This window comes from Papaver somniferum, chromosome 9 (assembly GCF_003573695.1).
Source record: "Papaver somniferum cultivar HN1 chromosome 9, ASM357369v1, whole genome shotgun sequence".
Classification (NCBI taxonomy): domain Eukaryota; kingdom Viridiplantae; phylum Streptophyta; class Magnoliopsida; order Ranunculales; family Papaveraceae; genus Papaver; species Papaver somniferum.
Genome location: NC_039366.1, coordinates 27,437,127 through 27,509,215, shown reverse-complemented (window position 1 = coordinate 27,509,215; position 72,089 = coordinate 27,437,127). Strand labels below are relative to the sequence as shown.

The 72,089-nt window shown below is 36.8% G+C and overlaps 4 protein-coding genes across 4 annotated transcripts; 1 reads left to right on the top strand and 3 right to left on the bottom strand.

Moving 5' to 3' along the window:
• Nucleotides 1–39,095: 39,095 nt before the first annotated feature.
• On the top strand, nucleotides 39,096–43,763 carry LOC113310420. The gene is made up of 6 exons (XM_026559104.1): nucleotides 39,096–40,175; nucleotides 41,297–41,488; nucleotides 41,580–41,819; nucleotides 42,062–42,279; nucleotides 42,622–42,876; nucleotides 43,041–43,763. Exons 1-6 carry the CDS (start codon nucleotides 39,755–39,757, stop codon nucleotides 43,320–43,322), a joined length of 1,608 nt encoding a protein of 535 aa, XP_026414889.1. The 5' UTR covers nucleotides 39,096–39,754; the 3' UTR covers nucleotides 43,323–43,763.
• A 14,047-nt stretch (nucleotides 43,764–57,810) lies between these two features.
• On the bottom strand, nucleotides 57,811–60,422 carry LOC113307708 (mitochondrial import inner membrane translocase subunit TIM14-1-like). The gene is made up of 3 exons (XM_026556156.1): nucleotides 60,268–60,422; nucleotides 58,543–58,721; nucleotides 57,811–58,441 (listed from the first exon to the last, which is right to left on the bottom strand). The coding sequence occupies exons 1-3, from the start codon at nucleotides 60,292–60,294 to the stop codon at nucleotides 58,285–58,287; spliced, it is 363 nt and encodes a 120-aa protein (XP_026411941.1). The 5' UTR covers nucleotides 60,295–60,422; the 3' UTR covers nucleotides 57,811–58,284.
• Nucleotides 60,423–62,762: 2,340 nt separating this feature from the next.
• LOC113311639 lies at nucleotides 62,763–64,973 on the bottom strand. Its single transcript, XM_026560451.1, has 3 exons — nucleotides 63,687–64,973; nucleotides 63,339–63,512; nucleotides 62,763–63,236 (listed from the first exon to the last, which is right to left on the bottom strand). Exons 1-3 carry the CDS (start codon nucleotides 64,971–64,973, stop codon nucleotides 62,763–62,765), a joined length of 1,935 nt encoding a protein of 644 aa, XP_026416236.1.
• Nucleotides 64,974–65,183: 210 nt separating this feature from the next.
• Nucleotides 65,184–65,648, bottom strand: LOC113311638. Its single transcript, XM_026560450.1, has one exon. The coding sequence runs from the start codon at nucleotides 65,646–65,648 to the stop codon at nucleotides 65,184–65,186; it is 465 nt and encodes a 154-aa protein (XP_026416235.1).
• Nucleotides 65,649–72,089: the final 6,441 nt, after the last annotated feature.

Here is a 72,089-nt window from a genome sequence, read left to right as displayed (position 1 = left end):
CATTTGCAAGAAAAAAACAAATACCCAATAATTCATCCTCAATACTCTCTTGCTTATGCCAAAAAAACTATAGACTTTTAAAACTGAAAAACTACATAGACAAAAAAGGGTTTAACATGAAGCTAGACAAGTTGTTGAGTAAAGATAAGAAGAAGTAGATCATTAACATGATTTTTTCTCCATGCATTTTGTTTGTTTTATGGATTACAGATTTGATTTTTCTTAACTATATTATATTTTTGTAACTGGGCTTACCAATTGTTTTGATTTTTTCGTTAGAAGAAAGGGTTGTAATTATCGGTAAAATAAGGGCTAATGGGTCGGACAATGAAGACCATACAGAAAGTTCATATTCTTTACCCGATTTTCTACTACTGAAATATTTCTGTAAATTTAATTTTCTTTCAATCGACGACCATATATATGTTGTAATCAGTCAAATTTGGAACCTTTTATTGGTCTATTTGTGTCAAATTGAGGTATAAACTATTTTAACTTAGTCAATTTGATTGATTTGGCAATAATTGTAGATCTAATTGTTTTCAATTTGAAGAAATTACAATAGAAATCGATGCAATTAGATGAAATCAATGGGAATTGTTGTGAAATTGGAATTAATTTATTAATAATTTAGATGAAAAAAATAGTGATCGAAATTTGAGACTTTTTAATGAAAATCGAATTAATAAAAAAAAAAGGACCATCAAAGTTTGAAGGACATAATACAATATAGTCACCATATAAAAGGCCTCTTAAAGTCGGCAAATAAGTTAATACATGACAGATTGTACCAAGATTAATCACTTATTAATGAAAACAACACTTTGTTATTTCACATATACTTTAGAATTGATTACAAATGCTTGATGATATTAAAAGATAATGAACACCTTTTCCCCAACAAGTATAATGGCGAATGAAACCCAACTATTATCAGCGAAGCGAGAAAGAAATAAAAGTCACGTTGAGATCGCTTGAAACAAAGAATTTATTAGAGATTTTGCTGATAATCATTCATCCACGACTTAGGAAAAGAAAGTACATATTGCTGAAGTTGAAGTAATGGATATCAGGCATTTTAATATGGGTCGTCTTATGGACGATGACGCATTAGAGCATTTCAATTTTTCTTTTTCTGAAAAGTGCTAATATGAAAAGGAGGACGGGGTTTTAGGCCATTTGCAAAGCAAGGGCTATGTGTTTGAGAGTCTCATTTCTTATAAAAGAGTTTATCCCTAAATGATCTATTTTGGTTCTAATATGGATTGAAAGTAACCCTCTTTCCCTCCAAACTCAATAATATAATCATTTATACTAATGAAGGTACGAAAGTCTTCATCAGATGGCGCTGGAAAAAAAGAGAAAGAAAAATGACAAATCAATTGTCGCATAAGTTTTATGTTAATAAAAACAATGCAACAACATAAAAACTTTGATAAATTAAGAGTTTTGGGACTGATAATTTATCCATAAATTATTAATTTATTAACATATCGAAATATACCTAACTTAAGTTTTAAAGATAATTGTATAGATTATTTTCCTGTAATAGCAAATATCTGGAGTTTTTAATATCAATTCAAACTATTTTATGACATAATATATGTTAATATTTTTTTTTATTCTAATAATTCATATAAAAAAGAAACCTTGCTTAGTACCATAACAGAAACGGAGAACTTAATTACATTTCAAAAGTTCCAACACAAGAAAAAAAGATACGGTATCCGCCAGAGGGATAGATAAACCACCAACTTCTTTTTGTACCATCCAAAGGAACCAATTAAACAAAAGCATCATAGTACATCGTCGCAATGGCTGCAACATCAGAATAGAGAGAGAAGGGTGTGTCCTTTTTACACCCTGGGCTCTGAACAACATTTTCAAGACGTGCGTGAAGCTTGACAACCTAAGGATCAATATCCTGAACACCAATTTCAAAATCTGCAGCCATCGCTGCAAGCTCAGTCAAAACCTCCACAATTTTTCATCGTGTTGACGTACTTGGACAAGTCGTCTTGTATTAAAACACATACATTCTTACGAGCGACAGTATCAACAATATCCATTTCAAAACAACAAAAAATTCACACAACTAGTATCACTTGAGTAAATCTGCCGACCTGATTAAATCTCTTGACTTAGCAAAAATCGCCGAAATGGAACAAGAATAAGCCTTTGGTGAGAATGAGAGAGAAGACTTGTTCCGCTAATATATGATAATACACCTTTATTTATTTAGCGATTTTCAATGGTTATTCTATATTGTTGATGACTTTATAATTTCTTACTGAGTTGAATTGTTATTTTAGATGGAGAAGATAGGAAGACAAGCAGAGATCGGGTAAATTTCCATCTTCTTCATCAATAATATAATAATATAATGATTCCAATTTTTTGGCTCGTTTATGATAACTAATTTTAATATTCGGGTACCTAAATACATTTTTTTTTCTTTAACTTGTGTGTAAAGAGTATTTTTTGAAGAGCATTTTAGAGCAGCGTTCTAGTGATAGAAGAATTTCACGGTATTTAACACTATATGCTCATTTGGACGTCGATAGAGATGTGCTGAGGTTATTTTGACGGCATAGATTACCATGCTGGTTAAACCAAATCTATATGGGGTACGAATGAAAGCAAATTATTGTCATGACAGAATGTGGGGGACCAGCGGAAAGAATGTCATTTAACGTCTACCTTTTCCACTTTGCTGCTCCCCTAGCGCTACATGTAATCTCAAAGCTAAAGAAAACCCATAACCGTAGTTGCAGGAAATCCTACACTACACCCTTCATATGATTTCATTAATACTCAACTCATTTTTAGATTTACAATCTTAATTTTATTGATGAATCCTTGAATATTCTTACAAGAAAAGATAAAGGAATCAAGAATAACCTCTTCTCTAGACTTTCTCTCTCCTATTTACTTGTTTCTTACTCAAAAAAGATCCCTCTCTTTTTTCACAGTTGAACGACTATTTATAGGAAAATACATAGTGGATGACAGCTAATCTGTCCTTTATTTTCGGATATGGCTTGCGACATTCTCGCAACCTTACAAATGTTAATCTCGCAAACTCTCTAATTTCCGCAGGATCATCACATCCTTTTCATGATTTTAGCTGACGTCGTTTATTATATCGTTTCTGAAATTGTTCTGCGACGTTGTTGTGTTGTGTTGTTGATAATTTCGCTGAAATATTATTGTTGCGAGATTCTGATCCTACATCTTGCCTCTTCTCATATCTTCTCTGCAAAGTAGAGAATGATGTGAGAAATGCCGCAACTGTTCATCTCTTCATATTCTGCTTTTATCACACGTATTCTTTCTTCCACCTATTTCTTGACACGTCTTCTGTAAACGCTGCTTTTCAACCGCTCATGTCTTTTCGTCTTAATGGTGTTTATTTCTTCGAGTAAAAAATCTTCTTTATATATTCTTCTTACTCTTCTTTCCACTTTCTTTTTACTTTCTCTTCTCTTTTTATTTTCTCATCTCTGCAACTCTATTGTTCTTCCGTAAGTTCCGCTACTGTAATCCTTCCTTCTTCTATTTTCTTACTTTTTATTCATTCCCATATTCTATATTCAAATATGCCTCCAAGTGGCCATAAACATGAGAAAAACTTAAAAGACGTCCAAAAAGATCTTGCAGAGAAAGATTTCACACTTTCTACCATTTCTGGTGAAAGTGCCAAGTCAATTCTTTCTATCAAACTTTTTCTGATCAATATTGTGATGATCAATCAATCATATTTTCGCTAGGTCAAATTCTCGCAGGTCTTCCCATTCCTCTTTATGATCCAGGTATTCCCCTATTTTATGAAATTCTCGCTCACTCGGGATTTTCGCGAGCTATCTTTCAATTGAGTGGGGATTGCATCCGTCTGATGTTAGTGTTCGCTAACCTTGGTGCTGGTAAAGGATCTCTGTACTCCAAGGAACTTAGGGATCCTAAATTCGCAGACTTGGAGATAATTGCTGAGAAATATACAATAGCGAGCTTCTTTGAAAATTATGAATTGATCTCTATGAAGAAAGAGAATACTCGCTGGGGTATTCGTTTGCAAAGGAAAGATAACATTGATGAAGCGAAAATACTTATGCAAGATATTGATTGGCATTCTGGTAAGAACACAACTCCTCGCCAATCCAAAGATGATAAATGGTGTGTTTTTCTCTTGATGCTAAAAGGACCTTATATTGTTGGATCAAATATTCTTCCTGAGAATCTCGCTACCTATCAACCTTGGGTATTCTCTTGGCCCGAGAAGGAGAAATAGGTATGTTTCTTCCAGTTTTGCTCACTTTATATTTCTTTATTTGTCTTTATTCTTTTGTTCGCTGACCCTCGCGACATTTTACAGATCCAAAAACTTAAAGATAGTTATAACATGACTGGGAAGGATAGTACCTTATTAGCTCTTCGTTCATACACATATGAGGTAAGAAATATCCTTTTATGATTTTAAATAGTATACCGTTGCCTCCATTTCTTACTTCTATTTGTGTGTGAAGATTATTTTTGAAATAGAAGAGCCTTCCAATGTTGCGAAGACTGGTGATAAAGGCAAAGGTGCTCTTCGCAGGGAAAAATCAACTGCTCCTCCTTCAAAGAAGAGAAAAATCCGTTCTTCTTCTCCTTCAACTATTCCTTCTCATGAAAATTCCGAAAGTGACAAGGATGATGAGGATAATGATGACCTTGCCATAAGTGAAGATTCTCCACCTGAATCTTCTATGGCTAAGCTCTCTGGCCTCTTTTCTGATTCTTTGCAAGGAATGGGAGATAGCCAAATCGCTGATACCTGCAAAGCGCTCTCTACAATTTGCGATGTCCCTTTACTGGATGGTGATAGTTCTCTTCGTGGAGTTTCTAGATCAGTGAATCCCGAATTCCGGCATTCTCTTAATAGTCTGGTATACTTTCATCCTTTTAATTCTTCATTGTCATAACTCAAAATCTCTTTCTATATTAATACTTTTTATATTTTCTCGCAGGATGGAAAAGCTTCTTTCGTTGTTGCCTCAGATCTAGAGAGGAGACGCGAAAATCTTGAAAAGAAGAATCTTTAATTTCGCACAAAGAATGAAGAATTGGAAGCTGAAGTCAAATGTCTTCGCGAGAAAAACAGACAAATAGAAATTGATTCTTCTTTATATAAGAACAAAATCTCTAGTCTTCAGCAAGCTAATAATCAGCTCTATGGTATGTTACTTTTCTCCTTTCCCTTCATTCATTCATCCTGTTGTTTTATCTTATTTAATTGATCCTTTTTGCAGACATTTATGGTCTTTCTGATGAAGCTACCATTCTTCGTTCATTTCCTAATGCCTTGGATAATGATAACCTTCTTGAGCGTCTTCATAATTCTGTAAATAGTTTCTCAAATGATAGATTTTCATCTCTTTCTCTGAATGAGCTTAGATCTAAATTTCGCCTCTTAGAAATTGACCATAGATCTAGTTTAGGCTTAGCCAACCGATTTAAGCGTCTCTTTCTTGATTCTAAAAAGAAAACCAATGAGTTAAGAACCAAAATTAGCGGTCTCATAGATGATAAGGATCGCATCTCTGATCAAGGTGCTAAGGCTGTGGAAAATTTCCAAGAGACTCTTCTTGAACTTCAACTTGAACGAGATGAAGCTAGCCGCAAGAACATCGATATCTGCGAAAGAGAAAACCAAATTCGTTCTCGTCTTCTTATAAGTAATGAGGATGAATTTGCTTGGGCTGCGAAAATCTTAGATGATGCCAGAAAATATTTAGGTGTAAATTTTAGTGTCCAAGTTGAGCATACAGCCTTGATTAGAGATATGATTTCTGACAGAGAAGGTTATTAACTGTTCTTCTTTACTAATCTTTTGTTTCTTATGAATTTTCATCAAGTTATAATTGATTGTCTTTTGCTCGCAGATTCTGAAAGTATATCGTGAAAAGATTGAGGAACTTGAAGCTGAAAAGAGGAACTCGCAAAGAATCTTCTTCTCGCAACGACAAGTATTCTAGATTAAAGAATCAAATCAAGATCACTGTTGCGAATTTAAGAATGATGCTATGCATTTTCGCAATCAAACTATCCAAATGGTTTGTGACGACCATAGTATCCCTCATTCTGATTATCCTTGTCTCTTGGAGAGATCCCACAGAATACTCCCAGTCTGATTATTTCTGATAGCGAAGCTGATGATGAAGAATCTGATGGTGATGAAGGTTCTGATGGTGATGAAGATTCTGACGCAGACGAAGAAGGGAACAAGTCTGATGAAGATGATGAAGGATCAACTAAGAAGTAGTCTTTGTTTTTTTTTGATCCTCTGTAATACTTGTACATTTATTCCTTCTTTCTGTATATTGTGTTTCTTTCATTTTGACCTGCATTCATTAAAACAATTCTTCCTTGCAATACAGTTAATCAATATAATCATTAATTTTTGAATTTTTGTGTAAATCTATCATATGGAGACAAATAACATTTTCTAATTTCATTCATTCCCATACTTGCCTCTGTTATTTGTATCCAAATGAGAGATTTTATAAATTTTTCTTATTTTGCCTCAATTTCGCAGTTAATTATGTATAATTTCGCAATCTTATGCGAAGTGAATTTTGATTCTTTTCAAAATCTCATTCCTGTGTGGTCTTATTTTGCCTTCCTAATTAAAGGTCTTATTATGCCACCTCTTGTCATTGCGACAAAATCGCAGGACGTCCTTGCACTTTCATGCAAAAACCCATTGATCTTGCCTTAACTTTTTCTTTTGTATTGTGGCCTCTTCAGGAATGTTGCGACAATATGACAGGCCTAAATATTCTTGCGAAAATAAAGCCCCATGACATTGTCCGACGAAATCGCAGGACGTCTTCGCACTTTCATGCGAAAACCCATTGATCTCGTCTTATCTTTTTCTTTTGTATTATTGCCTCTTCAGGATTGTTGCACAAAATGACAAGCCTTAATACCCTTGCGAATAAAAAGCCTCATGACATTTGCGTCTTAAGACACTTATCAGCTCCCTAATGGAGGGTGCCGCCCTTATCTCCCCCCTGGTTGCCCCTTCAAGGAGGCGTACTTCTACCATACAAGGTTAGCTCCTCCCATCCAGTCTTAACAACAACCAGTTGTTTTCGCAGCCTCTTATCCCTTTTACCTATAGGGCTTATGGTTACGAGACTGCACCCTAAGTGGGGTTTTCTTCAGGCCGAGTGCAGTATAAGCCAAGACTTGTCAAGAATGGCAAGGTACGCTTCAAACGCCCTGGCACTCTTGACTCAACCTGTACCTCTGCGCGCCTTGATCAGATCTGCACTCCTTGGGAGAGTCCTTATTACCTTAGTCGCCCAACCTAAGTCATATGCTTAAGCTGAGAATCCAAGGTGCCTCTCCCGGATGGGCTTTATTGACCCCAAATCTCCATGACTCAGGTTCCGGTGGCGGTGTAGCCTTTCCCTGAGCCATGCAACAGGTACCCCCTTATATGACGTACTTTAGGTCTTACATTTGCCTCTTGCGAAATTGTATTCGCGAACTAGGGTGTACGCCATAAAGGTTCGCCCCTTTCTCTTTTGTCATTTTTCTCTGATTGTCTTCTGTAAAATTCATTATCTCTGCGAGAGTCTCGCACATCATCATATTGTATTTGCATTTCGCAATCTCAATTTTGTCATTCAATAAAATGTATTTTTGAGAATTTTACTTATTGCGAGAGTGTCGCAACAAATTAATCATTCATACATTTCTTGTTTTTATTACCTTTGCCATCCTCTGCTTCTTTATTATTTTCTGCTACTGCTTCCTTGGTAGTGGTATGTTCATCATTTTTATTCTGAGCTAGCATTAGTTTTGCAACATCTCTTCTTCTTTTCTTTCGATTGCATCCACCATCAACCTCTCACTTCTTTGTGTCTCTTTGATTTTGTGTCGCCAATTTTCCTTCTTGTTTGCTCTTCCTTCGCAAGATTCTATCTCAGTTTCGTAACACCTCTTTCCTTCAACCCAATCTCCCTTTATGATTCCTACACCGCTGGGGTGAGGGAATTTGATGCACTGGTGGAAAGTTGAAGCTACACCTAGAATCCCATGTAGCCAAGGTCGACCAATTAATGCATTGTAGGGTGATTCTACATCAACGACACAGAATAAGATTTCAGAAGATATTCCCTTCAATGGAATTCGCATAGTAACCTCCCCTTTAGGCTTGTTAGCAGTACCATTAAAACCATATATCTTATATGTTGATGGTATAAGATCATCATCTCTTCCTCCCATAGTTTTATAAGTATGATAAAATAAGATGTTCACAGAGCTTCCAGTATCGATTAGAATTCTATTAATTTCCCATGAATCTTCAGCTGCTCATCATCCTTTCGGTTTTGGATTAATTTCTAATTTTACTACCAATGGATTATCATGTACCTCTTCACCTTCGGGATTTCTTCTGCGGTAAAAGAAATGATCTGTTTCTGCCATTCCTCTAGTGGCGAGATTTTCGCAATATTCATAATTCTCTTCCATCATTATCTCTTGCGAACACTCTACTTAAAACATTGTCATGAAAATCTTCAATTGTCTTGTATGAATGTACGATAGAGTGACAGAATAGATTCTTTGCTTTTGCACCAACTTCTATGAAGAATGTTTCCTTCTTTTTCATCGTGTTTACTTTGTGATGCTCTGGTGGTGGTGGCAATGGTTGAGATTGTGGGTGCCTACCAAAAAGTGGTTTAGTTTTCCTTGATCTATCATTCTCAGAATAATTCTTTTTACATTTCTGCAATCATTTGTTGTATGTCCATGAAAATGATGATAAGAACAAAACTCATGACTTCTGTGGTTTGGAGGTGGTTCCGTTCCCATGTTCCATGGTGTTGGTATATTCTCCAAAATTATAGCTTCCCATATTTTCTCCACACTTGCATTTAGAGGTGGCATCTTGATTTCTTCCCATACTACCTTGTGACCTCCTTGTCCTCTATTATAGTTTTGTCTTTGACCTCCATAAGTTTCTTGTGGTTGATCGAGTCTTTGAATCTTGTTATTTCCACCACGATTGTAGAAATTTCTTTCTCTTCATACTCCTCTTGATCTCGGCTTCCCATAGCCACCAGTTTTGTTGATTGTTACCTCACCTTCTCTTGTTGTACTTGCGAAGTATTCGCTACTGTGTTTTAGCTTGGGTAATAAGCTTGCATTCGCTGTTTGTGAACTGGTGTTCGCAACTGGGTATGATTCCATTTCATTTTGCCTTTCCTCTAGAGCAATATATTCTTCTTGAAGTTCTCGCAATTCAGTCATTGTGATCGTATTCTTGACTCTGAAAATTTGGACATACAATAGGTTGGTTGCAAACATAGCATTGATAAATGATAAGATATATCTCTCATCTACACGGCCAGCCATTTCGCTACACATAGTCTCCATCTTTTAGTCAGGTGCTTCAAACTTTCGCCAATCCTTTGTTTTAATCCAAACACGTCTTCATACCAGGTCGCGAATAATTATTACTTATATATGCCCCCAGGAATGTAGTCTGCAAATGATTGAAGGATGTTATTGTATTCTTTGGTAACCCTTCGAACCATTTTAACGCCTCTCCTGTTAAGCTGGATGAGAAATACTTGCATAATACACATCATGATTTTCCCATTGCAACATGCACCTCAAGTAGGCTTTAATGTGTTGAATTGCACAAGTTGTTCCATCAAAAATGCTGGTTAATGCGGGCAAATTGCATTTCGGTGGTATTCCTCCTAATTGTACTTCCCTTGTAAATGGAGTTTTCGCAGCTTCTTCTATAGCTTCATCCAATTGTCTTCTGCCTACTTCTCCTCGATTATTTAGCATTCCACTCATTTCTTCTAACTCTTTCAAGATTTGTTTATTTACACCTGAATTTTGATCCATTGGTCTTTTTAATTTCGCCTCTCTTCTTCTGCGTTCATGTCTTTCTTCTCTCGCGAAATTTTGCATTTCTTCTTCATTATCCTCATCTCGTCTTCTTCTGCGAGTTTCTTCTTCTTCTCTATCTTGAATTCACATATGATTATGTCTCTCATTTTCCCCTTCATGATTTTGTTCATTCCTTATTAATTCCATTCGCGGTATTTCAGCCAGCCTCTATATCCTATCATACTCTTCATTAATATTACCGTTATTCCGATTTTGTGTACGCCTTCTTTCTCGATTATCGTGATTGTTCTGGCGAATTGTCTCCTAAAGCTCTTGTTCTTCCATTTCCTCTCTCAATCTTTCACGTTCGCAAATTAGACGTGCTTGTTCAGCATAATGTCTTTCAATTTCTTCTTCAATCGTCTGTTGATTTCTTTGAGTTTCTCTTTCATGTAAAATTATTCTTCCTTCCTCTCGATTTCCTTCGCCATCTTGGTCATTTCGTCCCTGACTTTGTCCGTTCTCTTGATTTCTACCATTTTTCCCATCATCAAAAGTTTCATTTTGTGGAACGTAACATTCATCAGTTCTTTCTCTATTTTGGCGATATTTTTCATTAGGATTTGATATTTCTTCTTGAATATTGTTTCCAGCGTTAATTTTGGGTGAGTTTCACCTCATTTCTCTTCTAGTCGATCTTGAATATGATTTTGTAATACTTCTCGATCTTCTACTCTGTAGTCTCATATTTTCCATCCTCAATTCGTGATTTTGTCTTGTTAAATTCGCACATTCTTCTGCCTCAACTCTTCTTTCTTCGTGTATTCTTCGTCTCAATGTTTCTAACGCTCCAATTTCCTCATCTCCATGAATTATTCCTTCATCTGCTTCTTGATTTCTCTCTACCTGTCCATGGTTTCTGGTTTGTTGCTCTTCTTCTACTTCTTCTGCTGAATTTGATTGCCAAGTGTGTATACTCACCCTATCATAATCTGTATTCCTCACTTGTACTAGTGTTTGTTGAATTGGTGGTTGAATTTGATTTTCTCTATTACTTATCATTCTAGTAGATTCTCCCATTTCACTTCTTTCTCTTCCAGCAATTCTCTTGCTTCTTCTAACAGTAGTTGGTTGTTCTGATGTATTTCTTCTTCTAGCCATTTCTTCAATGTTAACAAATTGCAAGAAATTATGTAAAATTCTTAATCAATCACTCCAAATCTTCACAAATCTCAATATTAATCTTCAATTTTTTCTAGAATAATCTTCAATGTTCCCTGTTTCTAGCGCCATTATGTAGTTGCAGGAAATCCTACACTACACCCCTCATATGATTTCATTAATACTCAACTCATTTTTAGATTTACAATCTTAATTTTATTGATGAATCTTTGAATATTCTTACAAGAAAAGATAAAGGAATCAAGAATAACCTCTGCTCTAGACTTTCTCTCTCCTATTTACTTGTTTCTTACTCAAAAAAGATCCCTCTCTTTCTTCACAGTTGAACGACTATTTATAGGGAAATACATAGTGGATGACAGCTAATCTGTCCTTTATTTTCGGATATGGCTTGCGACATTCTCGCAACCTTACAAATGTTAATCTCGCAAACTCTCTAATTTCCGCAGGATCATCACATCTTTCTCATGATTTTAGCTGACGTCGTTTATTATATCGTTTCTGAAATTGTTCTGCGACGATGTTGTGTTGTTGATAATTTCGCTGAAATATTATTGTTGTGAGATTCTAATCCTACAATAACAATAACATATGCTTTGGTTTTTTGAAAAATGACAACCCATGTCTTTTACGGTGGACTTGATAATAAACATGATTTTTTTTCATATCATAATCCTTTCTTATTAAAAGAACTTAAGATCATGTAATTAACTATACCATCATTTTCATATGAGAATTTCCATGATTAAATATTCTATAAGGTTTTCCGGTGATCTTCACCTTTTCATGACTCTCGTTTCCCTGAATCGCAAAGACGAATTTAAGTTTAGGTTTTTGTTTATACGGGTGTAGTAAAAAAAGAATCCAAAGAGAATAAAACAAAATCATGATAACTAATATAAGATTATTTGAAAGTCGTTAAATTGTTTTTGTTACAAACTTTTTTATTGAAAAAGCATATGTCAATGTCGTACAGTGATAAAGTCGTTGGTTGATGATACCAACGGCCTAGTTCGAAACTCGTCAGCATCAGGATGGGGAGATTTTTTTCTCTTTCTTTTCCTAGCTACATGGGATTGTAGGTAGTAAACCTCTTTGACGTTTAAATTTTAATATAACCTTTGAGCTTTGACCCAATTATTATACTCACTGTTACTGTAAGAAAAGCTTCGCTAATTGTGAATCCAAGATTATTTAAGAAAAGCTTCGCTAGTTGTGAATCCAAGGTTATTTCGGACCGCCGGGAAACAATTATTATAATCCTATACCCTAAAATGTTGAAAGACATATGTTGAATAATGTGAACGATTTAATCATGAAAGTTCACTTTAGTTAATTGTTTAAACAATCAATCACAAATAAATTTTGGGAGTCAAAGTGAACACTTATGTGGTTTTACTAGATTATAGCTAGCATACTTCAAAGCCGATTGAATTCTTTGCTTATTGTATAGAACACAGCAGATTAATAAATTACTAGAAGTCAGTTCATAAGGGTACTAAATTTGAACCAGTACTTATAATGAAAAGTCCAAATTCTCCAAGAAAATAAAAGAAAGTTGAACGAATCTATCAATTCAAGTAGATATTCGTGGAGGAAGGCAATCAAGGAATCGATTATTTCCTTACTTTTCTCTTTAAAAACCGTTTAAATAAGTCAAGTATATAACTGTCAAGATCTCAAAACAATGGAAGTTAAAAAGATGAGACACGTATCTGCTGACTATTGGAAGGAACATAGGTTGAAGGGTATTTTGCTACAGACTATTCGAAGTTGTTTTGTAACATAATCTTAGAGCTTTTCTAATCGTAGATATATGTTATTCATACGTGGCATCACTTTTAGATATCTCCAGGTATAAACTCTCAAATATTAGGGAATTTTTTTTTATCTCCAACCCATAAATTTAATGTATTTCTTTTTAATTATTTGTAGGTATATAATTGACTAAATATATTTTTATTTTATTTTTCAGTGATTTTTTGTAATGAAGTGTGAAGATATCCTCTAGGTGAATGTTTAAAATTAGAGGTTCATGTAGAGGATGTTTAACTTTTTTTTTTTGCCACATCATCCTCACATTAAAGGGTTGAAAATGATCTTTCATAAAAATTGTTGTGTACCCATGTGATTTAATGCTTTCTTCTTCACTCGCAGCTGTTATATTATGGGTTTTAGATACGTACCATCTTAGTGGTGGGTTTCTAGTACGGAGAGGGTTACTCCAGAAATTTTCACTTTAAGAATATTACAAGCACATCTCTACTGTTATAGCCTTAAAACTTCAACTCTAAGAAATTTTGGCATAACGTCATGGGTAATAAATACTTTCAAGCAGTACCGCATATTCTCGTTTCGATGAAAGATTCATAATTAGAGAACCAATAAAACAAAGAAAAAACAACTATTTTTTTTTTTCGAGAAAGAGGATAACCTCATAACATATATTGAGGAAACCGATTTAGGTAGTTGGAAACCTTACAGACATTGTTCAATATCATAAAGAAGTCATACATATTGTAGTATCCCCACAAATTCTTGCCTATGAAATTTATCCCTTCAGATCTAAAAACAGTTTCAGAAAACCTTTTCTCTCGCAAAGGAGAGAGCTAAACATATAGGGCCAAACTGGTTTTGAAGGCAAAACCAGAATGTGTCGAAGCACAAAGCGGTGACTGGATCAATTCCAACTTAATGTTCCTTAGATCCTGTAAATAACATGAACTGGAGTTTTTTAAATTTAGATTTCCTAGTACAATCAAGGTAACAATGACCGAACTAGTAGTAACAGTATCCAAAGTGTCTCAAGCAACAGTGGAAGTCTAAATCGGTCTTTAGGTGTCTGTAACGGAAAGTATCGGGCTGACTCGGCATTGGAGATGTGGTAACAGTTGAGGTAGAACATGAACTGGATGATAATCTTGAATGAGTAGCGACTTCCTTTGTTTTCCTTACTAAGCCTAAAGCAAATAAAACTAAAACAGCAAAGACTAACATGATAACCGCATAAACTAAATGTAAAACAAGAGATAATGAGATCCTCTCAACACCACAAACAAAGAATATAACACATCTGAAACTTTTTGGTGTAGTAGAAGTCGATGATGCACAAACGGTTGTTGAAACTATATTTTTTTTATGATTTGAGATGAAGATGATGATAAACTTTGATTGCTTCTCTGCCTCAGAGTATCAACCATATCCACATTAACAAGTTAACAACCGTAACATCTTCAGATGGAAAACAACTAGCTCCCCGCAAAATTTCTTTACGCTGATCTGTCGGCCGGAAAGAGGGCCACCCATGAGGTAAAAATAAACAGACCTCCAACAACAACCCACACAGCCAAATCTAAAAGAGAAGTCTCAAGATGCAACAAGTACTGTAAATCAAGCAATAAAATTCCTTCACCGAAATTTACTGTTATTCGCCTACTTGGTTGTTCTTCAATAAAGATGTATAGATGAGACAACCGCCTCTAAGTTTTCAATGTCCACAATTTCCTTGCATAACTTCTCTATTTACACCTTCTTTAATGATGGTTGATTTCCAAGATCTCAGAAGTTTGTTTCTTCTTAGGTGTCCAATGCGATTTTTCTTTAGATTTCTTTGAAGAACAATAGCTGCTAGAGTGTCTAAATGATTGACAAAGAGTACACTTTTGTGGTTTCCGCTGATATTACACAATGAGATTCATCACAAGTTTTTCATTAATCAATATGGGGATAATGCTAGTGAACTAGAAATATCCATTAACAGATTCTACTTACTTCTGAGCTAGTAAATGAAATGGCTGTAACTAGAAGAGGGGGAAAATTTGGTTTGAAAGTGGATATTTCACGAGCTTATGATACTTTGAGTTGAGAATTTTTATATAGAGCTTTAGAAAAGTTTGGTCTCTCAGCTAAATTTTGCAACTAGATTATGGTGCTGCTTAAATCAACAAAATTTTTTGTTATGCTTAATGGAGGACCAGTTGGTTTCTTTGGTGTTGGAAGAGGACCCAAACAAGGTGACCCCTTCTCACCTATTCTATTCATTATTCCAGAAGATATCCTTAGTAGAAATGTTCATAAATTGGTTATGGAAAAGAAGATACATCCTATGGTTATTAGAAATGGAATTCACCCCACCCATTTAATGTTTGCAGATGATATATTTTTATTCTGTAATGGAGGGATGAAAAGTATTGATAATTTGAAATCCTTACTCATTGATTATCAAGCTGCTTCTGGTCAAGTTATCAATTCTGCTAAGAGCAAATGTTTTGTTGATTGTACTTCTGTTGCTAGAAAAATATTAATTGTTGCTTCTCTTCAAATGGATATATCCTCTTTTCCTGATAAATATTTGGGAGTTATGATTGTTCAAGGAAGGGTTAAGTCTATACATGTTTGGCACTTGGTTGAATATATGCAACACAGATTAACTACATGGAGTGGTAAACTTCTTAACTTTCAAGCCAGACTTACTTTGGTTAAACATGTGCTTAGTAGTATTCTTATTTATACAACATGTCCATCTACAAAAGGACAGTAAAAGTTATTGATGCCTGTGAAATAATTATCAGAAATTACTTATGGTCAGGGAATTCTGAAGATAGAAAATGTGTTACTCTAAAATGGGACAATGTCTGTACTTCTAAGGAGGAAGGTGGCCTTGGTATTAGAAAATTAAAAGATATGAATAAGGCCTTACTAATGAAGTTTCAATGGAAAATGCTGCACTGTCAAGATGAATGGGATAAGTTTTTTCTAGAAAAATATATGGACAAAAATGTCACAAGAGATATTCTGTTTGGCCTGGAATCAGATGGGTTATTCAGGACTTCAATAACTACACTAGATGGATAGTTGGAAATGGATCTAAAATTTCTTTATGGATTGATAGATGGATTTTTGAAGAACCATTATGCAGTTTGTTCCGTTATCATCCCTTTATTATTTCACACCCCAATTTAATGGTTCAAGATCTTATTGTTGATGGACGATGGTGTTTTCATGAAGATTTCTTGCAATTTTTTAGTGCTGAGCAATTGCCTGTTCTTAAAGCTGGGGAAGATTTATTGATCTGGTGTAATAGCCGTTCTGGAAGGTTTACAGTGTCTGATGTTGTAAAGAAGATTAGTCAAGCTGTACCAAAACTGCATTGGTACATGAAGATATGGAATACTGTTGTCATCCCTTCCACTTCTGCAAATGTATGGAAGATTACTAGAGAAGTTTGCTCTACTTGTGAAAATCTGAGAAAGAAAGGCTTCAACTTTGCTTCCAGATGTTATTTATGCCACAATGGAGAAGAAAGCATGGATCATATCCTTTGGAATTGCAATTTCAGTCAGAGTTTGTGGAGCTGGTTAGGAGGTATATTCCATTTCCTTAATCCTAAGTCTTTTGAAGATCTGTTAAAAAATGAGTAAAAACTCTAGCCCTGTAATAAAAGAATTGTGGGTAATCAGCTCTTTTACCTTGATGGTTGAAATCTAGTTTTTGAGAAATGTTGTCTACTATGATGATGAAAAGCCTGATGCTAATAAACTGCAACTCAAGATTAAAAGAAGGGTCCATGACTGTGAATGTATACTGAAAGGTAATATGTGGGGATCCAGCTATGAAAGGGATATACTACAATTCTTTCTTATCTAGATGAGAAGAATGAAGCAAGTAAGAATTATTGAAATCTTATTCCATCTTCTAAATGAGGATGAATTGTTATTATTTTGTGATGGAGCCTCTAGAGGAAAACCAGGTAATGTAGGTTATGGTTTTGTAGCCAGAAACCACAGTGGTATGTTTGTTTTTGCAGAATCTGGAGGTCTGGGAGTTACTTCCAACTATGTTGCAGATTATATAGCTAATATTAGATCTATGGAATGGGCTATTGAAAACCAGCATTTCAAACTAATTATACAATCTGATTCCAAAGATTGTATCACCTCTTTGAAGCATGGAAAGATTCCATGGTTTCTTTTGTCTAGATGGAAGAGAATTATCTTATATTCCCCGACAATATCCTTCAGACATGTCTATAGAGAGATCAACTTCTCAGCTGACCATTTTGCTAAAGAAGGTGTGCATCTTCAGAAGGGTCAGAGGCTCACATTCATTGACAAACCTATCAGCTTACCCAGCCTTGAGTTCCCTGATCAACCATATTATAGATTAATTTAACTTTTCCTTTTTAACTTTGACTTTTAGTTGTCTCTTTTGTTTCTGTTTTATTTTCCCTGGTTCATGCTAGGTTGTATTCTTAACTCTTTTTTTTTTAATAAATTTTTGGTTTTTGGTTTAAAAAAACAAAAAAGATAACTTATTCCATCAATCCACAAAGGGAAAAGAATTTGTAGATGCAACTACAGCGGCATATGAATACCAATATAATTACCATTACATTACCACTGACTCTATTAAGCATTACAATCACAAGTCGACTTGTTACTGGTGTTGTCTCTTTCTTATTCCATGTAGATGAAAATTCAGTTGCAGTTCAAATGGCTCCTAACGGATCAAGGAAGTTCAAGATATGAAGAGATACATGAGAATTGATAACATCCTCAAGTATGGATGGAACTGCAACAACGTCAAACCCTTGAAACTTCCCTCCCGCTACAATTTTTGTTTTTGATAAATCTCATAAAGTTTCATTCATGATAAATATAGAGATTACATGGACTTCAAGAACATCAAGATCAATGATCAAAATACGATTATAAAGTACTAACAATGAGTAATCCGTGAAGAAAAATAATGAACTATCAACAAGAGTACCAAGCAATTCGAAGATTGAAAGAATGATTATGGGATTATAATCCAACCATTTTGATAGGGTTTTTTCTTCTTGAAAAAGAGATCTTCTCATAAAATTACGAGGGTAATATGCCCAAAGTCTTGAATCTTGATCACCCTTGAACTTCCACCAAAAATCTCTATTGAGTTCACAAAAAATTCCATGAGAGCGCATAAAGAATCTCTATAAAGGAGAAGACATAAACAAAAAGGTAAAAAACCCACAAGAACACCATAAAAATCTCCTAAAAATAACGGAGATTGAAACAAAAACTTAAACAAATCTAACCTAAAATACTAACTACCTAAGAAAACAAGAAATACGAAAGAAATCTGCTCAAATCTAGCCCAATGGATTAGATCTGAGCATTAAACTTTGATGGTGATGAGGTTTTCCTTTTGGGTTTTGAGAGGTTTTGAGAGGAGCTAGAGAGGAGAGAGAGAAATGGATTTTACTCTAGTTTATATACATCATTAGATCCACCAAACAATGCAATCCCCTCGGTAGCATCAAAAAACCTTCTTCGTCATTGCCCACCAGTATCCACCAATGAGCCGGAGGGAGATTATATTTTGGTTAATGGATTCTTATATCTCGAGGAATTTTTGAAAGAGATCTGAGGGCGTAATTTCTTATAGTAGCTTTCCTCGTGCCTCCCTTTTTCACAAGGTGGCAAAGCTTGATGATTGTTACGAGAGTGTTTGGATACTAAAAATAAACTATAAAGCATAAGTCAATTTCAGAAATTAAAACCAAAATAAATTTCTTAATAAAAAATATACCATTTTACTTCTAGAAGTCATATTCAAATTATGTTTCCATCTACATTCCATGCTTATTTGATTGGATTCCTCTTTCCAAAAATCTAATGTACAGCTTCTTACCTCGTGTTAAAAACAAAAACTAATCAACTGGTTCTCAGAGTTACATAAAACATAAGACACCTTTCTACAGTGGTTCATAGCCTTGAGAAAGAACTCACAGTAATTAATGGACGAAGTCCCCTGCAGTGATTCATAGGTTTGAGAAGGAATTTCAATAGATATATATTATTTCTCACGCATATATCACACTAATAATTCATGTACAAACTACTAGTAAGTCTTTGCTTCAAAAAAAAAAAAAAAAAGCTTCTTCGATTCTCTCTCATTAATCTTTATTGCGCTGGTTCCCAAGCCTAAATTTTTCGATGATATGAGTTGCAAAGCCCATTTTCACCATCTTGTCTCGAACCCTCATTTTGGGCATACTGAAATCTTTCTAGGCATATTGAATGAAGACAAAAAAGGTTGTGAAATAACAAAATCAGATATCCCCTTAACCCAGATTTTTTTTAGTGGCAAATCTACCCTTTACGTATTAGTGTTAATAATCTAGATTAGTGATTAAATATTTTGTTTAGTGATTAAGATAATTTTCAGAATTATAAAGGTTGTTTAGATGAAAAAATTTGGGGAAAAAAAATCAAAGTTTTGGTTAAGAAGGAGAGAAAGAGAAGGAGAAAGTGAGAAAATTTTAATTCTTGATTCAATGGAGGATGAGGAGGGTCATAATTCATATAAAAAACCTAGGAAAATACATATCAACTACAACAATGATTCCCAAATGGCTGATTTCTTAGATTATGAGAATGATTTTACACAAACTCAAACTCAAGCTCAAACTCAAACACAAACTCAAGATGATGATTTTTATGAGCCAAATCCAGATGATGTGCACATATATGAGGAACCCAATGCTTCTAATACACAGGTACACTTCTATCTTATGCTCAATCTCACTTCTATAGCTACAAATTATCAAAAGTTTGGATTTTTGCTTCATGGTTCGGCGAACCAGGTTGAGGTTCGGCTCACTGAATCTGTTTACAGCATGCGCCGAACCTATAATTTTCAATTCTCACCCTTTTGCTACACACTAGTTCGGCTTATATGAAAGTTTCATAGTAAGCCGAACAACATCCTGCATAGCCCGGAATAAGAAAATTAATGGTTCGGCGTATATTGATAATAGTGTATAAGCCGAAACCTCTAAGTGTTTAAGGTTCGGCACATAATTTCATTATCGTATGAGCCGAACATAAATTTGTTAATTTTTGGGTTAAAATATTGAGTGTGGTTCGGAACATATTTAGAATATCGTATAAGCCGAAACCTGCAAATGTTCATGATTCGGCACATAATATGATTGTCAAATGAGCCGAACCTTGCTATTATAATTCTTTTCTAGTATTTAACTTGTGATATTATTTGTAGATCTTGGTTGGACCCATGGAAAATCAACCTGATCCAGTAGACATGATTCACGAGGATACCAAGGATCACTTCCAAAATGATTTGGTATGTAAGAACTTTTTGAGCACCTTAATGTTGTCGGAATATTCCAAAGTTTTTCTTACAAATTATTTGTTTTGGAATGAACGTAGACATGGAAAACTAAACCCGAAGTTCTTGATTGGCTTGAGGAACATGCGATGAAGGCAAATTGTGTACTAGTTAAAGGACAACAAAGACGATGGGATCGGTTTGAAATGATTTGTGAGCATAGTGGAACCGGCGCTAGCAAGGTTAAAAAGGGTATCATATATGTTGGGAAGATCGGGAGAAAGAATAGGACGAAGACGAAGAAAAGAAATTTCCCTTTCAAGATCGTTTTCAACCTCAAGAATAAGACCATGAAGAAAGAAGATAAATATTGGATAATGAATAAAGATATGGATTGTCGTCATAACCACCCACGTCCCAAATACCTTCATGGACATGCGAAAGTAGCGCGACTCAAACCCGACGAGATGCTAGAAGTGGATAAAATGACACGAGCACATTTGCCACCTTCTAGGATTCTTAGCAAATTGAAGGCGGACAATAAGAATAACAAGTCGACTATGCAAACTATCTACAATGCAAGACAAAAGATTAAAAGACTCAATTTGCAAGGTAGGATGGTGATGCAAAAAGTAATGTGGTTAGGGGTGAAGAATAACTACGCTTTCCAATAGAAGTTGGATGACTTCGGTCAAGTCACACACCTTATCCTTTCCCACCCGGAATGCGCCTAATTGGCTCTATGCTTCCCACAAGTTATTATACTGGATTGCACGTACAAGACTAATAAATATGAGATGCCGTTGATGAACATTGTGGGGCATACTTCGACAAAGACACCGTTCACCGTGGCTTTTTATTTCATAAAAAACGAGAAGAAAGAGAGTTATGTTTGGGGGTTAGAACAACTGAAGTTAATCTTCCGGGAGGGTTCTCTTCCTAAAGTGTTCGTTTTAGATCAGGATTCATCGTTGATGTATGCTATTAAGAAGGTATTTCCGGATGCATTCAATTTTCTTTGTACGTTTCATATATGGTGCAATGTGAGGAAAAAATGCCAACCGATAATTCAACCACTTAAGTTGAAAGAATTAGAGAATATTGCTAAGCTACCGTTGGAGACACGAGTAAAGAAAAAGAAAGAATTCTTGAAAGAATATGAACATAATGAGATATTGTGGGCTTCTTTCTAAGGCGAATGGGAAGCTTTGATATGGTCAATCCCCGAGGATGTCTATGAAGAAAATTTTAAAATGCTTATTAAGCATTGGAAGACTGCCTACCCCGATGTCATTACTTACTTGGTCAAAGATGTGTTGGAACCTAATAAAGAAAGGTTCGTGAGTTGTTTCACAAATCGGAACAAACACTTCGACAACCAAGACACAAGTATGGTGGAGTTGGCTCATTATCGGTTGAAGAAGAACCTTTTTGGTTGTGTTGACACTTTTGTCACGGTTTTTGATGCAATTGATGAATATTTCAAAAGGGATGTTGTGAGAATTAAAGCCGCGTTCGAGCACGACCTTATGTTTAGACACAAGAATTATGGTACTAATTGGCTACGGGAATTAACTTATAGAGTCTCCCATCTATGCATCGACTTGTTGATGAAAGAAGTAGATTTAATTAAGACATTAGGCGCCACCTTGGAGGAAGAGTGTGTTTGTAAAATGAAGACATCTATGGGACTTCCATGCCGCCACGACCTACTTCGGTACAAGGATGGTATCATACCATTTGAGGATATTGATCATTTTTTGAAACAATTAAGCTTCGATCCTTTCCCAACCGAAGACGACGAGGATGATCGAGAGATATGGGACACGACAAATGGGAAAAAATTGGCGGAGATGTATAGGAATATGTCCCGATATCAAAAGAAATTCCTATGGGACAACATGATGCCGGTCATGTATCCTTTCACCCAAGAAAAATATTTTGGAACCGGATAAGATGACCCGAAAGGTAGGAAGAGTAAGAAAATGAATAATTTTAAAACTAGACAAGCCAACAAGGAACTATTTGCTAACAAAAGGGATCCATCCGGCTTTGACTACAATGATGTAAGGTTTGAAAATGCAAAGAAAGAAATTGAGAAGTTGATGAAGGAGGAAGAAGTCAAAGTTCCAAAAAAACGAGGTTGCCCGAGTATTCAAAAAGCGGAAACAAGTAACAAAGAGGTGAATGATAATGATTGTCCGTCACAAGGAAAGGATAGTAAAAAGGATGTCAAGGGGAAGGCTAAGATGTATCCTTCACAAACTAAGATAAAGGAGAAAATGACCGTACATGAAATTGGTAGGATGAGAGGACCCAAAATAGATAAGTCCGGTAAGTATATGAGGCCTATAAATTTTATATACGATAACTACTTGGAAGATCTATCACCAATAATTCATGAGCATATTATAGCAATGGATGACGTGCAAGGTGATGGAAATTGTGGTTATTACGTCACGGAGGAACAACTTGGTCCTTTTATGGAAGGGAATAATCCGGTGCCCCCTAAAAATGAAGTGAACTATCTTGGGCAACGATTGTTACAAACCCTAGGTAAAAACAAATAATTCTATAAGACAATGATGATAACAGGTCCAAGAAAAGATGCAGGGGTGGCAGTGGAGTACGTTGCATTCGAACGTCGTTTTCATGGGGATTTTATCATTACCGAAGAACATTAGATGGCAATGCACATTTGTGGGTTTTTAATAGCGGAGACATTCAATTGCGTCGTACATTGTTTCACATGGACGGATAGTAGCTTTACTTACGCGCCTCCAACAAAAACTTGAAATGATGGTGTAAAGGATAGAAGACTTGTTCTTGTATTTTTTCAAAATTGTCATTTTATCGGCCTCAAACTTAGACCCGGTTGCCCATTACCACCCTTGATGAGTGCAGCCTTTTGGCCTAGATTTGAAAATAATTTTGCGATGGATTGGTGTGCAAATTATGCGACGGAAATGGATCTTTGAAAATCTTTGCATGTGCAGCCTCCAAGTGGACAAGTAATTACGTTTTCAAGTGATGAGGATGAAGATGATAAGCAAGAGGTCAGTGAAGATGATGAAAATGAGGTCAGTGAAGAGGATGAGAAAGAGGTCAGTGAAGATGATGAGAAATAGGTCAGTGAAGAGGATGAGATTCGTTTAGGATCTCCATAAAAAATGTTTCATGGATTTATCCGTTTATTTTGTGTCTTTTGATTTTCGTGTATGATGAGGATGATATTTTGACTAGAATTTCAGTTACATGTACCCATCAAAACGAAATACTTGAATGTTTTACTTTTTAGTTATGGAACGTGTCGTTTTCTGCAAACTGGAACCATGAACACAGGAGAAGGTTCGTCTTATCACATAACGAGTATTATAAGCCGAACCTGACAAAAAGAAACCAGAGTTTTTTGTCAGGTTCGGCTTATAATAATATTTCACTGCAAGCTGAACCTGACAACAAAAAAATACCAGAGTTTTTTTGTCAGGTTCGGCTAATAATATTATTTCACTGCAAGTCGAACCTAAAACTTTAAAATATCATAATTACTTTGCTAGGTTCGGATTGTAGTATATTTTTAAAGAAAACCGAACCTTTCATGATTCATGAACACAAGAATTATTATATCATTCCAAATAGACTTTTCAAATTCATAGAAATTGTGGATTACATCCCTGCTACATAGTAGGCTTGCAATTAATTTCTAATATCCTAAACGGGTAATGAGAAACCTTCTAAGAATGTGGTAGTGATCTTTGTATTTGAAATTCTTTCCCTTCCATCGTCGCCATTCCTCTAGAGCTCGAACTTCAATCTCAGAGTTTGTTTCACCTGTGAGTAGATAACGACTCACAATCCGAACTAAAGCTATGAAGTCTGTGACTTTTTTCTTAATACTTTCAATTCGGCAAAACAAGGATGCACTATCCCGGTTGTGAGGATTACCTGTTTCCGTGTTGAAGGCTTCATGAATTCTAACCAAGTAGTACATACTCATCAGACCATTTACTCGTCGTTCTTCACCCTTCTTTGGATAATATGCTACATAATTAGTGCAAAGAGATAAATCTTCTTCTAGAGTAAACTTAGGAGTTGGGGGTGCCATTTTTTGATCATATGTGGTTAAGAATATGAAAAAACATGTAGGTATATACAGAATATAGTTTTACAACGGCCATATCTTTCAAAAAAAGAGTCATTCCTAGATTTTTCGTGAAAAAAGTAAAAGTTCGGCTTATAGAAATTTTAGTACATAAGCCGAACCTATATAAGTAATGTCTATTTTTTAAAAAATTTTGAAAATTTTTACAGGTTCCATATTGGTGAGATTTAAGCCGAACTATATACTGGATTACACCAATAATGATTTTTAAGGCTCGACTTATAACTTAAATTATAGAGAAAGCCGAACCTGAAGGACAAATGATTCGGCGCGTAACTAACATTACAGGATAAGCCGAACTTTATAAATTCGGCGCATAACTCAAATTTCAGTATAAGCCGAACTTTATAAATTGCAGGTAGTAAGTAGATAATTAAATGTTAAGCTATTCATTAAAACATGAAATTGAAGGTGTCTATAACCCAATCCCAGCACCATTAAAAACAAAGTTCAGCACCTAAAAGAAAAGGTGTTTGCAACACCATAAAAGTGTACTTAAAACTTAAGAAAAACATTAAAATGAACTTGGAAACATAAAAGGGCATTTAACCACGACCCCTCTTCTTAGTTGCACGACCACCTCTTCTTCCACCTTGGTCTTCATCTTCCGACGCATCATTACCGGGTTGGCTGGTAGCACCACCTTGGCTTGTACCTTCACCAACTTGTCGATACCTCTTAGTGGTAGGCCTTTGTTCGGGTTCCTCGGGTCCTTGTCCTTTGTTGATGATTGCATCCCACTTGTTGATGAGGTATTTTTGTTCTTCCACGGTCATTGGTGTTTTGCAACCAAGTTTGGCCTTCATTTTTTTCAACATCTCCCTACTCGTGGCAACCTATTTTTTCATTTGTCAACAACTTATAACCGTGAGGTTGAAGACATTTTTACCATAACTAATATATGAAAATAGTATAAAGTGAAGTCATTCTTACCATAATCTTGAAAGCCTTGACTACATCTTCAGAAGTAGACTTGTTGGTGATCTTGATTGGCTTCGCCTTCCCTTTATCATCTATCTTTTGGCTTTTCTTATTGATAATGAAGGGATGAGAAATTTGGTTATACCAATCCATATAACCCGGATCCTCTTCACATGGATCATCAAGTAAATGTGTTAACTTGGACGCATTTAATGTGTGATTTTCTAAATTATTCCAAAACTCAACGGTGGGATCAGGATCATACTTTGGTTCCCAAGATGAAGTGGTTCTTTTAGTTCCCTTACCACTCTTTGGTAACAAACTGAATTTCTCGTCAAACAAAGGAACCTTTTGGACGCATCCTAATTGACGGAGTACTCGCCTAGGATCGTATATAACATAACCACCGGGATACTGATGGTTTATCAAAATTGATTGTAGTTGTAGAGATAGTGGTAAACAGGGTCTTTTCAGACTTGTGGAGAATTTTTTTTTTTAGATTTAAATTTAAACAGGCAAATAAATTTGTTTGAAAACTTTAGGGAAAAACACCAAGACTTGGATTCCACCATTGACCCATTATTTGATAAATTCTAATAATTAATATCATGCAATTTTTCTTTTAGAGTGATTCTAATATTATGCATTTTTGTATATTTTTGAAGTAATAATTGTAATCACAAAGTATAAAACATCAAAAGTTTTTAAAAACCAGCATGTTTCATCAAAATAATTCACAACTATTCAATAAAAACTAATATTTCAAATTCAATTCCATGCAAATAATCAAATAATAATATTGCAAATAAATAATAAACTTAGAATTATACCATAAATAAGGACCAATGGCTTCCTCCGTCGCCTTGGCTAAGGGGTTTAGCTCCTCATATCAAAAACTTGCTCAAAATTGCTTAATAGGTGTTTTTATTGATGAATATGTGATAAAGAGAGTTTGCAACGCTGTATAAACGTTACAGCGTCACTGTTACAAAGATGAGTAATGCCGTTTATAAACGATACATATCTAGCGCAGTTGAATTACGACACTCGTTTCTGGTTTTAAGACTGTTGAAGAACGACTGCCTTAGCAGGTCTGTTCTTCCTCTTCTTCTTCCTCCTCGAACAGCAGCAGCAGCAGCACTGTAACTCTCTGTAATCGCTTCTCCTCGGCTCTCCTCTACTCCCAATTCTCTCCTAAGGGTTTCTAACCATTCTATGACAAAAACCCAACTATATATAGCCTTCAGATTCCCTAGAAACTCGATCAAATTCGAGAATAAATCTCTTATTCTTCACGTGCAGTTTGAACAATAATTCCATCTGTCGATCTTTGTATGCGTCTGTTAGCTACTCTATTGCTCCCAAAATCTTCTCTGACTTGAATTCGACCAAATACATGGTTGTACAGCGTAGAAAATCCCCCAAAAATCTCTCACCAATCTTTGAAACTCAAAACAGAACACCGTGTCCTGTTAGGACTTTGATTACTTCTCCCGGCCATTCCAGCCCAATTGATTATACCAGGCCTGTTTAGTCATGTAGATTCCATACGTACCAAATACATCAATTGAATCTCCTAAAATCACGTCCGAAATTCGATCTCCAAATCTGCCAGACGCTGCATAGTCCTTTCCCGCCAAAACTTGTATTTGAATTATGAAGATGACCTCCCCTTATCCAGTTCCGGTCTCCCTTTAGCAGATGCCTGGAAATGGGTCACCCCTTATCCAAAGTGAGAGTCCATATAGTAATTTTCTCCCACGGGCGCAAAAACCATTTTTTTAGCCAATTTCGCCGCAAAAGCCTTATTTTTCCAAAAACACCTACAAATAAATAAAATAACCAATTAAGTACAAAATCGAGCACTAACACTATATACAATTGAGATATATTAGACACATAAATGCGTCTATCAGATACCACAATGGCCCATGATACATACCTACCGGCATATCCTCATCTTCAACAACTTCATCTTCTTCATCTTCCTTCTCATATGGTTGAAAAGTGACATCATTAACACCAAGACGGTCTAACGTCTCTCTCAAAGTTGCCACCAACTTCTTTTTGTTCCTTTTCTTGGAGTCCTCGTACGCGTACCGTGCTGCAGTTGGCTCTGTATCAACATAATCGACATCTTTCTCAAATACTTTGGCCAAGTTCAAAATTGGGAAATGGTCATATATCCACACCTACATCCAAAGAACCACATTAAAAAAATCAAATGAATTGAATTGATAGAAACAAGTTTTATTTGGAAACATCAAAGTAAGAATAAAGTTTGCAAACTCAGAGAACTGTTTGGCTTATATGGATCAAGTATTATAAGCCGAACCAAGTAAGTAAAAAGTTCGGCTTAAAAGATTTTATGGGTTATAAGCCGAACCATACTCTGAACTCCCAAAAGTTACCTAAAGCAAAGTGAAGTTCGCTCCGATGTTTGTACTTGTCAATCTAGACGAGGTGGCAAGTTGGTCCAGCAGGTAAGTGAGCGTAGCCGTTCCCCAAGCAAACTTGTTACAAGTTTCAAGATTCTTTACCAATTGGAGATAATTAGCATTTACCTTGTTTCCGGTAGTGTCGGGAAAGATGTCTCTACCAAGAGTATAAAGCAAGTAGGCAGTTCCGGTTTGCTTCACTTTGACGGGATCCATTATCAACAAACCTTGTGTTACTCTTTCCTTTGTGTTCTCAAACTCCTTTTTCAAGTTAGTCAACGTGATCTTCTTATTTCTACCACGTGGTATGCAAACGGTATCGACATCTTTAACTGAACGACAAAACTCCAACTCAGTTTTGTGTGAACCCCAACCAAGAATTTCCTGGTACAAATTGTGTAGCTCATCCCAACTCATGTCATAAAAACCAGCATCCACACTTACACCCAGCTCACGCCCCATCCTGTAATCTTACTAGCCTCATCAGGGGTGATTGTCATCTCTCCAAAAGGTAATTGAAATGTGTAAGTTTCTGGAAAAAAGCGCTCGGTAAATGCAGAGGACGACACACTATCATATTCCTTATGTCCATAATTGATGATAGGCCATAAAGCACTGCGTTGTACGTAAGCAATCACCTCAGGAACCTCTTCATCAAGACTCCATTCCGCCGCCCTCTGGTGTCTCAAAACTCAGACTGCACGGTTGTGATCAGGAGTCTCATAAATTTTCTTCGCCCAAGAATCGGCATAACCAATCAACACATTTCCTCCATCTTCCGGAAGACCATGAGGCAAACCATCTGATCGAGCTATAATTACGTCATCTTCATCAGGAATGTGTAAACAAGTGATCCGTCGATCATCATCGTCCTTCTCTTTCTCGGGTTCTGCCACCTTCTTACCTTTCTTGTCTTTCTTGGGTTTTCCTTGGGGTTGCGTTTCTTGATGAACTTCTTCATGTTCTTCTTGATTATCATCAACTTCTTCTTGTCTTCCAACTCTTCCTTGTTCAGCTTCTTCTTCTAAAATGTCTCCTCTACCTCCCGCTCCCAATCTATTCTTACCTCCTCCTCGAGGATTGGGAGTTTTAGAAGTAGAAGGTGTTACCTCCACCTTCTTCCTCTTATTAGCTGCATTAGTCCTGACACAAGTATGAAAGTTAGAAGTATGCTTTGAACAACAAAGGGATACAAACTATATGAAATATGGATTTGAAAAGCCAAAAACTTGTCAACGAATAAGAAGGCTCGTCTTACCCGAAGTAACACATATGAGTCGAATCATGTCTTGAAATTTTTATTAGCTTACACAGAGAGTGGATCGGCTCATACCACAAAATAATTATAAGATGATCCTATATATTCGGCTCGCAACCGATATTGTCGAATAAGCCGAACCTATGATTATGAACTCAAACATGTATTCGGCGAAACATGATATCATATAAATAATACGATCCTATACACTTGTAAAATTTATGGAACTTTAACAATGATATTCGGCGCAACCCTAATACTATCGAATAAGCCGAATCTAGACTTATGAATTGAAACATTTATTCGGCGCAAAATGGTGTCATACAAATAAGCCGATCCTACACATGAAAAATTCATGAATTTCAAACAACATTAATCGGCGCAAAACTTACAACCATACAAGCCGATCCTAAGCACATGCAAAAATTCTTAAATTCAAACAACATTTATTCGGCACAAAACTAATACTACCATACAAGCCGATCCTACGCACATGCAAAATTTCTGAAATTCACAAAATATTCGGCACAAAACTAACACCATCGAATAAGCCGATCCTAAATATAAGTCTCTGTGTCATTAAGTTCGGCTCAAAACGGATTTCAGATTTACGCCGAGCCGTTCATATGCACTTTCAGGGTTCAATTTCAAGAACAGCTCGGCGCACATCTAAGATTTGTTTTGCGCCGAACTATACACTGTCACCGCCGCAGAAAGATGATTTTGACGAATTAAATCGACCAAACCAATCAAAAACATCAAATACGAGATGGGTTTGTAGAACTAACCTTCTTATTCTCATTTCCGGAGTTGGTTCTTCTTCAATCTCTTCTTCCGGTTGATTTTGTGGTTGATTTTGAGTTTGTTCTTCACTCTCTAAATCTTCTTCTTCGTCAATGGGTTGTTCAAACGATCGATTTGAACGAGATACTGGCTTACGACGACCCATTATATAGATGAGTTTAATCGTCGACTAAATTTTCACGAATCGACGATTAAATTTCTGCGATGATACGATGAAAAAAGAAAAGGAAGAAGAAGAAGGGTTCGGCTGCTGTGGAGGAGGAAGAAGAAGGGGTTATGAAACTGATTTTAGGTTTATTGATTATAGGTTTTTGTATTAGGGTTAGGGATAGATTAGTAATTTAAAGGATTTAAGGGCATATAGGTAATTGAACTATCCCATAGGGTACCCCTTATAAAGTCACCCAAGTTAGGACTAGTGCTTTGTATGCTTAGGAAGATTTGGTTATGCCCAAAATCAGGGTTCCTTGTCTCTCCTAAAAACAGGTTTCTTTTTTAGGAACCTCTGCTGCCCATTTTCACCATCTTCCCAGTTTCTTGCCTTCCGATAACTGGATTCCTAGGTCCACCTCTGGTGGAGGGTGAAAATTTCGGGTAGACTGTAGAGTTTTTTATTCTTTTTGAAACATTAACCAGTTTCGTCTAGAGTTGACAGATGCAAGTCTCCTTCAGCTATTGGATTCTTAAACACACCTTGGATTTGCATGTGTAGGATAAGAAAATTAAAAACGAAACAGAACATAGATCAAAACTAAATGATTCATACTCGGTCACTTGGATTCATCTTGCTTTTTTTCGTGTTACTAAATGTCCTTTTCTTTTTGAAAACCTTACTAAATGTCCTTTCGATTTCCTATTTCCTTTTGATTTCCTTGTGTGGCTATAAACTCATCGTTTTATCTGTGCAGTGCAGAAGTTTTTAATCAGAAGGGGTTATCGGTCCTTCACTCCACAAACTAACACTCCTAATATCTATGGAAGTTAGAATGAAAGATGAATTCGGTCCAAACTTTTAAATGCACAAGTAGCTAGCCCCAAAGATCTTTGGGCACAAATGAATATGGGTAGATTTTATCACTTGAAAATTTAGAGCATTTAAAAAATTGCATGCTACACAATAAACAGTATGGGATTATGGTGTATTACTTACGCGATAACCAAGTGCCGGAAAGTGAGAATTACCGTATGATCATGTGTAATTGTGATTAAACATAAGACATTTCATTTGACTAAAATCATTGATAAAAAGTGAGACCTCAAAAAGAAAAAGAGAGGAAAAGTGATGTTTAAAGCTGCGCACTGAATGAAATTAAAAAGAGAGCTAGCAGGTAGATAATGATAATCTATACGGCCGGCATCAAAATTTGAACAATGGATTGAGGACATGTCCCATGAACAACACCACACCACTTTGCTCCTCTCGTATAATGAACATGAAATGATGATCGGCCACAAAATTAACACGAGGTTTAACACGACCAGTACGACTAGCAGATATATACATGCCGCAAATAGCAGTAGAAGCTGCAGCTTCAGTTCCTTTTTCATCAACTTCAACAAAACACCTGTGGAAAAACTTTCTCAGCATGAAGCTTACTGGTACCATCAATATTCACCATCTCCGTCATCTCTGTTTTGGATGGATCAAAAGGCAAAACTAAGCCCAATGCCTTGAGTACTCTTGATGCTTCGAAATCAAAAAGGATTTTGAACTTCGGAACCTTGAATTCTCCCGTCAGAACTAAACTTTGATTGTCTGGGACATATTTTTGCAGAAAACGAGCGGGGATTAGAACTCACCTTAGCTATAAGTTCACCAAGCCCATTTCGTTGCTCTGGTAAAATTATATACGTAGAAAAACCACGAGCATTTTCGTGTGTTCCTGAACAGTTGTATGGGAGTTTAAGTACTCTGAAGCTATCATAACAAGTAATATATCGTTTTGTTCTAGACGACATGAAGGGAACTTGTAGTGTTTTTTCTCCATCCAAGAGATAGAACTCCGATTTCTTGGTTAGTGATGAATCAAAGTGATCACAGTCTTTCCGGCGTCCTTTGAAATAGAGTGCATTCTCCAATACAAATCATGTACCTTCGTTGATTTCTCCATCAGGAATAAGCTTTTTAATTAATCCATTGATTGTGTTTTCAACCCATTTGTTCACCTCGTTCAGCACCTTCTTGCTCTAATGAAAATAGATTAAAATCATTAAAACAGTAAAAACTAGTAGTTCTAGCTAGGCAACCGTGATTTCAACATCACTAAAAACTTGACAAAAACATTAGCAACTGACTCGTCTATCTGACTAATTATATATGAAACTTACACCTGACTCAGAAATTATCAGGGTTATCCTGTAAAAACTTCTGAATCCAGACAAATATGTGTCCATGAAAACCCAGATATATATGTTCTGACTCGACCCGAGTCAGATTCAGATTTTGAGTCAGATCCATATAAACAAAACGGAATAACAGTTGTAGCTTGTAGTAGCTTACCTGATTTCTGAAATCCACAGCTTTGGCTTCTGCTTTATATACCGCAGTGGAAACTTTTCTGAGTGAAGGTTTAATAGGACAAGATTTTTCAGTCCAAACACCACCAATAAAACAAAGTTTGGGTTCCTTCCGTTTTCCGCATAACGAGTCAATGAGTTTATAATTACCACAATTTAGATTGTCGAAGTTTTCAGAGTTGAGGAAGCCCAATATCTGTTTTAAGGTTTCACAACGAACCATGACTTTGGGCATACTGAAATCTTATTAGGCATACAAAACATTAGTCCTAACTTGCGTGACCTTATAAGGGGTACCCTATGGGTAGTTCAATTATCTATATACCCTTAAATAATTTAAATTACTAATCTATCCCTAACCCTAATACAAAAACCTAAAATCGAATAACACCAAAATCAACCCCTCTTCTTCTTCTTCCTCCTCCACAGCCGAATTGCGACTGGGTTCGGCTTGAAATACCTTGAACTTTCATGCCGAACTATTCATATACACGTACAGGAAGTTTTTGTGAAGAACAGTTCGGCTCAAAACGTAACTTAATTTCGAGCCGAACCCAGCACTACAGGTTTCGGCTTATACGACATTCTAAATATGTGTCGAACCAGTAACAAATATTTATCCAACAATTTTTAATTGTAAGCACGACTTATACGACATTCTAAATATGTGTCGAACCAGTAACAAATATGTACCCAACGATTTTTAATTGTAAGCTCGACTCATACGATTTTCATTATATAAGCCGAACCATTAACATTGTTTATTCCAGAACTTTCAGGAGTAGGTTCGGTTTGAAATTAAAATTTCATATAAGCCGAACTAGTGTCTAGCAAATGGGTTGGAATTGGAATATATATGTTCGGCGCATGTTGTAAACAGTTTCAGTGAGCCGAACAGTTCATCAATTGGTTGGTTCGGTTCATAGATTTAAGCCGAACCTCAACCTGGTTCGCCGAACCATGAAGAAAAAACCTATTTTTTTCATAATTTCGAGCTATATAAATGATATTGAGCATAAAAACTTAAATTTTTTTCTCACTTTGCAACCTATAGAAGTTTTCTCACTTTCTCCGTTTTCTTCTCTCCTTCTCAATAAAAACTTAGATTTTTTCCCCCAAATTTTTCATTACCAAACCTTTATAATTCTGAAAATTATCTTAATCACTAAACAAAAGTTTTAATCACTAATCCAGTTTACTAACACTAATACGCAAAGGGTAGATTTGCCATTAAAAAAATTGGTTAAGGGGCTTCTGATTTTGTTATTTCACATCTTTTTTTTGTCTTTATTAGGTATGCCTAGTAAGATTTCAGTATGCCCAAAATCATGGTTCTTTACCACTTGCTCCAGAAGCTAGTAAACCTAGAGCAGTGTCTATTAAGAATGGAGAGAATACAAAGTTCTTCGGTTCTTTTAACCAGACATACTTGATTAGTTTCATACATGAATTGCAGTACTTTTGTTGTTCGTTTCTGCCTTCACAGTTTTTCTTGTTGCTGATCCATGAGTTTTGAATGAGGGAGCCTTTACTTTTAGTTTGTTTTCCATGGTCATGATCAGAAACCCCTACACTGTATCAATCTGACAATCTCTCCTTTCTCCTTTACATGTACAATTGGAGTTCCCAAACTTGTTGCCCAAGTTGATGAAAGTTAGGATTTGGAAATTAAGAAAGGTCTGCCGAGAAGATGGAAAGTTGAACTCTTGAGACTGGGCCGGTTTAAGGCAAGCTGTGTCAGGTCCTAGTTTTAGAATCCTTTTAAGATCCGTATTCTGTAGCTATAAAAAGGATCAACAATTAGCCAAAGAATCAATTTGACACAAGTGTTTCAGCTGCCATGGATGAATGGGTGGACGAATCAGAAGCTTTTAGTGATGGAGATACATATTCAGCTCCCAAGAATCCCACTAAACAACATATATTCAACTGGCAACAGCAATATAATCGTCGAGGCTTCCTAAACTGGGAAGAATCGATGGATTTAACAGTATCACTTGAGATGCTTCTCCGAATGGTGACATTTATTGCAGAAATGTGGACGGATGTGAATACAAGGTTTGATGACAGGAGGTCGTTTTCTACTTTTCTATGGTTGTTACAAACTTCTTACCTGGATTGGCACAAGTATATTGATCTCAATCTTGATAACCAACTAGAAAGATGGTCTCTTCAGGCGCTATCGTATCTAAGTTTAACTTCTGATTCAAACTGGGTTATGGCAAATAAATACTACGACAGATGCTTGTCACTGATGCAACTTTTGCTAATAATTCATTCAGAATCTGGCAATGATTATAGCCGGGAGCAGGCTGGACTTTTAGCCTCTTTCCTCGATCACCTCATCAAGATGCAGCAGGAGCAGCGGGTCACTGCATATGGGTTTTCCGAGTGTCTGGAGCAATTGCGAAAGTCTGACGCAGCTTCCTTACTTGCATTTTCTACCAATGGTGTGGATGGTGATGGTGGAGATGGGGACAAGGGTCCTTTACTCCTTTTATCTTTTTCAACTACTCCTGGGACTACTACATGCGGCAGCAAAAGCACATGTTTGATAGTCTGTACATCATGTCACGGGGGAATCGACTTGGTTGATGAGGAAACTCGAGGCTTCCCATTCCATCAGTCCCTCACTTGTCGAGGAGTGCCACAAGATTCTTGAAATCATTGTGTTGTTTATTCCGAAATTTAAGAAATGCAAGGAATCATTGGAGCAGTCTCTCGATGGGTGTCATCCCTTTGATACGCATAGAATGATGAGAATGGCTGTGGAAAACATAGGAATTTTAGATGAATTTGAAAGGCATATAACCGATCTCCAAGAGCAAGGTATTTGCAGGAAATCTGTCTCTGAGACGCTGCCTGGTGATAGCAGAGAATATGTCCCAGGAGCACTGCTTGAATGTTTTAGAGATGTAGTTAGTAAGGCTAAAATTGCAATAGATGATCCCAGTGCAGCGCTGTGGAATCTGTCTGCGGACATCTCGTCTTCCCTTCTAGATGCGTATTCCAATGCTGCCGAGGAAACACTAGAGCTGATAAATGAAGCAATTGAGAAACTGAATTCAGTTATGTTTTCTTCTCTTACCGGCGGAGGCTCACCCATTGGAAATATCACATACTGGAGAGTCTTATTTGAATCATCCCTAGTTATTCATCGGTTGGATCGTATATGTAAAAAGTACGCGAAGACAATCAAACTCGGGGTTAAGCTTTTAGATAGTTCTGACAAAAACATATACCATAGTGCACTTTTTCATGTAGAGACATCTGAATCGTCTGCATGGATCGATCAGCTCATTATTGTCAGATGGGGATAGGATCCTAGTTGAATTTGTAGCCATGCACAGAACATTGTCAGAACTTACTTACATGCTAGGAGATGCTTTTACAACTGGTGGTGCTGGTATGAATGATATGATCGATGAAACATCTCCAGGGACTTCAATCAAGAATGACAAAGGGGATTTCGATTTTCCTTGGGATAAACATAATGTTCCCGATACAGTGAAGTATGATCCAAACGATCCCAGCTTCCAGAACTTGTATGCTGATTCAAGCTTTGTCTATGATCCGGACAGCGAGTCAGGAAGCGACACTGAATTCAGTTAAATGCACAATCCACAACTCTTGATTAATTACACTGTATACTTACCATCAAATGTTTTCTATATGGATTCTTAGACGAATTGAAGCGAACAAAGTCATAAACAATTGTTTTATTCTAATGGCCGGCACCTAAAATTTAAATGTTAGTTTGGCTCTAGTACTTTAACATATTTCGTAAAGTTTACCTTCAACAGTGCCATAGATAAACTTACAAATTCTCATAGTAAACTCAGCCGAATAGCACTCAAATCTGATTTAAAATGTCGATCACCTCATCTCTGCAATGTTCCTCCTTGTACATTCCTGACTACTCTAACATTACTTCTTAATTTATCTTCTCTAATTCTCCTCACCATTAAGTTCATACGCATTTGCACGAACTCCAACCCTGTTCACAATCAAAATGAGGCGAATCTCTTTCGGAATGTTTGTTTTTTCTCTTTTTCTCGTCTTCCAGATGATACACTCGGAAGAAAATGATGTGAAACTTGCACTGATCAAATTCTGTAATCAACTTTCTGGGGGTAGTTGCAATTGGACAGGTGTGGGTTGTAATTCCAACTTAACTGCTGTGACGAAAATCGTTCTCTTGATGCAGTTTCTCTCTGTGCCGCTAAGTCACTTATAGCTCTGAGCCTCACCAACAATACCATTACTGGAGAAATGCCACAAGAGATGGGAAACTGTACACAATTGACTCACCTTTATTTGAGCTCATTAGCGTTCTCTGTCTCACTTAAACCATCTCAAGAGGTTAGATATCTCGAAAAATTATTTCTCCGGTGCATTACCAGATTTCACGAGAATATCCAGTTTGGTATCGTTCATTGTTCAGAAGAATTCAGTTACTGGAGAAATTCCCCTGTTTGATTTTATGAATCTCCAGGATTTTAATGTTTCATTCAACTATTTCACTGGACCAGTTCCTGACCTTAAAGGTCGTTTTTCGGTTGACAGCTTCTTAGGAAATCCAGGTCTGTGTGGATATCCATTACCAAACAAATGCCCACCGTCATTTTCTCAAAGGCCAAAACTCCTTGGAACCATTTCATCCAGTTTTATTTTGCAATTTCCTGTTTAGTTTTCTGGGTCCAAGGACGAGTCCTTGCAGCTTTAAAGAACATGGGACAATGGCGAATTTAGCATCTTCCCTTTTTCTCTTCTTTTTACGGTCACTGTGCATAAATCAACCGATAAGCTACAGATCTATTGAAATACCTCTAACCACACATTTCTTTAATCTGCAAATTTTTACACAAACAATCCATGGGACACAGTGTGACAAGAATATGTAGTTTTTACTCGTAAATAAATAAATGAATGCCACGAGGGAAATTGAATCAAATCAAACGGTGAATCGATCAAAGTAAGATATGGGTCACATGGGATATAATTGGCAGCAGCATCATGGGTGACAGAGGTTCCCTAAATATGAGGTTCCATCATCACTTTACTTATCCTCCTTCTAAATATTATTCTATTTCCATTCATATTCCTTCCTTCCTTCCTTCCATTCTTTAATAATAAGCAATCGAAGAAATGGATGGAAGACTAGTCATGACTTCCCAAATATGATCCCAAAAACCACCACCACCACCTAGCACTATACAAATACAAATAAATAGCAATTATTACTATCAATTAGGACCAGGTTGTAAGAGAGAATCAATCCCTTAATCATTACTCCAACTAACCCCCTCACTCACTTATTTTTCCTTTTTTAGGGACCAGGTTAAATGCTAATAGTAAATTAGTTCCTAATAAAGAGAGACAATAAGATCAAAATCCAGCTACATCAACATTTAAGTTCAGTGCACACTGTTTGTCATCAGCCGTTCGATGATTGCAAGTATACAATATACACTTGATGCGTGATGACCAGGACGGATTTAACGGTCCAAAATTGGGACACTAACAAAACAAGTTGAACAGTCTTTACTCTTTCGGTGCTGTACCAGCCTTCCTTGACCACACAAAGACCCTTCCAAAAACCAACAAAAGTTGTTATTTTTCTGCACAGTTCCTATAGTTGTTGTTTTTTGAGGAAGGTTTGCAGAGTGGCTGCTAGCAAGGACTTCATAGACAGGGCCTGGAGACAGTACCTATCTATAACCTACCAATCAGGAAAGAGCTATGCAATTAGCTTTGTATAGAATTGGTATAGACAAGTTCACAAATTAGACTTGTGGCAGTGGCACTATGCGCTAATCCTATGTGCAAGGGACAATAATCTCAGAGCTTGATGACCAGTAGTAGTTAGGATTGTAGTGGGGAAATTTCTGTATTCCACTTTAACTGCCCCGTTAGTAGCCAAAAAGTCCTTAGATAGTGACATAGGCAGTTTCCTTTTTCCTTTTAAAGACTCGAACACATAGACAAGGCAACTACCCTACTGTTTGGCTGTGTGCGTAGAGAGTGTGGACTCTGAATTCAATCTTATGTCATGTCATTTACGCGCACTTGGTCCTCATGTTTGACAATAAGTAAACCTAACATGTTTGGCATCTAATCCATAGTAACATGAGTGTGTTTTAAGGTTGGTATTTAATTAATACAATTCAACTAAATTGGAAAATACCATTTATCCAGGAGATAATGACACTCATATAAATTCATTCATTAAAATCCTATAATTTCATTACACATGGAATCTTCTGATATTCACCGCAAACAAAAAAAGAAAAAAAAATATATGTAAAAACAATTTTTGAATGTGGCTTTAAATTAGTTACAAAAATGGATTATCTCAAACGAATATTATTTTTACAGCTAACGACCAGTTTTACTACTTCCCTAGCTGGATGATTTGGGCGCACACTTCTTAAAATTAAATAAACAGAAAAGATTAAAACTTCAGATCACACTAATTAGAGAATGTGCACAAGATCGTACTCCAAACTCCCTTCATGTGATACTTAAATCTCATGACTTAAAGCTTGCTACTGTAACGAACTAGTAGAAGAAAAACAAAACACTTCTACCTGTTAAACTTTTTGTTTTAAACTCTACCGAAAGACCCCAAAAGAATTATTTTGCACAGTTTCCAAGCAACCCATTCCGAATCCCATCATCATGACCATTCTTCTGCTACTGCTATCATTCTCCGTTTACATGTTAAAAAAATGTCAAAAGACATTCCCCCATCACATGCCGTCACCCACATTTCTCTCCGCACCTCCCTCTCTCTCTCCCTTCTACACAAAAAGTCAGACACTATGGATAAATCAGAAGAAACACGTCAGTAAAACTGTAAAACAATTAACAAACTGTACAAAAGAAAAAGTAACCGGCAATATCAGGTAAAGTTACGTTACATTCTTACCTCACCCTCCACTGTATTACCTGTAACCGGCAAATTTCACAAAACCAGTCTGATACGTGTACGAATCTCAACCGTTAAGAAAAAACCTCAGCACCCATTAAAATATCATTCAAATATTACAACCACCGACCCATACTCTCACTAACTCACTACTTCTTCCACACTCTCTCTCTCCTCTCTGTAGAAATCTCTCTCAAAAAGCTTGAAAAAACTGCCATTAATGGAGTCGGTTAGAGCTGTACTGATATCATTCGACAAACTTGTGGCGACGATTTCAACCTACACACGTCTTTTTCTCATCAGCATTTAAAAAAGGAAAAAAAGTTTAAGGATCACAAACGAAATGCCTTTTTCTTCTTCTTCTTCTACTTGTCTTTTAACTCACTCTTTGTCTTAATAGTTGACTCAATTTAGGGTTCACAAAAAACAAACTTAAAGGTTACGCATACTAAAGATTCTTTTTGAAATTTTCGATTTAAAAGGAATTGGGGATTTCTTTTTCTTTCTTTTTTTGTTTTGGATTTTGGATTCTTAAAATGACGGTGACGACGAAGACATGGAAAGAAGATTTGGCGAGTTTGGTTGATGATACAGGGATTAATCATTATTATACGAATGGAGGAGGAGATGATGATGCGATAGAAATGAATAAGACTAGGATAGATGAATTTGTTGTTGTTGGAGATGAAAGTGTTGGTGTTGAAGAACCGTTTAAAGATCAGGTTAAAGAGTTTTTAAAAGCATCAGGAGAAATGGTGCTTGAATTAGGGAAAGGTTGTAGAGATATAGTTCAGCAGAGTTTTGGTGATGAGGTGAAATTTGTTGTTAAGAAATGTGAAGATAATTGGGATAAAGTTTCAGGGAAGTTGAGTTTTATGAATGATTATTTGCCTGAAGATCGAGATCCTGCTCAGGCTTGGCCGATTGTCTTCTTCGTCTTCTTCATTGCACTCTCAGGTAAATCTTCGTTTTGATTCTGACTTTTTTTTTTTAATTGAATTTTAATTCTGATTTCTTGAATTTTGTGATGAATTTGAAAGTCAATCTCTATTGATTGCATTAGATTTTCATTTTGATTGGATGATGGATTGGTCTAATTAGTTCTACCAATTTTATTGTTAAAGTTAGGGTTTATTGATATGTTTGGATAATAACATAATCTTAGTGGTAGTGATTCATCCAAAGAATTGTCAGAGAAATTTTCTTGGTTGACTCTCTCTGATAGTTGTTGTTGTGACTTTTGTGGAGAGATTGATTGGATAAGTAATTTTCAGCTGTAATTTCTTATTCAAAATATTGGTGTTGCAATGGAAAGGTCCCACTAGGATCTTGTTGATGAGAAGGACAACTAGTCTTATTTTTGGATAGACAATTTCTGTTTTCGATTTCATACTGTTTCTAGGTGTGGATTGGTTCTTATTCGTAGTTTTTTGTCAAAACTGTATTGAGTTACTTCGCAGTTCAACCCTCAGTTTAGATACAGGTTTTGCACATTGTTTTTTAATTGCTTTCATTGAGTATGAAATGTCTTTCTCACAACTAAAGATGGATTAACAAATTTTTACTATGCAACTGTGTAAAACCTTCGATTAGAAAGAAAAACATTGACAGAGCTTTGTGTTAGATGACGAGAATGACTCTGAATGGGAAGTAAGAAGTAGATAGGAAGTAAGTTTTGAGAGACTTGAGAAACTATTTGAAGAAATAACCACTTGCAGTTTAGTATGATATGAAGCCACTTGCACTATGACACAGATAAGATATCATCCAGAATTCAGTTGAAAATGACAATTGCTGCAGGCTTCTCATCTACTGCTTGTTATTGTGGGTATACATTATGAGTTGCTTTTTAAAGAAGAAAATATCAGTATGGTTTATTTCCTTTTTCTTTTTTGTTGTTGATAGGATTATGGTTCATTTTCTTACCCTATTGCACTGTAATAGTTGAAATATCTTGGATAATGACTGAATTGCCAATAATACATGCAACTTCTTTTCTCATTTTTAAATTTCTATATTATATACTTTCTTTGGTCTGTATCTGTTTATCATATCCTAACTCAAGTAAAGATGCGCAGTGTTACTTGTAAATACCGAACCTCGAATTCCAAAGATACCCCCGAAGGAAGTCTACTTACATCCTCCTAGTGCTAGTCGTGTCCAGCTTCCAGATGGAAGACACTTGGCATATCATGAACAAGGTGTTCCAGCAGACAGAGCCAGATTCTCCCTTATTGCGCCACATTCGTTCCTTTCTTCCAGACTTGCTGGTAAGAAGCGACTGATTCAATGTAGAAGTGATTTACATTATCTATGCTTGTGTTTTTGAACTGTCAGATGTTAAAACGTTATTTCCATCAGGAATTCCTGGAGTTAAAGACTCACTACTCGAGGAGTTTGGTGTTCGCTTGGTGACATACGACCTTCCTGGTTTTGGGGAGAGTGATCCTCATCCAGGAAGGAGTCTTAACTCATCTGCACTGGATATCTTAGATCTAGCAGATGCTGTGTCTATGAAGGACAAATTCTGGGTAGTGGGGTTCTCAGGTGGGGCAATGCATGCTTGGGCTGCCCTGAGATACATTCCTGATAGACTTGCAGGTATGTCCCATTTCTGTTGCCTCTATAATCGTTGCTTAAACTTACTTATTTTTAAACAATAGTCCCCCCATGGTCATTTACATGTTATGTGCTTTTGTAAGTGTAGAACACAAACCCAAATACTTGTAGCTGAATTATTTAAAACACACACGTGACTCTGCTATCGGAGAAAATGCAAGCTGTTGAGTCACTCATAAATAAAGAAACTGACATTTTTATATGACCACTTAAATACCCTGCAGGTGCTGCGATGTTTGCTCCAGTTGTTAACCCATATGATTCAAGTATGTCCAAGGAAGAGAGATACAAAACCTGGGAAAGATGGACTGCCAGAAGGAAATTAATGTACTTTTTGGCTCGGAGATTTCCTTCCTTTCTTAGTTACTTCTACCGCCGAAGCTTCTTATCTGGAAAACATGGACAGCTTGATAAATGGTTATCACTATCGCTTGGAGAAAAGGTGACCTTAGTTCCATTTATTCTGCCTTTAGGAGAGTATAATGTTAAAAAAAATTTAGATGTTCCATTGCAAAATGAAAAATTATGATCCAAAAGTTCTATACTCCGCCAAGCTCCAGAAGGCAACATGAACATGCAATGTATCTAAATATATTCTTTAGCTGATGGTGGTAGATTATGCTCAGAATCAGACATCCAATCGTGTACACCTAATATTTGTCCTAGGACATGGAAGCTAACATTTGTGTGGCAGTAGAGAAAAGTAATCATGTTTAAGTTGCATGAGCAGCGCATATTGGTACTTGTTATTGTTTGTGACGTTATTTAATCTTGTTTCGTTCAGGATAGGACATTGTTAGAGCAGTCGAGATTTGAAGAATTCTGGCAGAGAGATGTTGAGGAATCAGTTCGGCAAGGAAACCCAAAACCATTCAAGGAAGAGGCTGTTTTGCAGGTGTCTAATTGGGGTTTTAGCCTATCAGACATTCAGTATCAGAAGAAGCTCCAAGGAAAAGGCATCCTCCCTTGGCTCAAGTCCATCTATGGGAAAGCTGAAACTGAGTGGACCGGTTTTCTTAATCCAATACACATTTGGCAGGTGTGCATCTATCTTCTTTTTCAAACTGTTTATTTCCGCTTTCAGGAAGTTAACTGAATATCAGTGACACATCTTTTTAAAAGTCACTTTGTTTTGGTAAGGGTCAGACGAAAATCCTCGACTCTGAATGTTGTTATTTGTTTTAATTTTTGAATGCTAAACAGGGAATGGATGATCAAGTGGTGTCACCATCAACAACCGAGTTTGTTCACCGACTATTACCAGGGGCCACTATTCATAAGCTTCCAATTGAAGGCCACTTCTCGTTTTTCTATTTCTGCGATGAATGCCACAGACAGATATTCTCTACTCTTTTTGGGACTCCACAAGGTCCTATCATTATTCCAGAGCCAGAGCAACCTTCAACTGAAGAAAACTTGGATCACAATTCAACTCAAACAGACCTAGAAGAAGAGGTATGCCTGACAGATTTTATCACAGAGTGAAGTGATATTACAAGCCATGCACTATAGCTTAATAGAGAAAAGTTATGTACAGACCATAGTTCCATATTCCACTCCATTTCTTGTGGAGCAAGGACAAGCTTAGAAAATATTACTTCCAACTTCTTGATTTTGATGGGGCAGATGGGGGGTGGAGTCCACATTTTTCAATTGCAAAGTTAGAAGATTAAACTAGGATTTGCGCAGAAGGTTTAATAATTCTCATTTTTTTCTTTCTCCTTTTTTACTTCTTACTGGGGAAGGTGATAATTCCGTTTTGCACCTTCCTTTTCTTTTTTTCTTTTTTCTTTTACAAATGTGAATTGGTATTGCATTTCTTTGATAAGTAAATTCTTCCTGACATGATAGTACTGTTGTTTCTGTTCTATCTGATTCTATATGTAGAAACAGAGAACTGCTTAAATCTCCACAAGGAATTTCATATACCAGTTATATTACTTTTCTATGTTTTGAATTTCCTGCCTATCTTTTGGCTTGGTCTGAGGGGAGGACCACCCATCCATTATTTGTAGCAGTTCTTTTAAGTTCAAAAAAAAATCACGGAAACTTCAAAAAATGATATTCTTTATTTGAGGACCTCTATGAAAAAAGGATTGCCGCAGTCGCCACTACGACGATGGCAATTGACTAGCTAATGCGCAACTCGAGTATCTTGTTTTGCAGGCCCTTGCAATTGCCTAGCTAATGCGCAACTCGAGTATCTTGTTTTGCAGGCTCATGCCTCCGAGTTCACGTGCCCCATAGCAGCGAATTTCGGCCGCTATATCTGGGCTATGCCAGGATACAGAACACAATTTTGACATACCAGATGAACTCTGGTGCATGACTTCGGCAACTCAGGAAATTATGATCAAGCAATCCGAATTCCAAAAATCTATCCGAGTTACACGCAGAGTATGATCTTATCTTGTGAAGGTTGTACATATTTGATTTGGCCAACCCTGCTTGGCGATAATCAGCTTCCAAATAATCAGTTGGGAATGACAATCAACATATGTTGAACAGGAAATGGAAAGTCATTGCAGTATAATCAGTTGGGAATGACAATCAACATGTTCTTGTTAACTTTCAGCTAATTTTTACTACTCAAGAAGTAATTTTGTGCATTTGAAGTGTACTAACAGTATACATTCTAAGCTAAATTGGTCTAAGTTCCGCCTTCATGTTTGGACTCTAACAACTGTGAGACATTACAGTGTTCTGCTTTTAAGAACAACTTTGAAATGTACCAAACATAAATAATGAAATCAAGCCACAAATCCTTGCAGGGATTTCACAAGCAAGATGAATAGATGCAAGCTTAATATGAGGAGGCCTTGATTTCTAAACACTACTAGGAGAACATATTCCAAGACACTACTAGGAGAACTCTCATTTTCCTTGATTTTGCCTGCATATGCCTATTCACCTTCCATGTATAACGAAATAAGTTGTTAAAGTAAACGTCATATCCACCCGTTGATATAAGCTCAAGACACTAACAAAATGCAGATTCAACAAAGAAATATAGCTCAAGCTTAAATAAGATAGTAAGAAACACTCCCATAAAGTTAAATAGATGATATAATGACAGAATAACAGTAGTTTCGATGTATTACTCACTAAGACAATGTTAATAGTATTTACACAAATGCTGTTATTCAATTTCAAACTGAAACTAAAAAACCGTTACATGACCAGTTTATATAAGTAGCTATCCAGTGTCGCATCCTCCTACAACTTGTTGAAAGGCTACTCATGGATTTCTCCTCGATTTCAACTGACTCCATTATCTTGGTATCTTCTTCCCCTAATTCTTTCAATGAAACTAAGGTGTTCTTGTGAAGAAATACTGCACGAAGTTCATAAGCTTTTTCGAGCTTGAAGCTTTTGGGTGGTGAATGTAGAGACAGTAACCCTTGTAGGCTATAGCACCATCACCCTTGGTAGCGGCTACTAATCCTCTTTTGTCAGACCTGTACTTTCTACTCCAAACCAATGAGTGGTGTTCCTCTTGCTCTTTCATATCATGATTATCATTCTTCTTTTTTAACAGCCATATATCACTAACTTCACTTTCTTCGGTAAGCGGTAAAACAGAAAGATACAAAAACCCATCCAGGACCCTTAATCCTTTATATATCCAAACACTCTCACCCTCTGGTGGAGGCAGTGAAAGATGTTCAAACTTTTCTTCAGCCAAATCCAGGGTAACGATCATATTTAGACCGACATCCAGCCAATAAAGAGTTTCATTTGCAAAGGTACTGTAGGTACGTAAAATAGGCTCGCCAGGTGGTCGCACAGGGACACGAAATGGGACTGACGAATCCCACTAAAAGATTTTGCATCGTTCCTCAAAATCCCAATCAGTGACTTGTCAAATCAAAGTCAGAACCACCTTCTCGCTGATCAAACGACACGAAGTAATAAAGTCTATACACAAGAAAACGTCATAAAGTGAAATAATTTACGAAGAGGGCCAAAAACATTAAAGAACACTTGGAGTACCCAACAAGATAACAGTCACGAAATCATATAGGCAAAGTAAGGATTACTTAACCAAAAAGTTAATATGCGAAGTCAGTAAATTGTCGAACAAGAAAAGAGACAGTTGTCCCGACAAACTCCCAAAGTTGTCAGCGAAAGAAATGGAAAAACTTTGTGGAAAACGGTCTGGGCGAAGTATAAAACGCCTCCACGAGAACCTGGCAACGATTAGGCGAAATATAATGAGCTGTATTCCATTATAGTTGGATGGTCTATAAATAGAGACCCTTGGGCAATGTAAAGGGGGTGGATATTTTGGTAGCCTTGCTTAGAGTGTGAGATTAGGGTTTCCAGGTATCCAAAACTTGTATTTTCACTCCCTTGAGTGGTTGATCAATAAAGATTTTCTTATCCAAAATATTTGTTATGTCTTAGATCTTGTTTGCTTCTTATTTTGGGTGTGCTACTGGATTTTCAGTAGTTACATTTTGGCGTCCAGAAACAGGGAACTTAGATTGGGGATTCATCCTCATCTAAGAATTTGAGAAAAGTTGAAATTATTTTAAAATCATAAAAGAGAGGAAGTAATCCTTGGGTGTTGCATCGTAAGGTTGGTTAGGATTTAGAAGTAGAGGTTGATTTGGAGATATTGAATCAAGGACTAGTTGATGGCTAGGACACTGGATCGAGCGACGCACTTGATAGCAACGAGGAGAAGCAAACGTTTGGAGGCGAAAAGATGAGGAAGAATGGAAAGGGGAGAAAATTTGGTTGCAGGAGAAAGACAAGGCATGAATCAATGGCGGAATGATCAGACCGGTGAAGATGATTTCAGAGAGGGTTCAGTGCATACCTCTGACACGGATAGTATCGCCGGAGAAGAACCGACCCGCGGAGAGATGAAGGAAAACATCGGCGAAGAAAATATGACGCTGGAACAGTTAAGGGAGACACTTCGCCTCGAGAGGGAGCGAGAAAGGGACTTAGCGGAGCAGCACACTAGGCTGATGAGGCATAACGCTATGTTGACAACGGAGAACCGCCAACTCAATGAGGAAAGAGCAGCTGACTCCACGGACTCGGAAGTAAGAACAATATCGTCGGGAGAAGGAGAGCTGCGACAGGGGAGATACGCTAACGAGAAAGACGGGAGAAAACGAAAAGGGATACGACGAAGAGAAAGCAGTGAAGAAAGAGATCTGAGAAGAGCGCTGGAGATAACAATATGGGAAGATCAAAGACGTAGATACGAAGAAGACAGGAGAAATGAAGAAGAAAGGAGGCGAGAGGAGGAGAGGCAACGCGAGACAAACCGGAGATACGAGGAAGAAATAAGACGTGGGGAAGGAAGGTATGGCGAGATGAGAAACAATTATCCCTAAGAAGAAGGAAGAAACCTGAATCAAGAGGTCATGAACGAATTGCAAGACATGCGGACATTGATAAACAATTCTCGAAGAGGTGGCAGGGTGCAGTTGGCAGAAGCAATAAAAGAGGCTGGCAAATCTCCGTTCAGCTACGAGATAATGTATGCGGACATTCCTGAGAAATGTGTACTACCAACATTTGCAAGCATATTCAACGGGTCAGAAAGTGCGGTGCATCACTTAAAACAGTACACTCTTTCATTAATGTAATGGGGACGAAATGATGTGGTACTCTGTAATTATTTCCCTGCAAGCTTAACCGGAGAAGCGTTGGCTTGGTTTGTTGGGCTACCGGAAAGGTCGATTTCGTCATTTAAAGACTTACAGAGAATATTCTTGACTACCTATATAAGTAACAACATGTTGAGGCCGGGGAATGAGACCCTGTTTAACCTGAGGCGAAGACCGACGGAGAGCCTACGAGGGTTGATAACGATATGGAGAATGATATGTAGTGAACTCGCAGGATAAAAGAAGAACGGTATGTAGTGAACGAGGGTCGATGAGAATTTTTTTATCCTAGCCTTTGTGAACGCTTTAATCCCGACCGACCTGTTGTTCACCCAAGTATTTATTACCCGGAACTCCTTGACGATGAATGAATTAAGGGAGTATCAAGGCGCTGGAGGAAAAGCAAAGGCAAGTCAGCGAAGTAACACCAATCCCAGCGAAGGAAGGAAATTTGAGGCTATTACCAAGAACAGTACACGTCGTGGAGGATGATCTGAAATATAAAAAAGGGGATCCTTCAACTCCAGTCCCTGCGAAACTTGTAGTTTTGTCAAGCGGAGACCAGGAATGGATTGATCAACGAAGGTATGAGGAGTCAAGACGAAGGAATTATGAGCCACAAAGTCATAACACGGGATATCAGAAACAAAACAATCAAGGGCTAAGATTTGGAGAGCGAAGACCAAATGCGCCAGCTTTTGAAGATGTAAAGCTTCCTAGACTTAATACAACTGTGGAAAAGGTATGGGAAGCAATAGTGTTGACGGAGGAGATCCCACCCCCACCAAATTTGGGAAGCGAACCACCTCCGGGAACTAGGAGTCATGAGTTCTGCAGGTATCATCGTTTCCATGGGCATCACACGAATGATTGTCGAAACATCCGAAGAATAATATTTCGTCTAGTAGAACAGGGAAAACTCGCACATTTCCTGGAGAATTATGCTCCTCCACCACCACCTCCACCCCATGACAATCAACAAGTGTACCGAATTGAAATAGATCGGAGAACCCAAAAACTGAATTAAATAATTCGATAATACATTCAGCCAAGAACATCCAGAATTTCCATGATAACATACTCAAGAGAGTGCATAAGAGGGATTTCGAAGGAAATGAGATATTCAACATCGCGAAGAAAGAGACACTAGAAGAATGGCAGAAGAAAGAAATAACGTTTTCAGCAAAAGACGTACCTGAGGGAGGAGCTTCACATACGGACCCATTGGTCATAACCTTGAATTTTGGGAAGTACTCAAAGTGGGAGGAGGACCATGTCAAGAAAGAGAAAGTTTGGTCAATAGATAGAATCCTGGTATACCCAGGGAGCTCGGTTGACATACTCTTTTATCATGCTTTTAGAACCATGGGGTACAAGGATTCTGACCTTGTGCCATCGACATACAACATATATGGGTTTAACGGGGTTGCATCAAAGCCAAAGGGAGAACTAGTCGTAAAAAATTTTGCAGGCGAGCTGGAAACAAAAGTTACAGTCTGCATGATAGATATAGACTCGACTTATAACGCTCTCATAGGCCGGTCGTGGATACACGAGATAAAAGGAGTTGCCTCAACATATCATCAAGTGATACGATTCCCTATGCCAAGTGCGGTAGGAGAGATCATAGGAGATCTGAAGGAAGCGCGAGAATGTAACCAAAAGGAAGTCCATACCTATGACGATAAAATAAGAAAAAGGATAGAACAAAAGAAGAAGGCGTGCGAAGAAAAAAGGGCGGAGTAGCTGATGGTATTCACAATTGGGATAAGCGAAGAGCAGACTATGTCACAAAAGGGTATAGAAGAGGTAGATAAAATGTTAGTTACCAATGAAAAGGACCATGAGGAGACACCGGACAAGTAAAGTCGAATGGAAATAAAGAAAAATGGGAAGAAGAAGAGAGGGAAGATAGCTGAGGCAGGCGAAACGACAAATAATGAGAAAGAGACCCTCATCATTAAGGGAAAACAAACCCCACGAAGTGGATCAAAAGCAAACGTTACCAAAGCGCAAAAAGATATCGATACAAGAAATTGAGGGAAACGTCGAAGGAAGGGAAGCACAAAGTTCTAGAAGTAAGTAGAAAAACACTCATGAAGAAGACAAGGAGATAGAACGATTAAAGGAAGAACTTTATCAAGAAAGGCGGAGGAAAGAAGACCTAATAAGAGAGCAGATAAGGCTAGAAAGGCAAAAAGAGAAACTCGCAATCAAGAATAAACACCTGAAAGAAAAACAAGCGGAGCACGACACCCAAAGAGGAGAGAATGCTTCGGGAAGGAAATTGGCGGTTGATGGGTATCATGAGTATTGGCGAAATATGGAGGGGTGAGGTGAGAGAGATGAACAGGAATATTTGAAAAGAGCCATAAAAAATAGCAGGAGGGAGTTCAGAGAAAAGGAATATCGAACGCAGCCATTGATGATGTCCAGTAAAAAGGGAACCACAAGCAATGTCCAGGCATCAGGAAAAACATCTGGATTGCAGGGGCAGCTAGAAATGATGAACAAATGTGCGAGAAGTAAGCCCTGCAAACCAGAAATAGCAGCGCTATTCTCGTTGAAACAAATGGAAAATGAAAGCTTGCGAAGTATTGTGGCGAGATGGGATACGATTTGCGGTGAGCTGAAAGGAAGGTTGTCAGAAGAAGATTTAGTGCGCTCGTTCATTTATGCACTATCAACAAAACATCCTTTATTTTCGATATTGTTCAAAATCAGGAATGAGGTAAAGATGAAGGAGTTGAAAAGGTATCAATCTGAACAAATTCGCATAGAAGACGAATATTAATAACCAAGGAAGGGTCGTAGAAACAAGAAGATTGTACTCATTATAATGAATTTATCATTTGGAAATGTATCATATTTACAAAATGGTAGTAATGATATTTTTCAATTTTGATGAATCGACTCAAGGATGTGGATTTTCATACATACGGAATAACCAAAACGAAATAAACCCCAGCCCAAACAGAATAAGACCTCGCATTAGGAGGCAAATAAGATACACGATATAAACAGTTTCTAGGGAAACTTAAAACCTTCGCCTAGAAAAGCTGGGAATCCACGACGTGCACCCTAGTTCGTACGAAAGTGCAAGAGGAAAGTCCTAACGCACGTCGTGAACAACTCTCAGAAAGATAAGCTAGGGGAAATGATAATACCTATCCACAGAGGGTCCCTTTTATGATGGCATTCGGTAAGGGGTGCAGAAATATGACCAAGGCGCCGACGTATTCGGTTGAGCTGCGGGTGCATGGGACATCTGGAGCGTTACCGGACATGTCCGTATAGCAATCTTCGCTACGATGCACTCGATCCCAAAGAAACCCCACTTAGGATGTGACTTCGTAACCACGAGCCATATCGGCAAAAGGGATAAGAAGTCACGAAAACAACTGAATGTCGTAATAACTGGATGGGAGGAGACCAACATGCATGTTAGGATTAACCTCCTTGAAGGGGCAATCAGGGGGAATATAAAGGGATGGCACCCTCCAGATTAGGGAGTTGTGTGACCAAAAAGACGACAATGTCATGGGGATAGCATTCATGGGAATAGCTAGGCCTATCACATTGTCACGAGATGGGGTTCAAAACAAATGTTAAGACGAGGTTGATGGACTATTATTTAAAAGAATAATAAGAGCCTGATACTTCATCGAATTAAGATCCTTCAAAAAGGATGAGGCGCAATAAGACCTCGAAAAGCAACACATGAATAAGAAACAGAATTGAAACCTTTACCCAGAGTAATACTATAGGCAATCCGGAGGCAAACACAAGCCAGCACCAGAGACAAGATTATCATGAAATACGTAATAGAGACAAGGGCAAACAAAATAAGACAGTGGAAGAAAGTTTAAGCAGCAAAAGACAAGGACAACATGAGAGGCATAAGCGAGATCTCAAAATAAGAATACGCAATGGGGAAAGTAATAAAAATCAAAGCCTGGGCGAGATAAAATTAGAATTACTTCGCCGAAATATCAACTAAACCATTTCATGCCTCGGGAAGGCACAAAAGAATAAGAGGCAAGTATATACTTTAAATTTTATTATTATTTTGAGTCTTCTCTCAGCAAGTATATACTTGACGAGGGGAGGTGTGATACACTGTTGGAAAACCGCAATACTGATATGACTTAACGAAAGTATATTACTTGAAAACCAACCGAAAATATATAAAAAGATCCAAGATATTCTTCCCCCCAAGCTTGGGAGCGCCCAGATAGAGAAATTGTTTCCAGAATAACTAAGGTTGAAACTTAAAGTATGGAAGAAGAAAGGTTAAGATTGCTGCTGAAGAAGAATGCCATAAGTGACTGATATTGCAGGGATATCACCACCATCTTCGCCTAGATTAGCACCAGTATATGCATCGGGATCTGAGGGTTGTCCGGGAAAACTTGTAGAAGCAAAGGGATTTTCCTCTTCAACCTTGGCCTCCTCGATCTTTTGCTCCTCGTCACCTTCAGCAAACTTCTCTTCTTCGCCTGTGACAATTCTGTCGTCGATTGGCTGCTCATAGTCGGAGAATATCTCTAGAGGAAAAGTGGGATGGGGAATACCACGCTCGTCGCAGAAATTGTTGAAGAGAGATACCAGGTAGTTCTGGGTGTTCTTACGAGATAACTTCGCTACCTTCGCGGAATCCTCCATCATATCGTCGATATCAGCATTCAAATACCTAACTTCACCTCTGAGGCGAGAAGCCTCGTTGCGAGACTCATCCCTTTTACGAGAAAGGTGAAGGACTTGATTCTTGTAATGCTCTTCAGATTCTACAAATATGAAATAAGATTTTATCAGAAACCTGAAATTTGATCTAACCCTAACTATGCACAACACCTACAGCTACCTTCCATTTGTAAGATAATGGTGTTCAAAGTCTCTTGGATATCAGAATACAAATGATCTAGCCTGGAGACTTCTAGATTCGACTCTCGGAGCTGAACGCATAACTCGTGATATGAATCGTCCCAACCTTTGCCATGACCAGACTTCGAAGTATCTTTGTTGGGATGAATGACGAGAGTATAACTTTGCTACCTTCGCCGAATCCTCCATCATATTGTCGATATCAGCATTCAAATCCCTAACGTTGCGAGACTCATCCCTTTCACGAGAAAGGTGAAGGACTTGATTCTTGTAACGCTCTTCAGATTCTACAAATACGAAATAAGATTTTATCAGAAACCTGAAATTTGATCTAACCCTAATTATGTACAGCACCTAAAACTACCTTCCATTTGTAAGATAGTGGTGTTCAAAGTCTCTTGGATATCAGAATACAAATGATCTAGCCTGGAGACTTCTAGATTCGACTCTCGGAGCTGAACGCATAACTCGTGATACGAATCATCCCAACCTTTGCCATGACCAGACTTCGAAGTATCTTTGTTGGGGTGAATGACAAGAGTACCCTTGTTCTTACGAATATCAACAAACTTAACTTGAGAAGAAGATTTAACGAACTTTGGGCGCGAAGAATCCTTTAGTTGAGCCTGAAGAAATTCCACCTTTTTCTTCAGACAATCAATCTCCTCGTTCAAAATAGTAATTACTCCACGAGATTTACGAAGATCAACCACAACCTGATTCTTCATGTTGATTACGCGTTCCTTATATTCCTCTAATCTCTTAATTAAAGATAATGATGAGGAATGAAGATTCCTCGTAGTGGTGAGAGAGTTATTGACTCGCTGGAGTTCTAACTTGGGGCGTTTATTCTCGTCATGAAGATGATGATTCAATTCCTCATTACGAGAGCAATCGATAGACAGACGGTCAACTTGCGAGAAAAGGGTCTCGACCTTCTCATTCAAAATCTCATTTTCAGTCACATAGAAATCATTCTGAGTTGAGAGATTCAATTTTTCAGCACGAATATCTTCAAGTAAGGCAGACGCTTCAGAGGCATCCATTTGACGTTTCATGCATCGAGCTTGACGAAATACGAAATAAGAAAATAACAGACATAAATAAAAAGGCAAGGAATTGATCTACAAGGGAAGGAACATACTCTGAAACTTCTCCATTTTATTTTCTTGCTTGATGGAGTATTCTTTCTCTTCATTAAGTTCCTTCGTCAAGGCCTTGATTTGAGCATCATTCTTCCTCATTTTCTCGCGGACAAGCCTGATCTCCACCAAGCTGGCCATGTGACGATTAACTTCCTGCAAACCGGCGAGTCAGAATTTAGAAACAGGTCTCGAAATACTATGGAGATACAGTTGAAGAAGTGTAAAAGGCTCACCAGGTTCATTAAGGAAGAATGTTGTTGAAGAGTCAAATTCATGGAGGCGTTCAAAAGAACGGACGAATCTTGAGAAAGAAAGTCACCAACACTGAAAGTCAGCAGAGATTCAAGGGCACGAGACCTCGTGGCAGGATCTTCGCGAGCTTTATGATAAATATCTTGAAAAAAATTCATGTCGGGATCATAAAGAGGGTTAGACACCACAGACGAAACCTTTTGCTTTCCCTTTTTACAAGGGGAAGATTTCTCAGGAGATCGCTCATGATGCATGATCAAAGGAGGAGGAACGGGAGGATCAACAATTTTGGGAGAAGTAGTTGTATGAGAGCGAGAAGACTGATGCTTAGGAGGAGCATGATGTGTTGGAGGAACGACAGAACTCCTGACTGCGGTCAAACCAGCCAAATCCAAAGTCCTACATTGACTTTTAGGCTCGCCAGAAGGAGGGGCATGGAGGTACCAGTCTGCGAAATAACAAGTTTAAAACGATTACGGGATGATGGCATTATGACACATGAAGTAGCAATTTTAAGCGAATTAAAGATACCTGGTTTAAAGGGGAAGACAGAGTGTGATCACGCCTTTTTCGTCCCTTAGTTGGCCCAGAAGCAGGCTGCTCAACAAGGGGAATACCATCCTACGAAAAGTAAAGGGTTATAATCGAAGGTGACATCGCGGAAAAGAAGGTAACGGGAAAAGTGGATACATGTTTGGAAGCAGGAGATTGAACAGTAACACCCCTTTCCTTGCGATCCTTGAGAAGACCAGCAGCAGGCATCTCGTACTGAATAAAAGGGAAAGGGGATATGAGAACGAGCAAAACCCAATGCGAGATAAAGATTTAAGAGACAAAACAATACCTCAGTTGGCATGGACCATCGAAGCTTCTAGGGATCGAAGCCGACGAGATAACAATGTTCGGGAAGAGGACCCTCGAGAGGAATCCATTTCTCATCAACACCCCAGATTAAGGGCCCCCTACCACCAGAGGAAACATCATCCAGTCTTCATCACAAGGAAGGAGAAGTCGATCATCTCGTCCCGATTTGAGAGGATCCACATCTAAAAGAAGAGCTTTGGATGGAGTAGAGAGGGTGTTCCAGACAAGCTCGATACCCACTCCTGATACTTTCTCGTGCTTGTAAACCTAGCGGAATAATTAGCCACGAAAGAATCCACATTATAGTCGCGGGAATCGTACCCCTCAACCATTGACGGAACTTACGAAGTGTCTTTCTCTGAGCGAATTCTAAACTCGTTGGAGATGCGAATTGCATTACCAGAAAGTTGGAAAACCCCACACTGGAGTCTATTCAGAATCTCTAGGAAGACGGGGTTAGAGGGGTTGTACAGAGGAAAAGATAACCCGGCTCTTAACTGACCAACGGTGACGATCAGCTTGTTTGTAGACTAAGTGTCGGATTGAATCCCCCTGTAGTTCAGTTCCATGTCTTGAGTTGCAGAAATAGGAAGAGCCACTGAAGAATCTACGGTAGGGGTCAAGGTTAAACCCATCTTCAGAAAATCAGCTTGGAATTCTTCGAAAGTTTTAAGTGGAGTAGGAGTTGAAACTTTCTTTGGGGCCATGAAGACAAAAAAGAAAAGAGAGCAAAAGAAAATTAAAGGAAGAGAGAAGGTAACAATGGCAGAAGCAGTAACAACTCGAATGCAAAGCAAAGAAGAAAAGGAGAAGAAAAAACCCAAACCTAGTTCAAACGAGGAATTTATAGTGTGAGTCACTGGCAAAGGTAGGTGGTCGACACGTTCGAGTAATCCTAACCGATAACATCCGGTTACCAAGAGAACGTGGCCACGTGGAAGCAAGAAGGTGGAGAACGTGGCAGCCAAGAGATTTCGAGCAGTTCTTATTCCGTCCTCACGAGACTCGAATAGAATAATAAAAGGCAAAATGTAGGTACGTAAAATAGGCTCGCCACGTGGTCGCACAGGAAGACACGAAATGGGACTGACGAATCCCACTAAAAGATTCTGCATCGTTCCTCAGGATCCCAATCAGTGATTTTCAAATCAAAGTCAGAACCACCTTCTCGCTGATCAAACGACACGAAGTAATAAAGTCTATACACAAGAAAACGTCATAAAGTGAAATAATTTACGAAGAGGGCCAAAAACATTAAAGAACACTTGGAGTACCCAACAAGATAACAGTCACGAAATCATATAAGCGAAGTAAGGATTACTTAACCAAAAAGTTAATATGCGAAGTCAGTAAATTGTCGAACAAGAAAAGAGATAGTTGTCCCGACAAACTCCCAAAGTTGTCAGCGAAAGAAATGGAAAAACTTTGTGGAAAACGGTCTGGGCGAAGTATAAAACGCCTCCACGAGAACCTGGCAACGATTAGGCGAAATATAATGAGCTGTATTCCATTATAGTTGGATGGTCTATAAATAGAGACCCTTGGGCAATGTAAAGGGGGTGGATATTTTGGTAGCCTTGCTTAGAGTGTGAGATTAGGGTTTCCAGGTATCCAAAACTTGTATTTTCACTCCCTTGAGTGGTTGATCAATACAGGTTTTTTTATCCAAAAAAATTTGTTATGTCTTAGATCTTGTTTGCTTCCTATTTTGGGTGTGCTACTGGATTTCCAGTAGTTACAGGTGCCTTGACCCCAGTGTGAAGATAAGTTGAAACTGAAATACAACTTTCCAAGGCTTCTCTATCCTTGTCCGATGCCTAGAGTGTATATGTACACTTCTGCATTGTCATCCAACACACATATTCCTACAACTTTGTACTCATTGGTTGTAGAAACATAACCAAATCCCCTTGTCCAACCAATATGCTGATCAGGATCACAATCTATCTTAATTTGAGGAAGCATAACATATCCTTTAGTGATGAGGTTACAAATACAAATTTCTAGGGTAAGAGACCGGAATTCAGAAAGACATATGATACCATTACATTAACCAACAAATACAGATCATCTAAACAGAGGGGCTAAAACAACCCTTCTAATTGTCTCAATTGACTCATCATTCTCATTGTATTCAATATAACGAATGTTTTCAAAACTGAAAAGGTTTTTATTCACAGTTCCAGCAACTAAACCCAACTTACTAGAATCATGATGATTAAGATGATCTAAGTGCATCTTGTTGAATGATGGATGATGAGAAACAAGATTTCTCCACGTTGTACATACTAATTTGCTCTCCAAAACAGATTCGGTTGGCAAACGAGTCAAAATGTCCGTTGTGATCTCCACAGGAAGAGTATTGAAATGATCCATGAATTATAGAGAGAAACACACACAAATTCTTATTAGGGTTTTTGAAGAAACGGGGAAAGAAGGAGGAGATCTAGTTTGTGGAAAAGAGAGCAAAGTTAGAAAATGAAAACTAAACAAGTCAGACTACTGGATAATAAGCATATTCAGTTGGGCTTATGATGAGATATATTCAGTACAGTTCAAAGTTATAGACCAGGGTTCGGTTCCCTGCTGCAGCATTTCTTTTAGGAGTAACCCAAAATAAAATTTACTGAAAGTTCAAAAAAAAATTACTGAAAGTTCAAAAATGTGTTTTCAGTAGGAAAAAAGAAAAATGCATGCAAATCTCTTCCAATCTTCCTTTCAATTATCAGCAGCCACCACGATGGTGATGGTGGTGATGCGAGTTGGACACTGTTGATTGTGTACCACCACCATGATGGTGATGGTGGCGATGCGAGTCTGACGCCATTACTGTTTGCATAATAACACCTTGCAAAACTGGATCAAACCCATTTTCTCTATTATTTCCTGTTGCAGTGGATGATGATGATGATTACTATTAAGATTCGAGTTCCCTTTCTTCTAATGCTACAACACAAGATCACCAGGACTGCTACGACACCAAGAGCTATAGAACCTTCTTTTACACACCTCGAATCACATTCCGCATCCATTGTTATGATCACTAAGCTCTTTTTCTTTTCAATTAGTTTTTCCTTGTAAATAGGATCAGAATGAACAAGATTTTCTCAAGTCTTTCTCATTACTGGGTTTGCCAAATTGCATTCAAACGGCTTTTGAACTGTCTCAAAGCTTCATTACTCATTTTACAACAGCAAATATCGATACATACAAATATTTCTCAACCTCATTTTTACTGACAATTACCACTAATAAGCAGAGCCAAGCTTTACTTGGCTGTACGTAACAGTCTTACAGTTCATGCGAATAAGAAAATTACAAGCAAAATGGATTCAAGAGCAAGATGAATACAATTTCTAGGAGTCCAAGTAGTAAAACTCTGAAGTTTTATCCGCCAATGCAAATGCAGCTTTCGCCACAATCTTGTCGTAGGAGCTTCATTTTCGTTCTTCAGAAAGGGTGTGAAACACTTTCCACCCTAACTCGAACGCATGAACTCATCAGAATCTCTGGGTTTTACAAAGATTCAATAAGGGGTACACTTGAGTTACCATTTCCATGATAATCAACACCATAAACTTTTAATGGGTAAGAATAAAACACAAACTAAAAAAAAATCTCTTTTTAAAATATAAATTTGATAAAGGTAAACTTGCAGAAACTTTGGTCGTATCAAAATGCCGATCCGTTGTTCTTTGTCTTTCCAAGCATCATATCTTTAGCTTCGTTAATTTTCGAAGCAAGGTAATGGCTTCCTCCAGAATCTGGATGATTAGCCACCATCACTTTTCTATGTGCTTCCTTAACTTTATCTGGAGGTGCACTCTCCCTGCCAAAACCATACAACTCATGACAAGTCCATATATGAAATTACAAGATCAATCCTTTCCTGTTTGTCCTATTAGAAATCCTGTCTAGTATGGTGTTTACCTGAGGCCAAGAATAAGAGCTGCTTCTCTCTTCGTCATTGTCGGTTGAAAACCACCATCGTAGAATTTCCGCATTCTAGCTGTTGCTGGTCGTGTTTTGAACGCGTGCCAAGCTTGAACACCATATCTACCAGCAAGAGCAGCAGCAGCTACAGTAAGTCCTGCAATAAACGGTGTAGCCTGTTCCAACATCAAAAGTTAACCCACACCAAAAAGAAGAGAAAACAGATTCATAAAAAGCATCCAACCAGAGAAAAAAAAAAGACCATGGGCAGAAACCTGCTAAAACAGAGTAAAAAGACCATAATTGCTTAAGGCAGGTACCAGTTTTGCTAGGGCTGATACCAATCCATACAAATGACAGAATCCTGACCATTGGAATTCTGGATTGGTACCAGCCCTAGCAAAACTGGTACCGGCCTTTAGCAGTCCTGAAAAAGACAGTCAGCAATATCAAGGAATCTAAAGGTTTTGCTTTTCTCTTGTTGTTTGCATCCAAGTTTTCTCTTGCTTGAATCACTAATACATTTCCGGGTTGGGTTAATCAAACCTTTAACTCCTGCTACTAAATAAAACAAAGTATCATTTCCCAGGTCGTGAAGGAAACCAAAAAACTAAAAGATGAAAATCAAACTTGCATTCAATTACTATTTTGAGCTGAATAAAGAGCCTTTCACCACGTATGGTGTGTTCAGGTAACTCCCAGTCCACTATATTGTTTCAGAAAGTGTTATCAGGTAGTTATCTAAAACTGCACGATACAACTCCATCTAAAGCATCTGGTCCTAAACACGTGGTGAAACACTCTCGGGGATATCATCTGCCATCTCTTCCACACCAATCCGATTTTCATGATTTATGGATTATGCCACTAACAGATAAGATTAGGAATTGCAGGTGCGTCTCTTTTAGGAATTGCATGCTCACTAGGATCATTTGAGATATTGAAGTAATTTTGCTTGATTTGACGGAAACAGAAACAAAATACTCCCTCATGGCTTCATGCACCCTGAATCTCAGCTGTAGCTAATGTAGACAAAGATATCAATCAACCATATAATCTCTTGCACCTAGTTTCAGAAGATAAACCTCAAAATGAAGTTAATCAACATTTTCGGAGAGAGCTGAATACACGATAGCAAGTTCATACCGACGAGTTCTATTTGATGTAAGGGTCAAACATTAGAAACCTTAACCTAGCATTGATCCTCCACAGTTAAGGATCAGACTTAGTACAATCAAAACAATTTTCATTTATAAAAAAAAAATTCCATAAAATTTCTGAGTGCAATAATCAAATCCAGCGTAACATATTAGAATTAGACACAAGGTTCATGATTAAGTCCCCAAAAAAAATCAATCAATGAACCCCTAAATCCCTGAACTTCAAACACCTAAAAATTTCACCTTTTTTCATTTATATGCAAAAAGAACTAACCATTCACCAAAACATTTCTGGTAATCAAGTTCAGTTCAACATATACTAGAATCAATGAATCAAACCTATGGGTTCATCAATAAGTTTCGAATGAAGGATAAACCCAAAAACCCTAATTATCCTCAAGAATCAAACCTGAAAATCACCTAAAAATCTCACCTTTTTTTCATTTATTATCAAAAACTAATACTGTACTCTCAAATCAATCAAGCAACCTTAGCTATAAACTAAAAAAAAAAAATACATGGGAAATGAATAACAATAAGAAATGAATGAATTGAAACTTACCATGTTGTTCTCCTGTGAAACTGGCATCCACTGATCAAGGGTTTTATCAGGGTTTATCAAATCAAAATGAAAATCTCATTTATTTATTTTTAGGGTTTGTTGGTTTTGTTTAATTTTGCTTTTTACAGAACCAGAATACCGGAAATGAGCAAAGAAGGTGGGTGATGAGTATATATAAAGATGTGACATGTAAGGCTTATTGGTGGCCATACATCCTAAATGGATGATGTCACCAACTTTTGATCCTCACTGTTCAGAAATCTCTGTTGAGAGCATCAAATTCAAATCACACTTCCTCTATACCTGGTTAGCAATTCGGTATTCGACAAATGTACAGAACATAATACGTATGTGTATTGTTCGAATTTGTAAAAATTAAATTCAGTCAAAAATCTAGTCAACGTTTTGTGATAAGCAGTAATTCGGAATGACATACGTAGTGTATAATTCGATATAAAAATATTAATTCGGTAATGAAATTCGTCATAAATTAAATTAGTAGAAAATATATTTATTATATTCTATTAAGCTAAAGCATGGTCTAAAGAAAGTATTTGGTAGTATATAAATAATATACTAAGTTGAATCACGAACCAACAGCCAGCCTAGTGCTTGGTTTCCTTGTTCAGTAATCGAAAGGGCATATGTTTGATCCTCACTGCCAACAAATTTTTTAAAACCTTAAAGAAATATAGAAAATGGGTCTGATGAGTTAAAATCGGGTGACTCTGTTCGATCCCCACTGCCAACAATTTTTTAAAACCTTAAAAAAATGTAGGAAATGGTATAATTCGCGAAAAATTCGAAACTCCCATATAACACGCGAGCCTGGTTCGGTATTTCGTTAATACGACCGGATTGTTCGGGAACGATTGAGACGGATTAATTCGCGAATCACTCGACGAATTGCTAACTAGGCCTTTATATTGACAGCCGACTTTGTCCTAATATCTCATGACTATTATTACTATTCCCTTCAATCATACCACATATAAGGGCTCGATATTTAGGAATCACGATATTTAGGACAACATTTTCAATATTGGAAATATAATAAAAGGTAAAATAAGAAAGAGAATGGATATAATGAAGTAAAAAAGAAGAAAAAAAATAATCTAATAGATACGTTCCGTCTAAATATATCGTATGGAGGGATTAGTTCATATTATGGTTTCGGGAAGTTTTTTGGATATGTAAAACTTATAGTATACTCAGCTTGTAACGAGATATGTCGAATTTAAAACTGTCACAAAATGAAACGAACGTGAATTTACCATTTTCTAAGAGTCAAATATATAAAATTTGCATGATATTGAATTTTCAATTGGAGATCTGTTTCAGACTGGAAAAAAAGTAAGGACTCGAGAATGGCTAGCAATCAACACTTTTCTTAAAATTTGCTTCATCCAAAAGCTGTTAATTATACAAACACGGTTAGAGTGTTTTTGAAAGATAGAGAAGTTCGCTAACACTAGTTTTTGGCCATATGATACTCGAGAAATTTATAAAATATTGCGTCATAAGTTAATGAATGGTATCCGTAGGTTAAATCCTTAAGGTGTATTTTTTTAAACGCATATAGAAAGTTACATATGAACTTTTTTTTTATAGAATACGGTTTTTCTTAATTTCATGCATCATTTTGTATTAGATAAACATATTTGGATAATGTAAGTTGCAACGGTGCAACCCATGGGGAGGTTGTATCAAATTTCGTATAAAAGTTAACGTGAAGTAATTTATGGAATTAGATTTCGAAGGAATTTCTTAATAAAGGCATAATCTTCATATATCTAAGATCAAGAAAATATCTAGGTTTCATGACATGGAGAAAATCATAATTGACGGGAAATAGAGCACAAAGATGTTTGGAGGGGTGGTTACTAGTCAATATTGTCTCAATTTGGAGCAGAGAGATGTTTAAATAAATGCGTATAATTTAGTTCTGTTGCAGACTTGGCGGTTTACATCGAAGATGAGAATGAAGCTGAAGTAGTCATTAAAAAATTCTTTTTTAAATATAAACATAGATATAAAGCCATTGTTGATGGTAGAAAGGTGCAAGATGGTTGTGATTCAAACAACTCAACCAACTCTAAGGAGATGGAAGATGAGGTAGAAGAAGTAAGTTTAACGGAAAATTTGATGTGTGATGGGGTCTAAAATCATCAATTGGAATACAAGAGGGTTAAATGCTTATGATAAACAAGTAGCGGTGAAGAATTTAATTACAGCTCATGGGTGTCTATATGTAAAATTCAAGAAACCAATTTTTTCTCTCTCTCTTCATGTTTTTTTTTTTTTTTTTGAAATTGCAAGGATTGATATATTAAAAAGCAGAGTTTACATGATTAGCTTTCTCTACCAGTAAACTTTGTATGTTACCAGGAGGCTCAGATAACCAAACCATGTTGAGTTCATATATTCTAGCTGACTTAGACAACACGTCTGCTACTTTATTCTTCTCTTTTTGCACATAATAACAGTGCCAAGAGTTAAAAAAATTGAAATAAGTTCTTGATATCTTTAATAAGATTATGAAATCTCCAGTTTATATTGTAATCTTCTTTGTTGACAGCATCCACCACGAGCTTTGAGTCCAGTTCGAAATATACCTCCTGCAGTTCTAGTTCTTTTACCCACTTAACATCCTCCCAAAGACCACTGCACTCTGCATGCTCCAGACTAGATGAGTCAGCTAGGTAGATACACTTGGATCCGTGATGACCTGCAAAATTACGAATAATGAGACCAATGCCACCAGATTTATTGTAATAAGAACAATCAATATTCAAGGTAAAATCTCCATATGGAGGTGGAGGAGACCAGTGCAGATTAACTCTGGTTTGCTTGTGTATGTTGACAGGTTTCTTACGAGATATTTCAACATAATATGAGATATACTTCCTGTATTTTTGAATACTGATCTCTGTAGTTGTTATCGAGTCTTTGAATATTTTATCACATCTCTGCGACCAAATACACCATGCAACTATTGCGATTTTGCAGATATTATCTTCCTTGATGTGACCAGCTTCTAGACTATCAAATAAAGAACATATCTAGTCCACCAGATTAATATTAGTAGGAGCATGAATACCCAGAGTACCAAACCAAACAGGTTTCACCATTGAACACTCAAGAATATAATGAGTAGCTGTTTCATTCATTTGAGAGCAGAAAGAGCAACTAAAGTCTCCGTTCAGTATTGCATAAGTGATCTTGTCTCTAGTTGGGAGGATGTCCTTCACACATTTACATAAGAATTATTTAATTCTAGGAAGATGAGGTAATCTCCATAGTCTCTTGAAAATTTTCTTCATTCTAGCTGGGATCACGGCATTAGAGCTTTGTTCTTCATACATCTTCTTATAATCAGCTTTTACTGTAAACTTTCCATTTTTCTCTAAGGTCTAGACCATTTTATCTTCATGTTGAGGGTAAACACTCATGGAGAGAATAAGTCTCATTGTAGAGTCTTCAAAGAGGGATAGGATTAAAGCAGAATTCCACCTCTTATTATCAGGAGTGAAGAGATGAAAAACATACTTGTATTGTTCAGCATCTATGGCACCAATTCTTGGAGTTGGAGGAACATCAAGACCTTGAACCCAATTATGCTTCCAGATGAGAATAGAATGACCATTACTAATACTCCAAATGCTATATTTTTGGATAAAATTTAGCTCAGAACTAATGCTAGTCCAGGACCAAGTAGTAGAAGAACATTTCTTGAGATTAAACATATCACCATTAGGGAAGTACTTTGCCTGTGGATACTTAGAACAGATAGAGGTTTGATCAGTGCATATCCTCCATGCAGACTTAGCTAGCAGTGCCCTATTAAAAATCTGAAGATCCCTGAATCCTAATCCACCATCTTCCTTAGGAGCATTCACACTTTTCCATGTAACAAGTTTTCTGACTTTGTTGGTTTTCTTTTTCCTCCAGAATTTTTGTTGTGTAGAGTTCTTCTTATTTATTGTTGTTTCTAGAAGCTTGAAGCTTGTCATGTGATGCGCATGAATGACATTAGTAACATTTCTCACCGTAACTGATCTGGAAGCTTCTGACATGTTTATACATCTCCATTTTGATAACCTGTTATCCATCTTGTCAACAAGAATTGAAAAGGGGATTTTCTTGTTCCTTCCAATGAAGAAAGGCAGACCCAAGTACTTTTCATCATTGAGATTTAGTTGCCTGACCTGAAGAGTACCACTAATTATTTGACAATAAGAAGGGATCATGTTTTTGCTTAAATATACAGCAGATTTGCTGAAGTTGATCAGTCGTCCTGAACATAAACTGAATTCCTCAATCAGTTGAAGCAATTTCCTTGTTTGATCTAGATTGGCCTTGCAGAATAATAAGCAGTCATCTACAAATAAATGGTGACTAATTTTAGGTGCAGACCTTGAGATTTTCATTCCAGTTAATTTCTTAGTGACTTCACAGTAATAGAGATTTCTTGAAAAAGCTTTCACTGCTAAGAAGAAAAGATCGGGGGAGAGAGGATCTCCTTGTCTAATGCCGCTTGTTGGTTTGAAAGAAGTTGATGGAGAACCATTTATCACTATCTCTATTTGAGTTGTAGAGATACATTCAGATATCAGTTGGCAGAACTTTTCACAAAACCCAAATTTCTTGAGAACTTCAATAAGAAACACCCATTCTAGCCTGTCAAAGGCTTTTGAAATATCCATTTTTAGAGCAAGATGACCGGATCTCCATATTTTTTTCATTGCTTGAAAAAGTTATTGTACCATGCAGATATTCTCAGATATTAATCTACCTGGGACATAAGCTGATTGCATCGGTGAAATAATGTCAACCATATGCTTATTTAATCTCAGTGCTAGAACTTTGGAGATAATCTTGTATATTGTATTATAAAGGGAAATAGTTATGTAGTCTTACGACTTTTGAGGTGAGTTAACTTTTGGGATTAATGTGACTCTAGTATTATTAATCTTCTTCAAGAGGTGACCAGAATGAAAGAAATCATGAACCATCTTGCAGATATTATCCTTTACTACCTTCCATTGAGTTTGATAAAAGCCTGGAGGAAAACCATCAGGACCTGGTGATCTCCAAGGATCCATTGATATTAAGGATTTATATATTTCTTGTTCATATGGAACTGATATAAGTGCATTGTTGTCATGCTGGTTGATGCATGCTGGGATATGTTCTAGAAAATGGTAACTGTCCACAGGATTTGATGTAGAACTGATATTCTTGAAGTGATAAACTAGAAGTTGTTCAATTGAAGTTCTATCTTGATACCATGATTCATCTGGAGCCTGTAGAGACTCAATCTTATTCCTCACTCTCCTTTGGTTAGCTCTTATGTGGAAGTATTTTGAGTTGTTGTCCATGTCATTCTAGAAGATATCTCTTGACTTTTGTCTGTTTGAGCTAGCCTGAATTTGATTGAGCTATTCAACTTGTTTTTCCAGAGATAGCACCTGAGAATTATTATTTCCTTGGACATCATAAGCTTGTAGTTTGGATATTTCAAGTTGAATCTCAGTGATTTTTGTTTGAATATGTCCAAAATTTGACTTGCTCCATTTTGAAAGAACCTGTCCAGTGTTTGCTTGTTTATCATACAAAACATAAGCGGCTGAACCTGAAATGTTAGAATTCCATGCATTTGTAATTTCATTTGCACAAGAATATTTTTGAAGATAGTGTTCAATGAACTTACAGTTTTTACCTGATGAACTGGAAGTACTACAAAGGAATAACAATAGTAGAGTATGATCATATCCTAGCTGAGCAAGATGTTTGAGAGTAGCATCAGGATATTTAACTATGAATTCACTATTAGTTAGAGATCTGTCTAATCTAGATTTGAATTTTCATGTGCCATGACTATTGATATTCCATGTGAAGGCATTACCACTAAATTTCATGTCATGCAAGTCAGATTGTTTTATGCCATCTAACACTTCAGGGGAAGTCAGGGCAGAGCTAGTGTTTCTATCTAAGACACTCACAGTAATATTTAAGTCTCCTATGAGAACCCAAGGAACTTTCACTGACTTACTAAGACTATGTATATACTTCCATTGTGTTGGTTGGTCTTTGGGGTAAGGAGTACCATAGACACAGGATAAAAACCATTCTCCTAAGGCAGGATCATTATTAACTATAGCATGAATCATATTACTAGAAGAATTCATAATTTCTAATTGGAAACCATCCTTCCAGAGCATAATGATACCACCTGCTTGACCTATAGATGGCATATAACATTTATTTGGAATCCTAAGAAAGTTTGTAAGTAAGATAATTCTATCATCATTAATTTTGGTCTCACAAAGGAAAATGATGTCTGGAGAGTACAAATTATTAAGTTGAAGAAGATGATCTCTGGTGGCTTTACCTAGAAATCCTTGGCAGTTCCAACTGATAATCTTCATGATTTTGTTACGATGATGTAACTTGATACTCAAGTTAAACTAAATGTAACTAACTAAGACAGTTGGATGGCATTTTATGTCGAGAATATTAAGAGCATTAAAAGCAGGAGAAAACAGAAGTAAGTTTGACTTTAAAACAAAAGAATGAAAATTATTTAGGATATTGGAAAAGTTTTTTACCAGATTGTTTGGAGCAGCCTCATTCACCTCATGGAAATTCTCCCTCATGTTGTTTCGGCCTTCTTCAATCAAGTCGTGCTCCATACCATCAAAATTAGGTTGGATTATTGGTTATTCAGTTCCTCTCTCCATGATATTTCCTTGTTCCTCGACTCTATTCCTTTTGTGACTTCTGTTAGCTTCTTCATCTTCATCTTGAGCTTCGCGCATTTTCCTACTAGCCTCACAAATTCTTTGAAGAAGTAAATCCATGTCTTCTACGATTTCAACTCCATAAGCTTTAGCTAGCTCATGAATGTAATCAATATATTGTTCATTTGTGAATCTCCTAATCATAAGATCGTCAACTGTGTTATCACATTCCTCTTCGTTATGATCTATCGTGTAGCACTTAGGACAAATACTGTGAGGCTGTCTCTCCCAGTGAAAGCGAATCCAAGTTTGACCACCAGCCGTTGTATTCCACCATCCTCCTCTGTGTAGACGTTTTGATAAGTTAATCTTGATTCTTGCAGAAATTGTGCTTCCATAAGAAGGTTTACAATCTTCTGGGTCTGTCGAAATTTTTGTACCAAGTTCTTTAATGGCTTCATTTACCACATCTATACAGTGATGTTCAAGGAGAATGTGTTGAAATTGCACAGTCCATTCTTGTTCATCAAACTCCCAATCCTTCACAGGTATGGATGCATCATATTTCTTTAAGTTTAAATGAGATTTGAGAATTTTCTAAGGACTCTTTTTCAGCACAGCATTCATGACTTCTTCTGTATTAAATTTGAATATAAAAATATTATTATCCAGGCATCTCAACTCTTTGACTCTATACATACTCCATAGAGTTTTTATTTCCCTTCTGACAGTATCAGTTTCAACCGGTTCTGATTTGAAAATTTTTCCTATTAATGTAGTATTCAATTTTCCCGAGGCTCCTATAGCTCTTCGCATCTGTCTGGCACAGATATCTCGAATTTGATCATTTTGCATCTTTGAAGTCTTAGCTGAGATCTGGGGGTTTGAGGAAGAAGAATCCATAATCAAAAACCTCTAGGTATAAAATAACTCTATAATATTGTGAGGAAGAAAATGGTTATACCAAGAGAATTTCTTATAAAGCATAAAAAGATGCCTCATATAACTAGAAGCAGTTATGAGGATATTATTTGTTTCCATAATATTGGAGTGAAGATTTTCTTCGAGTTTTGAACCGTGATATTAGTTAACTGCATGAAATACGGCTGAAATATTGATTTGCTATAATTTCGGAACTTGATAGGGGGAAACCTTGAATTTTCAAAATTCAAATCTGTATCCATCTTCTGGACGACTTGGATCGGATCCTCTGAGTTGTGCCAGAAGAACAAGAAAATATCATTTAAATCATATACATGATAAAGAGAGACATGCTGTGATGATCTGTACTGATTTTGATGGCCTGTAATACTGCATCAGAAGGAGACGTTAATACATTTAAAAGTTGTAATGCTACTGTTAAGAGAAGGAGTTTTCGAACTATAAAGGTCCAATACTGAATGATTTCCATGATGATGGTGAAGAGAGAGGCCCTAGAAAATTAGAAAGCCATGAAAAGTAAGCTCAGAGATAAAAGAACTATGAAAAAAATAAAGAACTATGAAAAGAAAAACTCGACTAAACAAGCTGGAAAAACTAAAATTTCTAGATTCTGAGAAGGAAATAAAGAATCATCAGAAAGTAATTAACAGATGAACTAAATATTAGATCATTAATCTCCAGAACTAAAACTAATCAAGCAATCCATGGAAATAAGTTAATCTAGGATAGATTGATAATATCAATTTTATATTTTCAAAAGTATCCCCTATTTTTGCAAATAAGGGTTTGCAGAATATAATAGACTTTAGGTAGGAATACATTTCCTCAAAAGGAATTGTTGGTAATAATGGAGGGTTACTTGTTATTTGGGATAATGCATATTTGGAGGATTTAAATAAGACGATGGGTGTTGATTCTATATCTTGTCTATTTATAATCAGGAATAATGGATTTAAGTTCATACTAACTAATGATTATTCTCCATATGATTACAATACGAGAAAAAATTTCTGGAATGGTCTTGCTGATGTAAGAAACTAGTCAGATGAGGCCTGGTGTTTTGTTGGTTATTTAAACTCAGTAAAAAGTGATGCAGAGAGAAATATGGCTAGTGACTCAACAAACATGAATTTTCTCAATGACTTGTTGATCAAGAGTTGATAGATTTACCATTGGATGGTGGATATTACACTTGGAGTAAGCATGATGACCCTTTATAGCAGACCAGATAGGTTTCTTGTATGTACTTTCTATGATGTTAAGTTTAGCAATGCTAGTGAAACTGCCAATGTATGAACTATCTTAGATCATAATGCTTTGTTCATGGAATTAGTTTCTAGTGTTAAAAGTAACTCTAGTTTGAAGATTGCGAATCATGGGTTACTACATCATGATTTTGTTAAATTAATGGAAACTTGATGGAATAGTATGGAATTTGTTGGCACACCTGAATATATTCTTTTTAGAAAACCGCAAAATCTAGAGTATTTTATAAAGTATTGGAGTAAGACTGTCTTTGGTAATGTGAAGAAAGAGGAGGATGGCCTGAATGATAAGACTAGAGGTCTAATGCAGAAGAGAATGCACCTTTAGTGGCTAGAGATATTTTAAGATAAACAATATTAAGGTCACAAGGGCAAGAATGGCTTACTAGAGAGCGGAAGTTAGAGGCTTTAGTGATACATCGAGATAAAAACACTAAATATTTCCAATTGATAATGCTAAAAAAAAAATTGTATTATTAAGCTGGAGGTAGAAGGGTCTCCTAACGTCTCTTGTTAGTGGCTAGAGATATTTTAAGTCACTTAAATTATCTAAAACTCCATGTTACTGGATTAGGATTTCATAAGAGTCACTCCAACACCCATGTTATTCGAAGGAGAATTAAAATTCATTAATTTGTTGTTTTCAGAGATTTGGGGAGACTTTTTTTTAGGAAAATATGCATGGTAGAAATCTCTCCCCAAGAAGTGATATTTTGAGAGACTTGAAAATTTTGGGAATATTTGTTTTTGAAAGTAGGACCAATTTTTTGTCCTTTTTTTGTTTGTTTGAGTTAATGATCAAGAAGGGGTCGTTTGCGCAGTAATCCAACCGACCTCATCTGAATATATTGGACATCTACTCTCTCTTCTTTTCCCTCATGTATACATAGCTTTCTCTTTGCCACTTCAAAGTACGCTTTTCTTCCCAAAAATCAAACTGATTAAAGAGATTCTGAAGATCATCTTTCCTAAAATCAAAATCATAGGCAACAACGAGAAGATGCTAACCAATGACGAGATATCATAGGAAATAAAATATGGGATGAACGGAATAAAAAGAATGAAAACTTAGCCATATGACAACAATGAGATTTATTTTGGCAATAAACACATATTTTAAAAGGTATTCATGATACTTATATTAACATTTTAACGTGCATAGTTAAAAAATCAGAAGATGTTTTGAATTTTTAATTAGATATTATACATTTTTTTGTCTCTATAAACCACAAAGGCTCTCTACACATCTCATTTTTTTGTTCTGACAAGTTACAAAGACTCTCTAAAATACTCTCAAAGAATTGCTAAAAATCTCTAGATTTTCAAAGAATCTCTGGGAGTCACTTAATTCAAAATTCTATAAATGTCTATAAAATCTTATTTGACTTCCTCTTTGTAAGGGAGATACGACAATATTGTTCTAATCTTTTCACATCTACTAATTCAGGGTTTCCTTCTTTTGAGAACATGGAGTTCAGAAGAGTTGATATTACTCAAAAATGCGGGTTGGAAAAACTTTTTTAGGAGGGGGAGGTGGTAAATTCTATTAAGATTTGTGGTGTAAATAAAGCACCAGGCCCCGATGGGTATAACTTGGAGTTTTACAAATCTTGTTTCACTGTTAGAAGACTAATATAATAGCAGCTACCAATGAGCTCTGCTATAAAGGAAAACTGGGATGGATATTAATCATGTCTTTCGTAAAGCTTATTCCCTAGAAAGATGACTCAACGAAAGTCAAAGATTTTAGACCTTTGATCGATGTCGTATGCATAAAAAATAATTTCACTTTCTTAAATATGTGATAAGAAAGAGTTCGTTCCACGGAAGGCTATTGTTGTTATAAAATTCAAGTTTCTTTTGTAACCAATGGGGGTTTTGTTTTATCGAAGCAATAAAATGTAATCAAAAGGAAAATAAATAGTGAAAGTAACCAATAAGAAGAAGATCTTGGTCAAGGGATTGTATCATTTACAAACATATATGTATTTTCATCAATGATTAGAATTGGTAATTTAATCTCTCATTTATTAAAAGTCCTAAGATATCTTGATTGCAAGTATATCCCGCTAATTCCCTGATTTCATCACAACCACATTAAAAGATGCATATGTGAATTCTTCCTAGAAAGCAACCTAAAGTGTAAAAGCACAATTAAGTTTAACTCCCCAAAAGCACTAAGTTTTATGGAAGAAGACTAATCAAAGCATTAGAAAGTGTAAAAGTACTAATTCGATTTAACCAACGTTATGATTTATATGTGACTAGGGCTTAATTTTTATTTAGTTATGCATTTTCTGATATATGAATATTAAATATAATATTTATTGATATCAAGTTTATCCTTCGTCTCATTACAAAAGTAAAGGAAAGCCCGATAGATATTTTTATTCTTTACTCCACAAATCATTTCTAGCAGTGTCCGCCTTGACATTCTCCCATACTATGCTTTTCCTTTCTCGAGTTGTATCCTCAAGCCAACCATGAAATTATATCGGAATTAATTTTTACATATTTTGTCCCCCCAAAAAAACATTATTTGATATGTTTTCTAAGTTTCCAAAGATACCTTATTGATCCATTGAAATGGTATACCTTTCTGTATCTTCTATATTTTAGTGAACGATGTTAGGATCTTCATGGACCATCGGAACCTATTATGGTCCCGACCACATAGCACCGATGATGTACCTACTTGACCACCTTAGGATAAGAGGTGTTCGGTTTTAATATAAAAGGCATCAGTGCTACGTAAGGAGTGCCCAAGCTTATTAAACTCCACATGTACTCCTCTTTCTTCCATGTGGAATTATCCCTAGCTATACATATGTGTTCTATCGCGCCACATACTCCAACAATCTCCATCTTGGCG

What these genes read in the sequence shown, in the direction of transcription:
- LOC113310420 (XM_026559104.1), top strand. Translation starts at nt 39,755, where the DNA reads ATGACGGTGACGACGAAGACATGGAAAGAAGATTTGGCGAGTTTGGTT. An exon ending in CTTCTTCATTGCACTCTCAG is followed by an intron (nt 40,176 to 41,296) that starts GTAAATCTTCGT and finishes AAAGATGCGCAG; the next exon opens with TGTTACTTGTAAATACCGAA. An exon ending in CATTCCTGATAGACTTGCAG is followed by an intron (nt 41,820 to 42,061) that starts GTATGTCCCATT and finishes AATACCCTGCAG; the next exon opens with GTGCTGCGATGTTTGCTCCA.
- LOC113307708 (XM_026556156.1), bottom strand. Translation starts at nt 60,294, where the DNA reads ATGCCAGTTTCACAGGAGAACAACATG. An exon ending in TTTCACAGGAGAACAACATG is followed by an intron (nt 58,722 to 60,267) that starts GTAAGTTTCAAT and finishes ATGTTGGAACAG; the next exon opens with GCTACACCGTTTATTGCAGG. An exon ending in GCTCTTATTCTTGGCCTCAG is followed by an intron (nt 58,442 to 58,542) that starts GTAAACACCATA and finishes TGGTTTTGGCAG; the next exon opens with GGAGAGTGCACCTCCAGATA.
- LOC113311639 (XM_026560451.1), bottom strand. Translation starts at nt 64,973, where the DNA reads ATGGATATTTCAAAAGCCTTTGACAGGCTAGAATGGGTGTTTCTTATT. An exon ending in CTCAACATGAAGATAAAATG is followed by an intron (nt 63,513 to 63,686) that starts GTCTAGACCTTA and finishes AAATGTGTGAAG; the next exon opens with GACATCCTCCCAACTAGAGA. An exon ending in CTCCTACTAATATTAATCTG is followed by an intron (nt 63,237 to 63,338) that starts GTGGACTAGATA and finishes ATTTGGTCGCAG; the next exon opens with AGATGTGATAAAATATTCAA.
- LOC113311638 (XM_026560450.1), bottom strand. Translation starts at nt 65,648, where the DNA reads ATGGACAACAACTCAAAATACTTCCACATAAGAGCTAACCAAAGGAGA.